The 66,307-nt window shown below is 38.6% G+C and overlaps 2 protein-coding genes across 3 annotated transcripts; one reads left to right on the top strand and one right to left on the bottom strand.

Moving 5' to 3' along the window:
• Nucleotides 1–13,695: 13,695 nt before the first annotated feature.
• Nucleotides 13,696–28,050, top strand: LOC103717266 (H/ACA ribonucleoprotein complex subunit GAR1-like). Of its 2 annotated transcripts, none has more exons than XM_008805585.4 (8): nt 13,696–13,957; nt 23,501–23,581; nt 23,661–23,749; nt 23,839–23,913; nt 24,028–24,131; nt 24,212–24,457; nt 24,714–24,782; nt 27,620–28,050. In XM_008805585.4, the coding sequence occupies exons 1-8, from the start codon at nt 13,835–13,837 to the stop codon at nt 27,709–27,711; spliced, it is 879 nt and encodes a 292-aa protein (XP_008803807.1). In that variant the 5' UTR covers nt 13,696–13,834; the 3' UTR covers nt 27,712–28,050. The 2 variants fall into 2 exon arrangements, with proteins under 2 accessions (XP_008803807.1, XP_008803806.1); XM_008805584.4 differs by having other exon boundaries at nt 13,701–13,957; nt 24,028–24,146.
• A 16,215-nt stretch (nt 28,051–44,265) lies between these two features.
• LOC103717265 (vesicle-associated membrane protein 721) lies at nt 44,266–58,232 on the bottom strand. Its single transcript, XM_008805583.4, is given in 6 exon segments — nt 44,266–44,624; nt 44,627–44,648; nt 44,733–44,795; nt 44,959–45,079; nt 45,160–45,301; nt 57,876–58,232. Coding segments are annotated over 6 exon segments (723 nt in total). The 5' UTR covers nt 58,066–58,232; the 3' UTR covers nt 44,266–44,439.
• Between the last annotated feature and the right edge of the window lie 8,075 nt (nt 58,233–66,307).

The raw sequence follows: 66,307 nt of genomic DNA, 5'->3' as shown, positions 1-66,307 counted from the left end.
TATAAAAACTGTCAAGAACATACTGAATCACCTGCAAGAGTTGTATGGTGAACAGAGTCGCACAGCTCGATTTGAAGTGTCCAAGAGGCTCTTCAAAGCCAAGATGCGCGATGGACAGTCTGACCATGATAAAGGACTTGGAGGAGCTTGAGAAGCTCGGCATAATCATGCACAAGGAATTGCAAACAGATTTAATCATGCAATTCTTTCCTTCTTCATATGGGCAGTTTATAGTAAACTACTATATAAACAAGATTAAATGCACCAAAATGGAATTGTTAAACATGTTGGTAACTACGGAAGGAGCCTTAAAGAGTTCAAAGGGTGTTCTCGCTGCTGAGTTGACTTCTACTTTCAAGAGAAAGTTTCTCTGGAAGAAGAAGAAGTCTGCGAATAAGCAAAAGACCGAGAAGAAGCCAAGAAAGGATGTTCCAAAGAAAAAGGCCGAAGACAAAGGAAAGTGTTTCCATTGCAACGAAGAGGGCCATTGGAAGAGGAACTGTCCTATCTACATGGGAAGTATAAAGAGCAAGAAGGATGACACGCTTTCTGAAGGTATGTCTGATATGCTCATTATTGAAACTAATCTAATGGTTTCTTCTACTTCCAGTTGGATTATAGATTCTGGTTCTAGTGCTCACTTGTGCACTACTATGCAGGGTCTAAAGAAAAATAGAAGGCTCACAGAAGGTATAACCCTCCGGATTAGCAATGGAGCAAGAGTTGCTACTGTTGCTGTGGGCACCTATCCTCTGCAATTACCGTCTGCATTTAGTTTGATACTTAGGAACTGTTATTTTGTACCTACTGCTAGCAAAAATTTTATTTATGTATCTTGTCTAGCACAAAAAGATTTTGAATTCAATTTAAATAAAGACTATTGTTCCATTTATTTGAGAAATAAAATGGTTGCACGTGGTTTTATGATTGACAGTCTCTATCACTTACATTTAGATGTATCTGTGAATGCATCTGAGCAAACAGTGAGTACTATAGGATCCAAAAGATCTAGAGATAAGATAAATCAAAAATATTTGTGGCACCTCAGGCTTGGTCATATAGGAGAAGATAGAATAAACAAATTGGAGAAACATAGGCTTCTAGGCTCATTGACTTCCGAGTCATATCCAATTTATGAATCCTACCTTCAAGAAAAGATGGCCAAATTATTCTTCGTAGGACATGGGGAGAGGTCCACCGAAATACTTACCCTAGTAAACACTGATGTGTGTGGCCCATTCGATGTGCAGGCTAGGGGTAGTTATTCTTACTTTATAACATTTACCGATGATTGTTCTCGGTATGGGTATGTGTATCTTATGAGACACAAATCTGAAACTTTTGAAAAGTTCAAAAAGTTCAGATATGAAGTAGAAAAACAAACAGAAAAGCTCATTAAGGTTCTTCGATCAAATCAAGGAGGTGAATACCTTAGTGGAGAGTTTCGAGATTATCTCAAAGAAAATGGTACAATTTTACAATGGATCCCTTCTGGTACACCTCAGCTCAACGGGGTGTCAAAGAGGACAATAGCGATATCATCAGATGCCATCATACTCTACTGCGACAACAATGATGCCATAGCACTAGCTGAGGAGCTGAGGTCTCACCAGAAGTCCAAGCACATAGAACGGCGATATTATCTGATATGCAACTACCTCGAAAAGAAGTATGTGGAGATGCAGAGAGTAGACTCCACAGACAACGTGGCAGACCCATTCACTAAGCAATTGAATCAGCAGAAGACAGAAGCACATCTTGAGAAGATGGGGCTTGGCTTTAGTGCAAGTGAGAGATTGTTAGAAGTATGTCCTTGAAGCCAATTTAGTAGACACATTGTAATTATTCTGGGACATAAAATTTGTACTTTACCTTTTTATTAATTAATAAAATTGAGCATTTTGTTCATTCATGTTATTATGTATCCATGAATCGTCCTAGGAATTAATAAGATAATAACACATATTCTCAAGAGTTGAGAATTTAATATATATGTCATTAGGTAGTTAATTTTTGAATTGCTCCTGATCGATGGATTATTACGAAGGACGGTGATCGATCTGATAAGATTAGTGCACAAATCACTTTCCTTGATGGACGAGTCTTGAGTCCACAATGTAGGAACACTGGAGTGATTGTGCAAGTATTTGCTAGAGAACAAGGGTACTGAGCGTGACCAAAGCAAAAAGTCACTTAGATGTCTATCCACTCGTCAGTGACTTACTTGATGCTGCAATTGTATGACTAGTACTTAGACCTACGATGCCTTAGCTAATCATGATGAGGTTGCTGTAGTTTGACGAGCACATAAATATGGGCCCTAAGGTTTCTTGTGGTGCAAATTGGCTGCAGTAAGTTCACTGTTGGATTAGAATTGCATCTAGATGGGATCTATCGACCTTAATAGATTAGGAGTGATCCTATGTGATTTATGAGACAAAGTTCGAAAGACCTTGGCCATGGCAGTTTTGGAAAAAGAGTTTTCCAATCTCAAACTTGAGTCAAATAAATTTGACATATGACAGATGATAGGGTTTGACGAGTTATCCATAACCTCCGTCTTGTCGGAATCTACGATAGAGGTATTATATCATACGCTAACTGTACCTAGAGGTTCATCCATTCCGTTCCGCTGGGTTGTCACTATATGCTGCTAGGTATCACTAGTGGATCGTGGGATTCAAAGGCATTCACTTGATGATCAGTGAACCCTGAAGAGAAGAGTTGAAATTGTTTCAATCTATTGAAAAAAGTTTTAATGATATTGTGATAGAGATCACAATATATCTCACTACTAGACAGAATAGAACCTATAGGATCACACACATTAGAGGTTTTGATCGTTCCGACAGTTGAATTGCGATTTAGAATCGCAATCGATCTTAATTGTCAATTTGATTGACAATTGGTTTAACCCACTAAGAGCTGGTGAGTTAAAGAAGAAGGATTTGCAATTGGATTGCAATTTGATTGATTCAATTGGGCTTAATCAATTATAACTCCTTATTAGATAAAGAACTTAATTCATGAAGTCCAATTTGGATCCTAATTAGATTAGGAATCACATGAATCAAATTCGAGGACACATTGGGTCCTAATTGAATTATGATTAAATCAAACAAAATGGATCGCATGTTTCCTAATTAGATTAGAAAATCATAGCATGGAAGGAAGAGTTCCTTCATGCATGTAAAAGGGGAAATAAGGTAGGGGCAGGCGCCCCTCCTCTTTCATCCGCACCAAAGAAAGGACGAGTATCCACCCCTCCTTTCCTTGTTTGACTCCACATGCCACAAAGGAGGGGCATTCACCCCTCCTCTTTCTCTACTTTCCCCTGGATTGCCACACGGCGCAAGGAGAGCCCTTGATTCTCTCCAATTTCTTTTAAGTAAGGGGTGTGGAAGAATTAAGAAAGGGGTATGGAAGAATTAAGAAAGGGGTGTGTAATAATTAAGTAAGGGGTGTGGTAGAATTTAGAGGGATGAATCAAGGAGTGATTTTTTATTGAAATTATTCTTTGCTTAGATAGGCATGAGATGCTTATAAAAGGAGGGGTGGCATGAGGGCTTAGGAGCATTGGATGTGCATCAATTTCAGCCGCCCACCCCTTTTCTCCTATCCTTCCAGGCGTGAGCAAGAAAAAGGGAAGAAAAGTAGCGCGCCATCTTCTTCCTTTTCATCCTTCTTCTTCCTCCATCATCTTCCTCTCAAAGCAATTGATAAGTTGATTGAAAGAGAGAGAAAATCAGCCATCAAGAGAGGATTTCTGCAAAGGAGCTAGCACCCCGGTGAGATCAAGGATCTTGGAGCGATCTACCTCGTACGGATACCTGTAGAGGCCGGACGATTGTGCGTTTTCAAGCGAACCAAATCTAACAATCATCACATAGCGGTGAAGTTCTACCCACTCAAAGGTAAAGATAGGATATTTACAATTTTTTATAATTCTAAATTATAGTATATCTGAAATTAATCTAGTCTTTAATTTTAATCTTTCCTTAGATTTCACAATTTTTTGAGTTAGGAAACTCAAAATTTTTAAAATCTACGTTTTCTAGGACGTTCATGAGATGAACGACCCCGCGTGTGTCTTTCCGCTGCAATCATCGCAATACGTGCGGGGGTAACCCGACAAAAGGCACACACATCTTTGCAGATATAGTAAATGAATCTCTGCCAACTAGATTAATTGTTTCCATTTAATGCAGTTGGTTATTGCTAATCTTTGGCACTTTCCTATTGAATCTCAACCATTTAATCTTTGCCAACTATAAAGGTATGCATCTTTTTAAGTCATGCAATTTTAGATACTATTGATATTATAGAAACAAGTAGTATGTTTTGGTAGAGTGGATGAAAAAGGACCATGCTAAGGTATAGATTGTAGAGGATACTTATTTTATTACTATAATTTTAAGTGGTTGCATGCAAAGAATTCAGAAGTATAAGTTGTCAGAGATTGAGTGTTAAGCATATTTATTATTGTTACTGTGCTAGTCCAAATATGTTTGATTTTTCCTTTGATGCACATTCCTTCTTAGCCACAAGGCTATATATTGATGTACATATTGTTGTAGTAGTGTGAAAAAAATAGATAATAAACATATTTCTTTTTCTTTCCTTATTTTGTCATGGTATCAGAGCCCTAAAATCTATGCTTGCTACTACTGCCCACAGATTGATAGTCAAAGTATTGCTTATAGCTAGTCTTCTTCAACAGTTGTCTAAAGTCTCTCTCTTTAAATCTTCACTTTCGGAGGAAGTGGTTGTTCACTCTCTCCTCTGTATCTTCTCTATCTTGTCATCAAGGCTAGCATAGGCTTGTTGGCTAGCCATCCTTGCAAACATTGCTCAGTGAGCAACAAAGCCCAACGACAAACACTACCTTTTGATTCTCTTTCTGGCACTAGCAGCTAGCTATCTATAGTTTCTTTTTGGTGCCAGTAGCATCATCCATTGTCTTCTCCATGGCCTTCTTCCAACACCACTAGCTGGCCATTCGTAGTCTCCTTCTAGCATCATCAACCGATCGTCCACGGTCTTCTTTTTCCATTTCTCAGAGAAAGCATTCATGGTCTCTTTCTATCAAGCTGGAGGTAAGCCGAAGATCTACAGTTTCTCTAGCATAAGTAGAGGAGGAATTCACTAACGAGCTTTGCTACGATGAGCCCGACGCCATCATCTTTCTCTAGGGCTGGAAGTGGGTCAAGATGAGATGGGCCATACCCCTACCCAAACCTAGCCCGAATATTTTTTTTGAGACTTCATGCTAGGCTTAGGCCCAAAATTTTTTGGATAATGCAGGCTCGAGCCCAACCCGAGCCCAGGCCCAACTAAACCCAATTGGGCCAACCTGAATTACCTGTTTGAGCCAAAAATAGGTCTCGCCCAAATCTGATTGACGTTTAATACTTTATAATATTGCTTCATAAATTAATGAGCTGGCTAAAGATTGGACTTTTTCTTATAACACAAGTAAATGGTACATGATAATTATTATCAACTAAACCTTTGAGGCCCAATAGTTCCACATCGGAAAGACTCGTTTCAGAGCCTGGGCATATGAGGCGGGTGTCTCCAAATCCTGCAGACGCATTTTGGGTGGAAAACAAAATCGGAGAGGGGTGAAGGACGCTTGCGTGAAGCTCCGGAATCGGACAATATCTGGCAGGGGAGCCCTGTGTTCTCCCTCATGTGGCCCCCACGTGGGCACTAGGTGCCTTACGTGCTCCGCACAGGCGGGGGCGTGATATTTGGTATCAGAGCCGAGACGGCTCTTGTCCGATGGTGGAAAGGGTGTCAGGCCCAATAGTCCTACATTGGAAAGGCTCATTCCAGAGCCTGGGCATATGAGGCGGGTGTCTCCAAATCATGCAGACACATTTTGGATGGAAAATAAACTCGAGGAGGGGTGAAGGATGTTTGTGTGAAACTCCGGAACCGGACAATATCTGGCCGGGGAGCCCCGTGTTCCCCCCTCATGTGGCCCCCACGTGGGCACTAGGTGCCTCACATGCCCCGCGCAGGCGGGGGTATGACAAAACCCATTTTATTTGTCATTTACTTTCTCATTATTCTCTCTAAATAACAACATATAAAAATAAATTGATCCGGGCTTGAATTCATGCTTGAATTCAGGCTACTATTTTGGGCCTTGTTTGGGCTCGGGCTGGGCCCAGGCTAGGCCAATGACATACCCGAAGCCCGGCCCGAAGTCGTTCTAGCCCAAGCTTATTTCCAACCCAAGCCCATTTCCAGCCCTATCTTTCTTCATCAGTTTTGATCTCCAGGACACCATCGGTAAGCCTTCTCACTACTACCGACAACCTTCTCTCCCTTAGTCTCAACCTCCAAGACACCCTTTATGAGCCCTCGCACCACTGCTGTGTCGCCCCCTCTATGATTAGGGCTTGGATTCAAGCCCTAGTAAGGAAGAAGAGAGATCATGCTTAAGCGAATCGAACCCATCTCAAGCAGATCCAAAAGTAGGATTTGAACCAGTACCAGATCCGTTTAACTCAAATGCTATGTAATCAAACACGTGATCAACCTTATCATCACAATTGACACATCAACTATTACTCAATCAACATATCATCTAACATATCAGCTTTTTGATGCATAATCAACCACATCAACCTGACATATCAGCACATCAGCCATGTTGGAAGCCACATCAGCTACTGCATCATCATCTGATGTTGACCGATTCAGTTGGTGTTGACTAGACCGATTCGATTTTTTTGACCTTCCAGTTGACCCATTTTTGAACTAGTTCTCTATATTTTTAGATGTGCTCTTTCTACATTTGGCCTCAGTTTTTCCTAAATCTACTCTACAGTTGGTTTTTTGCTTGTACTTCATTTACTTTTCAGCGGTTCATCATTGCATACCTGCACTTATGGATGAATTTGATGTCTTTCTGCCTATTTTAATGTTTTGGATGGATCCAACTATATTTCTATTATACAAGGGATGTCTACTTTCTTAAAAGGCCACAAACTTTGGCAATTTATTATTGGAGATATCTGTCAACCTATTTAAAAACTAGATGAGGACTTGAACAATAAAAATCACCAAATCATTACATGGTTTAGGAATACATCGATTCCTTCTATTCATCTTTATTTTGGCTGATTTGGAGCAGCCAAGGAGGTCTAGGATTTTTTGGCCAAACAGTATTCCATCTCAGATATTGCCCATCAATATCAACTACTATTTGACCTACATCGCATGAAGTAAGAACCTAGGTAGTTTATTCATGAGTTTCTTTCTAAGATGTATGATATATAAAATCAGTTAACTCAGTCTAGGCCTTAATAGGACCATGACAATGATGCTAAAAATTTTGCTTCCTATAGAGATAACATGCGCTTGGTGTAGTTTCTTATTGCTCTTCAAGTTAATTTTAAACTAGTAAGAGCATTACTTCTTCCTTGTGGTACCTTGCCATCTTTTGAGTTTGTTGTTTCTAAACTTATCTCTAAAAAAACAAGACTTGGTTTACTCCAATCCTAGCGCACAAAGGTCGTTCTTGCTACAACTTCTCAAGTCTATGTAGATTAGTTAGTCTGCACATAGTCATAAGCCTAGTCACTACATGGTCAACTATTCAAAAAGATGGAAAATCTAACAGAAGATTAGCCACTATCTTGATGATTGTCCACAAAATCTAAATAAGCAATCTAAATCTAGTTGATCTAGAAGTTCTTAAACTAAATTTGACAACTAATCACAACTTATTTCTCGTTTTGCTACTATCGAAGTTTTCTATACTGATAACTCTTCTTCCACACCTTCCATCTCAATTAGTAGCATGTCTATCAATGGTCTCGAAGATCTAATCAAATAGGTTCTATCTAAATCTTATATTTCCACTTTGAATGCTCTTTATATTGCTTCAGGTAATTTTTGGTATTTTGGTTCTACATGTGGCAATCACATAACTTCAAATTCTACTCTTTTTTAATCAAAAATTCCTGATCATCTTGCACCATCTATTCATGTCGTGGATGGTTTTATTATGCATTCTAGTCATATAGGTCATGTTTGCACCTCTTCATTATCTACACCTAACACTTATTTGATTCCTAGACTTATTTTAAATCTTATTTCTATCGGTCAATTGTGTGAACTTGGCCTTATGTCCATTTCTCTGGTAATGGTTGTTGTGATCATCAGATGAGGCAGCTTCTTAGGACAAACCGTAAAGTCGGATGCATATTTGAACTCATCAATCTCCAAATTCCATCTTGGGTCTCTTCTCAACTTCCTTCTCAACCACTTGCCTTTGCCTCATCTAATTCATCTTTGAGTCTTTGGCACTCTCATTTGGATCATGTCTTTAAATAAATTACGTACTTTAGTCTCCAGTGGTTTGTTAAGGTCTATTAAGAATGAAAGTTTTAATTTTTTATCTTATCCAAAATCTAAACAAAATGCTTTACCCTTTAATAATAGTTATTCTATTTTTTTGCACCATTTGATTTGGTTCATTCAAATGTCTAGAAACCTTCACCAAATTATTTTGTGATATTTGTTGACGATTACTCTTATTTTACAAGGTTATATCTCACACATCATAGATCTGAGTTACCTAAAATTTACTCAGATCTCTTATCATATTAAGGTATTTTGTTCAAATAATACTTATAGAAAAACAAAATTTCTTAGCTTTCTTTGTTAAAAAGGCCCCATTCCTCAACATTCTTGTCCCGGAATATCCCAACAAAATAGGCATGCCTATGTAAACATAGGCATATCTTGGAGATTGACCATGCCTTGCTCATATCCTCGTCTTGTCCTAAACGATTCTAGGGTGAAGCAACTCTTACTATTGTTTACCCAATTAACCGCCTTCTCTCATTTGTCCGTCACAAACAGTATCTATATGAACAACTCTAAGGTATCCCTTTTGACTATGGCACCCTTAAAGTGTTTTGTTCTTCTTCAACCCCATGAATGTCTTAAACTAGAACCTCATACACTATTGTGTTGTTTCCTTGGGTATGTAATTGAACACAAAGGGTACAGATGTTGGGATCCCATTTCAAATCGGTTTTGTATATCTCGCCATATTCTTTTCTAGGAACCTAAAATGTTCTCCACCATATCATAGTTTCCCACTTCTTCTCTATCTCATTTTCAGTTTTTTAGTAATCCTTTTGTTGAATTGTTACCAGAAGATTCTATTGATGATTCTTCTAATGAGCTCATTCATGTCACTCGTACAGCTTCTTCTAAGGTGTCAGCTCCATCAAATGATCCTAACGATAATCATTCCTCCTTTACCGAGTTGTCTCCACCAACTTCTCCTTTATCACTTCAACGTTCTACTCAATTAAGAGAACCATATGTTCATCTTCATGACTATCATTATTTTTCCACCCTTATTCCCTTACATAAGCCTTAATCATATCGTGAGGCCAGTACCAATCCTGTATAGCAGAAAGCAATGATAAAAGAGTTGAAGGCATTGGACAAAACTTATACTTGGGATTTGGTTGATCTACCTCCTAGGAAGATGGCTATAGGTTGTAAGTGTGTTTCTTAAATTAAGACAAGGTTAGATGGATCTATAGAGCGGTATAAAGCCGATCTTGTTGCAAAAGGCTTTACACAAGAATATGGTATTGATTGAGGAGATTTTTGCATTAGTCGCTCATTTAATTTCTATTGAGAGCTTGCCAGCAGTATCTAAACAAAAACGGGGATTACATCAAATGGATGTGAAAAACATATTTCTACATGACGATCTCACTAAAGAGGTATACATGCAACCTTCTCCTATTCTTGATCATCTTTCAAATAAAGTCTGCCAACTTCATAGAGCTTTGTATGGTCTTAAGCAAGCTCCACAAGCATAGTTTGCTAAGTTTAATACTATCGTTAGTCAGTTTAGCTTCACTTCTAGTCCATATCATTTTGTACTCTTTGTTCATTAAACAATTTAAGGGACTATTCTTTTGTTGTTATATGTGGATGATATGATTATCATAGATGATGACCTTAGCAGTATTTCTGACCTTAAATAGTACCTCAATTAGAATTTTGAAATAAATGTCTTGGTCCTCTTAGTTATTTTCTAGGTTTTAGGTCTTCTCTAGCCTTGATGGATATTATCTTTTCTAGGCTAAGTACGCTTCTAATTTGATTTTTAGAGCTAGTCTGACTGATAATAAGCCTACTCTCACTTCTTTTGGGCCAAATGCTAAAGTCACTCCTCTTGATGGAACACCACTCAATGATGCTACTCTATATTAATGATTGGTTGGGAGTTTAGTTTATTGGACGTCACCCATCCTGATACTGCTCATGCTATTCATTTGGTTAGTCAGTCTTGATTAGCACCATGCAACCATGCTCTGCTTTCTCCATTACATTAAGGGTACATTATTTTACGGTCTCTATTTTTTAGTACACTTATCTCTTGACTTATGTGCCTTACTCAAATACTGATTGGGTGGGTGATTCCACTGATAGATGCTCCACTACTAACTTTCTTTTTGAGCGATTCTCTCGTATCTTGGTGAAGCAAGAAGCAAACAGTTAATGCTAGACCCAGTATGGAGGCTAAGTATCGTGACACTCACTGTAGATACTCAAAAGTTTATTTGATTCAAAGATATAGAAGTTAAACATTTCAATCCAATTATTTTTTACTATGACAATTGGAGTGCTATCCAAATTGCTCATAATGATATTTTTCATGAGTATACTAAATATATTGAAAATGAATGTCATTTTGTGTGCCAACACATTGCTCGTGGTATAGTACGACTTTTTTTTGTCACATCAGTTGATTAGATTGCTGATATTTTCAGCAAAGCAGATCCACCTGGATACTTTTGTTTTTTGGTTTCCAAACTCTAGCCAAGTTCTACTTTGCCATGAGTTTGAATGAGATGCTAGGCATATTTACCATTATTACTGTACTAGACCAAATATGATTGTTATTTTCTTTGATGCATTTTTCTTCTTAGCTACATTGTTAGGCTATATATTGATATATGTATTGTTGTAACAATTAAAAAAACATGTAGAGAATAAACATATTCCTTTATTTTCCCTTATTTTATCATCAGAAAACTATGGAAGTATTAAAAATCATTAGAGGGACCCAGTTATTAGCTAGTTTTTGAATTTTGTCCATGTAGTGAAATAGCAAATTTTTCAATTTTTAGATGAACTTAAAAAATGTTATGGTACAAATTTAAAATCTTTAATAGATAAAATTACACCAATTATCATTGTTTAACTAGCATTTATTTTGATTCTTTGCGGAGGTTCCATCTCTGTAATGATACTCTGGTATTACAATCTCAACAATGTGAAAAGAAAGGTATTGCTAACATTCAAATGCAAATGGGCTCCACAATGCAAGCAAAACTTTGCATTCAAACTTGTTAATCAGCTGAATGAGATTTCATGTTAAATTGGTCAGGCAAAAAGAAACCTATGCTGTAAAAAAAATCCTCTTTTGGTCATATGGTTAATTTTTAAGTACAAAGGGAGAGCTTGTCTCATGTCTCAACTTGTAGAAGAGAGGCTCCGAAGTAGGATCACTTTTATGGCGTTTTGGTGTATCTACTATGGATCTAGAACGCTGTAGCTCACTATTATATTGTTTACAATTTTTGGGTGATGATTTACACTCAAAAAAAAGTTTTGGTTGCTGATTGATATTTTCTTGCATGACGTTATTGGAAGCCTATTACGTGCTGGTATATTGAATGCATGATGAAATCTATGTTAAATAGGTAAAGTGGTTAACCATGTAGTTAGGTAAACAAGTTATACCGGTATCTAACAGTTAAACAAGTTTACTACTGGACCTGACCTAATATGACTTGTTTATTAAACAAATTAAGCATGCTTAATTAGGTTTTCTATTTATTAAACACACCAGGTTCAGGTTTCAATCCGTTGACCAGTATACGACCCAATCCATTGTCGCCACTATACGCAAGGACCTTACTCTTTCCACAGTTGGGGATTGTTTACAATAGAATGTAATTTATTTCATAGTGCAAGAATTGTTGGAGCAAAAGAACAGGTAGATCGATCAGCTTGTAGCTTCGAATGATGCATTGAAATCGGCTTTATTAGAAACTAGTCTATCGATTGACTCAACCCTGCCATCTGAAACACTCTGAAAATAAAGTAGGTCAGCTGTAAGTTAACATGTCACCTTGTTCAATAATTAAATCGATCGATGAGAAATAAAGTAAGTTGGAGAGGAAGAAGAAGACCAAACTACTACAACCTTTTATAGGATTAAGCAAGCTTTTGTTAAGTAGGTTAAAGAGTTAGCATAAAACATTAAGAATTTATGCTTTATATGGTTGCAAGATAAGTGAATCCGAAGTAAATGATTTAATTTACCGGTAACTTACTTTACTCCGAAATAAACTACTCCATTACTTCAAGATAGGAGGAAAATAGTCTTTCTAATTTTTAAAATATTCACTTTGTCCTTTGAATAAATCAATTATTTTTCCAACATTTGATGGGTAAAAGTGGAGTTAAATGAATTAAAGAGCCAATATTCCATTTAGCCCTCCTTTACTCTCGAACACATATTAGATAATTAATTTTTAGAATTATTAATTAATCTAGATACTTAAATAAGTACTTCATTAAAAAGATAGAATATCAGAATAAAAAATCTCTATTTCTTCTTATTCCTCAACAAAATACCACCAAGAGAATTGTTATTCCAAGTGCCGACACGGGGTTCAGATGCTAGGGCCTTGGCATGCCCCCCAACTTGCTGCACTAGCGGCTCTGCCATCTTGCGGGTGGTGCGATGCAAGAGGTTCCAGGCTGTGTTAATTCTACTTTGGATTTTTTTTACATTAATATCCTCCTAAATATTAAATTTTGCATGAATACCCTCCTAAAATTGATATTTGCATGTATACCCTCGTAAAATAATTATTTTGCTATTCTACCCTTTGTTATCCTTGTTTTTCGCATATGTACTCACCCCATCTAACACCGTTAAAAAATTAACGGTTTTCAAATTAAATGACTAAATTATCCTTAATGGGTAGATGTGTAAAAAAAAACATTTATAAGATGATCACGGTGGAGGACAAAAAAGTAATTTCAAAAATTATTTTTTAATTAAAATAATATATGGTTTTTATTAAGGATGTTAGAAGAAATGTTATATTAGAGGTATTTATAAAAAATAGTATTTTATAAGAATACAAAAATAAATATAAATTTTTTAAAAAATATTTATGTAAATTTAAATTTTTAAAAAAATATTCATGCAAAAAAAAAGTTTTCCGACATTTTACACAGTCTTTTGTCCCAGAAATGCTCGCTGCTAAATTAGTTAACAAAACATATCATGGCGTACGCGTACACTTTGTATTCTCTGCCTCCGGTCTTACCAGTGAATAAAAGACATGACGGCAAAATATTATCCTCGTGACTAAAAGGACATCGTTATCCCTTTCAACCCCGATTGGTTTGTGCACCATTGTGCAGACCAAAAATATGTGACCACCACAAACGAACGGCTACTAGACGGTCTACACAGGTAACGCGGGCCCACATGGATACGATGCGCTGACTTGATTGTACGGGTCACAATCCTGGTCGTTTTCACTCGTTTGTAATTCTCGCATTTCAGAAATTATTTGTGCCCTAATCTCCACGCACCCTGCCCCATCCGTATTGCCGGGGCCTTTTGCTTCTGAGGTTTTAGCTTATTTATAGTCTCCGCAGCTTTACTTCCCTTCTAGGGTTTTAGAGCTCTGGTCTGTTCCCATTTCCTCATCCCAAAACCCTAACCCTAGGAGTCTTCTCCTCTGCTCTAGCCATGGATAGATACCAGAGAGTGGAGAAGCCGCGGCCGGAATCCGCCATTAACGAGAACGAGATCCGAATCACCACCCAGGGCCTCATCCGGAACTATGTCAGCTACGCCTCCAGCCTCCTTCAGGTATATCGCTCTTACTCTCGCTGTCTCCTTTGAATAGAACCCTGGAATCTATTTTAATCTCGTAGTTTTTCGTTATCGATCGGGGGTTGTGGTCGTATCTGTGTGAAAATCTCCTCTGTGATTCAATCGGCATTTTTTCCCCCGATCTTTACCCGTGGGTTTCTTCCAGAGCCCATTTTTCTGGTACCGTAACCTTATTCGATTGGGTTCTGAGATTCTGATTTTGTTTTCCTTGGACGCCAGATTGCAACGATATATCATGTATTCTGTGCCATTTCTTTTCTTTCTTTTCCTGCCGGAGTGGGGTTGGGGGCGGGTGGTGGTTTTTTTTGTTTTGCCTTTTTTTTTTTTGAGGGGGGGGGGGGGGGGGAAGTAAAATGGTTTTTTAGTGATATTCTATGTTCTTATCATGCACTATGTGCTGGTGTTATTTTTTTGTGTCGTACAATGGTTTTCTAGGGTTAGTCTACCCTTTTTATTTCTCTCATGAGCTGCTGTACTTTTTTTTAGTTAGAGCATGCTATCATTTTATAGACTTCGGTCGTTGCTTTTTTCATTTGTTTCTGGTGGGTAAGGTTGTTTGGATCATATTATTTATGTTGGTTCCCCCCCTTTCTGCCCATTCGCTTCTCAGGAGATATTTCACAATTCTAATGTTTCTCAACTAATATTATATTGACGGTTATGTTAATTAAAAATTGTACAGCGTTAAATTTGTTGATATTTGTTGTTTGGAGTTCTTTTTTGACCAGTAGGTTTGTCTATTTCTTTTGATGCCCTGTCTTCATAAAAGTATGCAACTGATTTGATCAGGTATAATTCACCTGCTTGAAGTTACGCGCAACCTATGAAAGTCTATAGATAGGTTCTGCCTATGCGGTGCATCATAATAAAATTAGCTGCCCCAGTTGGGATTTATGATGTTCATTAGAAAATGAGCATTGCTAGTGTATCTTTTCAAATTTTGTTGAATGGCAAATCAAGCTTTGAGATTTTTTTTCAAAGAAAAGTTATATATGCCAGTTATATGAGTATGTCATAAACTTATCCATCTATTGCATTACAAAGTTCCTTAATGAAAGTAGAAATTTCTCTTTCATGCATAATTTGGGGTTTCTTAGTGATGAATCTACTGTTTTCGTTTGCCACTGATGACACAAGGAGTGTTTGCTGCGTTTTCTCACACCTTTTCCATTTACTGTTTTAAAAACTTATTTTGAGCATTTCCTGGGAGGACATGTTTTTATTTGCTTGAAATGTCCCATAATCTTCACTTGCATAACAAAGTTTAGTTTCATATCAATTTTAGACTACAAAAATATTTAAAGCTTGTTTTATGATGCCATTTTATATCTCCATGAATTATCAGGTTTTATTTTAACTGATAGGGAGTAGAAGCATCTCACTAATGTGGCATTGCAAGGATCTAGTCTTGTGATGATATGGAAATACTAATAGCATCTTACTGGCATGGCATTGTTTAGGATCTAGTGCCATCACGATATCATCTTATCCTACTTTGTTCTACTTGTCCTTTGTATTGTTGTGGAGTCTCCTAATTGCAATTCCATGTATTGAATTTCTTTGATCGTACCTCATATAGTTGCATCCTGAAATTTCTCTATTCATTATGGTTTCTGAAATGGGTATATATTGCAAATTTGTAGTCCATCTGGATTTGCTGCACTAAGCCCATTAAGAAGGAGGACTTAAGTGACATTAGATAGGTTGAGAGGGTCAATTGATGAAGAAGACTCGTACAATTCGTAAGTTTTACAGCAATGTTACATGGACATGTGACACTGGTGTCAAGTGCGGCGCAAGTGTTTAGGAGTGTTAGATACAAGATCTTTCAAAAGATTGGGTATGGGGAACATGCCCATGTTACATAGACGTGTCCTTATTATATGTTTAAACATATGTATATAATGAATAGTTTTTTTGATCAATTTCTTTGTAATATGATGAAATTTCTTTGTAATATGATGAAATTCACAAAAGTTTTTGCTAAACTTAATATTAGACTTGAAAATTTCTAGGTATAAGTGCTAAAAGTTGATATGTAACTATGATGACATCATGATTCAATGTTTTGGAGTGTCAAGGATGTCATGAAGTATCCAGGATGTCTGAACACAACACAAACTGAGATTTTGAAGTGTATTGGTAACACTTTGCAATCGATGGTGAAGATTTTACCTATTGTGATGGTTGTGTTAAAGGCTTATGTTGATGGGTGTAATTTTTAGTAGTGTTCAATGAAAACAAAATTTCATAGTGTAGTTCCTGAATAGATATTATTTGTCTTATTTCTTTATGATTTTGTATTTGGATTGTCTAGAATCTCTTGATGGATTGAAGACTATTGATGGTTTGAGACTAATATGTACTATGTTTAATGTTTGTTATGCTTATCTTCTTTAGGATTTATATTATATGAGTCACAATCATGGTGCATATCTCCCTATGCTTAACATTTGAATTTGGAGGCCGTTGGTATTAATTGATTGAAGAAAGAGAGGAACCAAAAAAAGTAGAATAAGTACTGTAAATTGGAATAAGTTTTCAAAGTAGAGAGATCTACATTCTATTTGTAATGAGCTGCATAGCTGCATAGATGTTTTTCACCCCTAAATATAAATTTTTGATATCTTAAGGTGGTATTTGATTTGGATTTAAATGAGGAGGGATATAAAGGCCCCTTTCAACCCATTTGTTCCACTTTAAACCACCAAACTTTAGAAAACTAACTAAATATTTTGAGGGCAAAGTGCCTGTACCTTTTCCATTGAATCTTGAGTAAACTATTCTATCCTGGAGGACGGAGTAGTTTATTCTGGTGTAAAATGAGTTAGGAGCAAGTTAACCTATTTACTTTGGGTTTTGCCACAGTCAAATGCAGCCTAAGTGACCAAGGAAGAAATTTGAGATAGGACAAGACCTGTCGACATGGAATTTGGACCTTGTATGGGATCTTTGAGACTTGCTGGCTTAATTGAATTACTTCATAGGAGTTGACTTCAAACCTTAAGTCTAGTGGTTGATTCTGAGGGTAATAGATGGTCACAAGTAGTGAAAACTTAGGTATCCTAGGGGAAGATCAGCCTGCTTTCTATGAATTTGTGCATTATTATATTTGGATAGAAGGCAAAGGAACAAGAAATACATCAATTGTTATTCTTGGGTTTGAAAAAATTAGGTTTCATGTGCAATATTAGGAGTGTGAAAGGGATTTGTTATTTTTTTGTTGGAAACATGTGGTGAATATAGTTGGTAACTAAATCCTAGGTTTTAAATCAAAGCATGAGGATGTGAGTTTTATTAAGCTAGAAGAAAGTGGAGAAAGTCTCAGATTGAACTGAGATGAAGAATGTTTTTACAAGGTTAAATCTATGTTGTAGATTTATGCAGGCTTGGTTCTAAAATGAGAGTTATCTTAATAAAGTAAATGAGGGAATAAAAGGATGATTTACTAGGAGTCAGTGCATGGAAAAATATTTTATTGTATTCTATGTAACTTATCGTTTGCTAACTTGCTGGCATAGCAAGGAAAGTATTGCATGTTGACAATATTAGGCTGTATAAGAGTAGAAAAACCCAGTATACTTTGTTATGGGCTAAAGTGTAATGCAAAAGACTTAGAAAGTATAGGTAAATCATTCTGAACACCAGTGTTTTATTTGTGTATGACAGTTGGAGCAAGTTTCTATCACTGTATGTCCATTTAAACCTTAATTGTCATTTTCAACATTACCCATCATGAGGGCGAACCAAGATCAATCCTCTATTCATTTTTCTCTATATTTTTTAAAACAATACAAGTCAATGAGTGTCTAATTGAATTTGTATATGTGCACAAAGTCAACTGAGGATTAGAGGATTTAGGCAAGAAATGACTGTTCCCTCAAATTTTAATGAAACTGCGAGAACCTAAAAATTAACATGTTGATCATGATTGCCATCTTGAATCATGTGACCAATATTAAGCAAATCTGGATACCTTTAACATAAACCAAATCAAAACCTTCATTTAATTAATAAAGGTAATTCAGTTTGTGAGTGCTTGAAGCATAGATGATAGGTAAATTTTTGTTTTTTTTAAGTCATTATAAGTGTTGTTGTCCGTATTAACAGTGAGGGTGATATGAATCATCATTATGGTTCTTAGTTTTATGCATTATTGATGCTGCTAATGATCCATTTCTTTTGTGATTTTGACTATTTGGGCTCAAATCTTATTTTAAGCATGAACCCAATATATTGAAAATGCATAATGCATTTTTAGAATTCAGATTACATCATTGATCTTGATTTACAATGTCTAAAATGCCTGAAAACCCAAAATATACTATTTAGAAATTTCTGACATGTGTAATAAATGTTTAGAAAATGTATAGTTTCAGCCGTAAATTGTAATGATATCCATCCTGTCTTTTCCCAGCTATTTAGCTCCAGCTTTCTGGAGTCTCATTCACCAAGTATTTTGATCTAAGGCCACCTGAGATTTCACTCCAAGCTTCTCCATGCCTTTCCTCACAACCTTCATCCAGGTTACGCTAGGTCTTCCCTTCTTTTTCCTGCAACCTTCAACCCATTAAAATACCTTTCCGCCCCCTTAGATCTTCATCGTACATGGAATAAAGGACCTCTCTTTTTTTTTTCCTTCCAGTAGTGAGGTACCTAAATTATGGTTTAGAAATATCCAACCTTGGTAATCTTTAGCTTATGCTTGTTTTTAGATGCAGGGATTCTGAGCTTTGCTGTGGGTTTTAAACATATGTAGTTAATTGTTATTTTTGTACATTAGTTCTATGATATCATTCATCTTGTACCCAAATTGTTCATAGGTTTGGAGCTCCCAAATATTTGACTTTTGGATTTTTAAGCTTTTTTAAAAAATAGATCATGACCAGCAATGTAACTTTTCAGGTTAGATGATCCATATTGTGTTTTGCATGGTAAATTTTGGGTTTGAATTATTCTGAGAGGATTTGCTTGTGCACATAAATTGTAGTACAAACTGTAATACCTATCAAGTCTTGGCCAACTACATGGAGTTGGCTTTATAAACCATAATCTGTTAAGGTTTATTCCCATTAACGGTTGCCTTTGTATTATTTATAAGGTTTATGGTCCTCATGTTCTTAGATGATTGCTTAGGTTTTACCCTGTTTGTAGACCCTTGGAATGGGTTTGAGTACCTCTCTTTATGAAAACCTTTTGAAACATTTGCTGCATACACACATACTATCTCAATTAGTTAGTTCTCAGTTGATGTAACTCCTATACCTCAAGATATATGCTTATTCTTCAACTTATTTTGGTTATTTGCTACACATACATCTCAACATTATCATTTCTGTCATCTTTGTTGGTGTGCAAGATCATCTGCATTCTTGTTAACATTTCTTTATATCTTTCCACTAATTGCATAAGCATCAAGATGATATCTATCATTGACCTTGCATAGAACAACAGAATTGATTACTATATTAACATTTGTTGTTGCCATTTTCTGTAACTTTTGCTGTGCCTTGTAACTTATCAAAAAGCTTTATTAAACAATAGCCTTGTACATGGATTTCATTACAGTTTGGCTTGATAAAGAGCAAGGTTTGAAAAGTTGAGTATAGTGGCTCCTTACTGGCCGGTACCTACCATACTGGACTTAAGTTGGTAAGGAAGCCAATAAGGCAGGGCCTGGTATGCTCAGGGATATGCCAAACTGAGCCATGTACCACCCTAATCGGCTTTGTATTGGGCAGATTGGGCCTGAATCAGCTTTGAACTGCACCAAATCAAGCAGTACCGGCCATGGCTACTTGGGATGAACTTTAATTGGGTATTTTGCTTCAAAAATATCCAAAAAGAATGAATAAACTACTACAATGATTTGATGTCGATAAGCATTTGTACACAAATGCTTAATTGTAAGGCTAGTTATTCTTTTACTAATTAGGCAAATAATAGGATATGAAATCTTAATTGTCAAAATTAACATAAAAATCATTCTCCTAGCTTACATGATTGTCTCAAAAAGACCTAGGTTGAAAAAATTTAGGAATTTATTGAAAGAACATAAATTGGATTATAGATAATATAATATGGCAGAACTTGTTCTGATAATTATTAAGAAACTACACGATCTACTAAACATAATTGATGTTTATTTAAGATAACATATTTTTATATCATTAGTGAACTGTTAGATATATAAATAAAAATTCTTTTACCTAAATCAATGGCTCCTGAATATCTCTATTATTATGTAGTCTATGCACATAAACTATAGTTTGAAAATGAATTTCGTCCTTTATCATGTAGTTTGTATGTCTTTAATTATGTACACACAAGAATTAGATAATTTGTTGATATATATTTACTCGATAATCAAACTGATTGTAATAATTGTAAGTTAAGAGCTATTAGCAAGATTCATGATTGAATATGATTGTTATTGTTGTAAACTTCATAACCTATTTCAAAAACTTCAGATGACATCAAATTGGATGACTAAGACACTCAAATGGATACTCTTATCTGATCAAGGAAATTCATAAGAAAAATGCATAAAAAATGGAGACCAAAATTGATAGTACTAAAGGCATATGGTCCTTGTCAAAATGTACTGGTGTATACTTTTTGTTGATACAGCACGCAATGTAATCCGTTCCTCAACCATCTTATACTTGTTATTTTTAGACCTTGCCAAAGAGTTATTGAAGGCAGCTATATTTTTCCAGGTCTCTCATCAGAAGAGAATTTCAATCAACTATTTTTGCATCTACTGCTGCCCACACAGCATAGAAGACAAATTGCATCATCTTTCTCTACACTTGATTTTTGACTGCTTTTTTCAACATCATTATTCCCTCCCTGCAGTTTCTTCTGTGATGTCTATTCAACTTAACCTTTGTCTATTTAGCACATATAAGAACTCGACCTTGGACAGTTTTCGACATGCTAGCTAATTTGAGATGCTAGAAAGTTTATGGTGAAAGACATACGTTTGTGAATACATGGTTCATAATTCTTGTTTTGGACTATGTGTCAGCTAACCAAGGAACTGAAAACAATTTGTTAAATTGAAACATTTAATGAACAACGTTGTTGAGTGTCTGATTCTGGTCAGGTTCCATGGAAGATACTATATATTTTGCTTACAACCAAGTTCAATGCATCGAAATACTTTTAGATTGTTCTGGATCTTATATCTTCTGTCAAACTAAAATAAATTGACTGGAATCTGAAAGGAAAATGTATTGTCAAGGCAGTGTCTGATTGTAGGTTAGAGGTGAATTATGCTGCTTACCACCCAAACATGGCCTCTTTTTTCCCATGTTAAATTTAGTCAGTCAGTGGTAGAAAATTACTTAGCAGGTTAATGTCACACTGGTGGTGAAATACTATTAACCCTACTTTTAACCCATCTCTTCTCTCTTCTTCACCTCTTTCCTCATCTAATCCAGGAAGCTAGAGAGCCTCAACAAAATTGGGGTTTTTCATTAATCCAGGGCAAAAGGAATACTGGAACATTTGCAGGTCAGGGATAGCTAATCCAGGGTTTGCTACCCTGCAACCAAACATAGCCTAAGAGGCTGAAAGTCATGTTTGGTGAAATCTACGTACTATTGCTCGCTGCTAGGACCAATGGATCTTGACAAAATAAACAAATGGCAATCCATTTTCTGATCAATCCATTTTATAAGTGCAATCGTTCATTCTATATAAAAATGGGAAGCATGTGAATGTGCTACTATTTGCCTTTTCTTACAATATTATTAAAATTGCCTTATTTTATACAAAATCGAATTATGTGGTGTTCCAATTTTTGGATTTTGGTTTCTAAGCACTGTTGAATCTAGTTTTGGCATTATATGTAAGGGCCGTGTGCTGGTTCTTATTTAGTAGTCATAAGTATTTCTTGTCAAGACCATAAGGCTAACATGAAAATGCCATGATTCATGACGAAAGAGAGGAAGTTAAGACACGAGGAGCCAATTATGTTTGAGCATTTATTTTGATATATTTGGTTCTTTATGGTACTAGCTGGAGTCTGCTTATGATCAAATGATTCTTATACTTCTATAGCTTATAATCAAGGTTTGCTCTAACAGTGCGCATTGCGCCATACTGGGCATACCGTAATAGTATCAATATTGGTACCAAATTAAGATTCGGAACATGGGGTGTACTGAGTCTCCATATACCGAACCAACCCCATATTAGGCGTACCAACACTGTACCAGCATGGTATCGGAATGGGGTCTAGAACCAAGATGGTAAGCCTTGGTTATAATTAGTCAGTTTGAACTTCAAATCGATGAATTGGGTTGTCTGTTAAAGTGTTGAAACCCTTCTCGACTCAATCTGAAACACGACATAGAAATGAAATAAATATTTGAAAGATTTTATCTTTAGCTATTTCTAATGTGTAATATTGGAAAAAAGGAATTGCTGCCTTCTTCCATAAAGAAAGTTGTACAGCGAAATAATTAGACGTTCTATGAAATCTATATTAGCATCAGATATTTGAATCTAGATTATTATTTCATTTAGAACACGGTCTTATTTTTTTTTAAGATGGCGTTTGTCATCACTTTTTGTTTCAGTTTTCATTTTATTAAAAAAATAAAACCAATTCCAAGTTTATTTTTCTGAAAATTGAAAACCCAAAACTTGTTTGGTAGTCAGGTTAAGTTTATGGCAGCAGTGCCGGCTTGTATTGGTTGATGGCTGGCGTGTGGCTGTGGGTCGCTTTGGTTTTCAAAACATTTTTTTTTGTTTCCATAATTTCTAGAAACTAAGAGTTTTCAAAAAATTGAAAATAGAAATTGGGTTACCAGACAACAATTGATTTCTGTGTCTGAAAAAATTGAAAACTGCAAACTGGAAGTGATGTCTAACAAGGCAAAATAATGTAGAGAGTGGGTACAGAATGGGTTTTCTCTGAGACATTCGTTGGCCTTCAATTGAAGTTTCTTGGTTGAACTTGCCAGGGACTCTATTGTGTGGGGTAATTGGGCCTTGCATAATCTTGCTGTGATGCTAAGACTTATTAATCTTCCGTTAATTTTTAGTTTTTCTCTGAGTGTTTTTGGATTTTTTTTATTTTTATAGTTTGGACTATGTATTGGAGTTAATTGAAGGTTGACTAGTGAAAATTTTATTCTTTTCTGGCAAAAACTTGTTGCTTTGCAGAAATTGCTAATGATTAAGTTCTGTTAATCTTGTTTCATGCGATTTTGATATCATATTATAATCATGAGTCCATGAAAGCCTTGCTCATGAAAGCCAAAACTATCATTTCTTGTTCAAGGAGAGGTACTTTCTTTTATCTATCTAAAAAATATAATGCAGAAAAATTCTGCTCTTTCATTTCTTCGCCTACTAATAATTTCTTTTTTCTTTTTTTCACTGAATGAGATCTTGTAATTATTTTCCATGGATGTCTTTGTATGTACTGATAATGTGTATGCAGGCTTTGGTGGTATTCAGAAACTAATTTTATGTTTGTTATTTTGGGGATGTTGTTTTGATCAGGAAAAAAGGGTCAGAGAGATTGTCTTGAAGGCTATGGGACAGGCAATCAGCAAGACTGTGGCCATTGCAGAGATTATAAAGGTTGATTTTCAGTTCTCCATATGCTATTTTGTCTGCTTTTATGCCTGAAAGCTTCTTCACCCATTTATTTTGAATGCAGAAAAGGATTCCTGGGTTACATCAAGATACGGCTATCAGTTCAGTCAGTATCACTGATGTATGGGAACCAATTGAGGAGGGCCTTGTACCGTTAAGTTTCTTATTGCTCACACTATATAAGTAATTACAGACTTGAATAGACGTTAGTGATATATTTTACAGTATATACCTTGTTGCAGATTGGAGATGACGCGCCATGTTTCCATGATATCAATATCTCTGTCAACCAGAGAGCTCAACAAGAACTCCCCTGGGTAATTTATGTGATATTTTTTCTGTGGAGCTGATATGTAATTGCCAATCTACTTAGTAGGTGTCATCCATGTTATTTTAATGCTGTTTTGATTTTTGTCGCCTTTGTTTGGTAGGTATCAAGCTCCATTACATGCAGAGCAGCCAAAACAACAGCAAAAATTCCAGCAGCCACAGCAGTATCAACAACAGCAGCAATATCAACCTAGACAAGCACAAGGTCAACTTAATGAAGGTACAATCTGTTATTGATAGGACTTTTGATGATTGAAACCACTGATAATTTTCTACTTGATAAAGATTCATATGGACGTGCACGCGGTCGAGGTAGAGGAAGAGGAAGGGGTTGGGGTAGAGGAGGATATGGTGGATATGGCGGATATGGCAACAATCCAGGTGGATACGGTGGATATGGCAACAGCAATGGTGGATACGGTGGATATGGAAACAGCAATGGTGGATACGGTGGATATGGCAACAGCAATGGGGGATACGGTGGATATGGCAACAACAATGGTGGATACGGTGGATATGGCAACAATCGAGGTACGCAAAATTCTTAATTAACATGTATTTGTCAGATGCTTGATCAGGTGGCTTCCTTGGCTGGCCTATAGGGTGCAGCTTAGTTTAAGCTAATATAACTTCTAGCCAGAAATTGAACTAATTGATTGGAAGCCAGAATAGGGCAGAGTTCTCTCACAAGAAACATCATTAAACTGACATTCTTTGAGTCTAGATTTCACCTTTATTTTCTGAGTTCTTTTTTGTTAATGGTCGTTGAATTTTCTGTTCATGGTAGAAAATGGTGGATATAACTGGAACTGGGGCCGGGGTGGTGGGCGAGGTAGAGGTGGTTGGGGCTATCGTGGTAAGCCTTCAATAATCATTTCTATGCCTTGCATTGCTATTTTACATGATTTTAAGGTATTACCTATGCACTTGGATAAATTCGGCTAATGAATTTGAGATAAATGCATATCTCTGGTTATAGTTTCTGCAACATTCACAGTGCTTTCAGGAAATTGACATTTAGCGAGTTCAAAATCAATGTTGATCTAATGTCACATTGGTCATAACTTGTGAATGTCTCTGACTCCAAATTAATTCAGGCACTCTTACCCTGTTTTCTCAATTTTAGATGTATGATCTTGCAACTCTGTTAATAAGGTCTGCCCGAATGAGTTGGATTCTGTCTAGGAATGGTATTGAGCTCAGGCTGGCTTGAGCCATGGTGGGCTGTACCTAAATTGTCATGTGCTTAAGACTTATCTGATCTGAGCTTTGCATCAGTAGTCTCAGATTTTGTCCCAAAATAGATTTGAGTTGGGTGACCATTGCCCTTGTTTTGTGGTCTTGGGCTTGATGCATGCACAGATGTGGACAACACACGAACATAAATTTTGGGTAGGCGGGCATTTGAGTATGTGTACATATTTGTCTCATGCATGTACTTCTGTCTATGGAGATAGGGTGGGAAGAAGGCCTTTTCATCCATTGTGAAAACCAATTATTGGGCTTACAAAATGGAAATCTAAACTATTTTATATGATTTGTAAGGCCCATGATGCTCTATAAACAAAGAATCATGTGCTTTGAAAACCTTTTGCCTATGCATCAAGTCTCCCTAAAATCAAAACACTGTTTTGCCATTAAGACTATAAATTTGGCATGACTTGATGCATAAGCAGAGTGTCCAAAATATTGAGTTTTTGATAGGCCTTTTAGGCATTGTAGTTCACATTTGAGGGTTTGAATTTCTCCTTCATAACCCGCAACCGTTAAAGCTGCAATTGGTTCCACTGTGTATTTATGATTAAGGGTTGAAAAACCAACCATACCATGATATATACCGTGCCATAACATGGTGTGTATAATCGTGTACTGCCCTGTATTGGCAAACCATTAGTTGATATGGGGGTGTATTGCAGTACATATGATACCAAATATAATCTTTTGTACTGTGGATTTCATCTGAATCACATTAAATTACACACCTCATAGATGCTATGCATGTGTAATTTTATCTTTGTGATTCTGTGAAGCCAGATGTAGCATCTAAATCACATTAAATTACATACCTAATGACTATCTACCTCATGATTTTGCTGAGACTTTCTGAGTCAAAGTAGGAGTATAAGATATGAATTACTTGCATGCCACAAATAGATGGTCATCTAATTTAAGCTTGAGTGGTTTTCAAGTGTGTGGGCGATGCTCACGCACCCACACTCACACCCACACACCCACCTTGTAGGGTGCCAAATCCCAAGCTGCCAGGCAGATTGGATCTGAGTTAAGTTAATGTTGGATCTTTTTCTGTTTGAGCTGCCCAGCTTTCATAAACTGGTCTGGCTTTGCACTTATTGCGATTCCTTCATCTTCCATCTTGGCTTCCCCAATGCTAAACCCTCTCTATTTCTTTTTCTTTCTCAAGATTAATACAAACAAGTCCTAGATAAAAAGGGGAAAAACAGAAAAAAAGGAAGAGGAAGAGGGAGAGTTTTTGGAGGAAGTCAATTCATGAGTGGTGATTTGAGATTGAGGATGTGTGTGATGTCTTTTTAAGAAGGGAGGGAATAGAAGAGGGAGAGTTTTTGGAGGTTTCTAATTCAGAGACAGAATTAGGGATGAATATGATGGCTTTTGATTTCATATTTTTTGTCCTATTTCCCATACAACAAGCTGTGGTTCAAATGAGTTGGATGGATTCTTTTGTTTGAGAAAAAGATTTTCCTTTGTCCTTTATACAGTCTGGGCTCTCTTGTGGTTTGCACTGACCGCCACCCTCTCTTCTCTTCTCCCAATCCTTGACAAGCAGATAAAGAAATCAAAACTCCCACTCTTATGTTTCTTTTCTGATTCTTTTACTATTCCTATTCCATTATCTTATATTTTCAGAAAAAATAGTAAATACAAATGATTGCCATGTTTTCCTTAGATTATGTAAAACCGTCAATGGTGGTCAATGTGTCTTCTTGAAATTATCCAAGACATGAGCATCCTTGAGCCACTGGTCTATGAGAGGGGGGATGATTTCATTCTATCTTTTATACCTGGGCAAGGGAGGAGCCACAAAGTCTGTAGGGGATCTTGAAGTTAGAGAGAATGGAAGAATTACCAGAGAGGGCAGTGAAAGAGAGAGAAAGGCAGAAACCATCATGATGATGCAGAGCGGGAGTAGTTTAGGTTTTTGCCTGATTATATATTGGAGATGGACCAGTTTAGATTTTTCTTACTCTATGAAACCAGATGGGTTGAAGAGAAAGGTACCTCTGTTATCGTTGAGTAGGGTGGGTTCTAGCTGTCCAACCAGGTGGTAGTACAAGATGGGTGTGCCTTATTGTGTGTGCGCGCGCCAGCCAGATGCCTGAGCTGGCTCAAGTTGAGCCATCCATCTGGTTGTTGGGCGGCGAAGACACCTGGGAAAAATAATATGCTCAACTAGATAATAAAAGCCTATGGGGATCAAACTAGTCACTCCACTTGGAGATATTTGTTAAGCTTTTATGAGGCCAGCTTATTTTACCTTCTATGTGCTGCTAGCTTTTTATGTATTACATACACATGCATAGGGGGAGGCACATTGTCATTCCACGGTGTTTCCTTTGTATTGAATCCTTCACGAACTTGGACCTTCAGTAAATTTGATCCATAAAAAAGTCTGCTATCAATGACATACGCGTCCTTTTGCTTTTGACATGACAGGAGTGGGAGGCAGGGGTGGAGGTCCAGGAGGAAGAGGTTATGGCCGTGGACGGGGAAGGATGGGTGGCCGCGGGAGGGGGAATCAGGCCTGATATAGTGGTTATGGCGCGTAATGTTCTTGTGCATGCTTGTTTTTAGGGGAAAAAATATAATATATCTATCAAGGAACTTGTTTGGGGCCATCAAATGTGAGATGTGGATATTTGGCACAGGGTGTAATGGTGTAATCAAAGTGGTTCTGTGTCTACTCTATTACATGTCAAAGTTGGCAGGCCAAGTTTGTTTGTTTCCTATGGTTGCCGAAGTTCTTATAGCATGCTGTAATTCACTCGCCAATTTCCCTCCTTGGTGTATCTAAGAGGTACATTTTTCATAGTGCATATTTCTTGAAACTTTGGATGGATCTACTATGGCCTCCTTTTTCAAATCAATTTGATCGGTTGTTTTGAGCATTCAGCTTCTGGGTTTTCTTTTCTTCTCCCGTTCTTCCAATTTCCTTGGATGGAGTTACCCAAAGCTTTTCGATTGTTGGACTGCTGCAAGTATAACTTGAGATGATGTCGGTAGGCTTTAGACTTGGCTGGTTATTACTGTATCGCAGTGTAAAGAGCCTTGTGATACGCACGCACGGCTGCTTTTTAAGGTTGGGCGTTGGGTTCGGCTCGAGTGAGTTCAGGTTCGGCTTGGTTTAAATATTAAGTCTGTGTTTCAGGCTGGGTTCGAATCGATGCTTGGGTTGATTTGGGTGCAGTCTAAAGCCTGGGGTTGTTCTCTAGTTCTTCTCTCTCTCTCTCTCTCTCTCTCTCTCTCTCTCTCTCTCTCTCTCCATATCCCTTATTTCTTCTTTCTCAATCTCCTAATCTCTTCATTCCTCTCCTTGTTTTTGTGGCCTTGTTGGTTACCGGCTCCTTTGCTCAACTCTACCATCTCCATGATGAGCCCATGACTAAACCCATCAGGACAACGGGTTCGGAAACCAAACCTCCGTTACCTGGTGGGACCAACGGAAAGTGGAGCCAAGGCGACTGTGAGAGAGCTGGGAGCGAGAGCGAGAGGAAGACTCGTTCCAACCATGGTTCGGTTGCGCGGACGGAGGAAGCGGAACGCGCCAAGGGGATGCATGGTCGAGTCTCTCATGGGACGTGGGACGTGGAGGCACTAAAGAGGTCCGGAGGTCTCGTGGACGTGGGAGCGATGACAAGTGATGGACGTCGAGTGACAAATGATGGCCCGGGATGCTCAACAGGGAAAAGTAATTAAAAGGGAAGGGACGCCTTAGGTTTGGAAAGAAGAGAAGCATAGTTGTATTTTCTCTTATTTTATTTGTACTGGGCTGCTCTCGCCCGAAGAGAGCTGTAGGTTGTTTTGCATGGAATGTATATAAAGAACAATGTTCTTTCTCTTTCATTCTTCACTTCTTCTCTGAGTGGGACCTATCAGTGGTATCAAAGCCTGGAGGATGTCGAATAAAGAGAGGATTGAACGCCTTGAAGCCGAGATGGGCGTTGTACAGGAGGAGCTACGCGGCATGGAACACCGTGCGGAAGGACGCTTCACCGAAATCTTGGAGGCCATCCGCGACCTACAAATGTCTGCCCCTCCACGACCACCGTTGGAACCTCAGGCCTCGTTTCCTCCATCACCACCGGGAGGAGGCCCTGGCCGACTGGAAGACACCACCGGCTACTTGCGACATCCAAGGATGGACTTTCCAAAGTTCACGGGGGAAGATCCGATCGTTTGGCTTGACCGGGCGGAACAATATTTCGACAGCCAAGGGGTTCCAGCCAACCGTCGGGTTTCTACTGCTTCGTTCTACTTGGACGGGGAGGCAAACCACTGGTGGCAATGGCTGCGACGAGCTTATCGGGATGAAGGGTTGGTGGTAACATGGCAACTCTTTGAGAAGGAGTTGTTGGCGCGGTTCGGGCCAAATGAGTATGTCAACTTCAACGAGAAGTTATCACGTATTCAACAGAAGGGAACAGTGAGGGAGTATCAATAAGAATTCGAGAAATTGGCCAACAGAGTTAGTGGCTGGCCGCAGGAGGCGTTGAACGGAACCTTCGTCGGAGGACTCAAGGAGGAGATAGCCAAAGAGGTACGAATGAGGCAACCCCACTCGCTGCCGGAAGCCATTACTGTTGCTCGCATGCGGGAGGAGCGGCTGGAGCAGAAGCGAAACACCCCACGACACATCGGGTTTCACATCACGGGGAGCACCAAGGCTCCAACCACGACGAGTCCGGGAACCAGCACCTTCCCATCCTCGTCTACCTCTGTGCCGCGGCTTCCTGCGCCAACGCCAGTCCGACGAATCACGTAGGAAGAGATGCAGTAGCGTCGGGAGTGCGGGTTTTGCTTCAAATGCAACGAACGTTTTACTCCAGGACATCGGTGTAAAACTCCACAGGTCCATTTGATTGAAGCAGACCGCGATGAAGAACCAGAAGCACCTGCTGGCGGGGCTCCTGAGCAATGTGGAGAAGACAGGAACGAAGAAGGTGGGTCCCGGTGATATCATTACATGCCCTATCAGTGTGAAACGGGCCAAGAACCATGCGCGTCCGGGCCCATATCCGAGGACAACCGCTGATGGTTCTCATCGACAGCGGATCGACCCACAATTTCTTGAGCAACCGAGTTACCAAGGTGCTCCAACTGCCGTTACACACTACAGAGGAGTTCGGGGTCCGTGTTGCCAAGGGAGAAACTCTCCAATGTCAGGAGAGGTTTCGATCAATCAACATAGAGCTGCAAGGGAAGTGTTTCCTGGTGACCTTCTACAAGCTGCCATTGGTGGGACTGGATGCCGTCCTAGGTATCCAGTGGTTGGAAATGCTGGGCCCTGTACTCTGTGACTGGAAACATCTAACGATGAGGTTCCAGTGGAATGGCCAAGAATGTGAGATCTCGGGACAACCTTCGCGACCAGCACAAGCCCTTGATCCACAAGGGGTGCGCTGGGAAATCAAAGGGAGAACCCAGTTATTCGCCATCTTTGTGCAGGATGCAGGACAATAACCACTTCCGGCGGAAGCAGAGAATCCACATCCTGACTTGCGGCAATTACTGGCTAAGTACTCGCCACTCTTCGAGGAGCCTCGAGGTCTACCACTAGAGCGATCTTTCGTCCACAGGATACCCCTCCAAGAAGGGACGTCGGCGATCAATGTCGGGCTATATCGGTATGCCTACTACCAGAAGAACGAGATCGAACGTCAGGTGGCAGAGATGCTCGAAACATGGATCATCAGGAAAGCTAGAGCCCGTTCTCTTCTCCAGTATTGCTCGTGAAGAAGAAAGATGGGACCTGGAGATTTTGTACTGACTATCATGCGCTCAATGCTTCCACTATCAAGGATAGGTTTCCCATACCGATGGTGGACGACATGCTCGACGAACTTCACGGGGCGCGGTACTTCTCCAAACTAGATCTCCGAGCAGGCTACCACCAAATCAGAGTTCATCAGGAAGACATCCCTAAGACTGCTTTCCGAACCCACTATGGGCACTTTGAATACTTGGTAATGCCCTTCGGGCTATGTAATGCCCCGTCCACATTCCAGGCTGCCATGAACTCCATCTTCAGAAAATATCTGAGAAAATTCATCCTAGTGTTCTTTGATGATATCTTAGTATACAGTGACACGTGGGAGCTGCACCTATCTCATCTCGATACCACCTTACAAATCCTTGCTGAACATCGGTTCTATTTGAAACCAACCAAGTGTTCGTTCGGGCAGCAGCAAGTCGAGTACCTTGGCCACATTGTTTCGGCCAAGGGGTTGCAGGTCGACGCCACCAAGATCCAAGCCATGCAGGGGTGGCCACGACCGACGAATGTGATGGAGCTTCAAGGATTCCTTGGATTGACAGGTTATTACAGGAAGTTCGTCAAGAACTATGGAATCATCGCCGCACCCCTAACAAACTTGCTGAAAAAAGGGCATTTTCAGTGGAGTTCTCAAGCTGAGGAAGCTTTCCTTCGCCTCAAACAAGCTATGATGACCACCCCGGTGCTCGCGATGCCTGACTTTTCGGGAACGTTTGTTATTGAAGCAGATGCTTCCGATAAGGGGATTGGGGCAGTGTTATCACAGAATGGGAGACCCATTGCATATATGAGCAAGGCCCTGGGTTTAACAAAGAAAGGATGGTCCACATACGCGAAGGAGATGTGGGCAATTATGGAAGCAGTTCGACTGTGGCGACCCTATGTGTTGGGAAAGAAATTCCAAATCCGCACCGATCAAAAGAGCCTGCGACACTTCTTGGAGCAACGGGTGAGTACACCGAAGCAGCAAAAGTGGGTGGCCAAGCTACTGGGATATGAATATGAGATCGCCTACAAGCCTGAAAAGGATAACACAGCAGCGGACGCATTGTCACGCCAACCCGAAGTCACCTTACTTCAAGCCATCAGTTGGCCGCTCTTCGATATCTGGGAAGACATACGAGTAGCCAACCAGGAAAGCTCGTATTTGTAAGGCAAGTTACAGCAACTCAACACTGCACCAGATCACACGAAGGATTACCAGCTCAAAGACGGAGTCCTATACTACAAAGGTCGGGTCGTGATTCCCCCTGGATCTCCCCAATGCAACAAACTGATGGAGGAGTTCCATAACACCAAGATCGGCGGGCATTCCGGAGTTTTACGAACTTACAAGCGGGTCTCTCAAGCCTTCTACTGGGAAGCAATGAAGAAAGATATCCGACGGTTTGTGGCGGAATGCATAGTCTGTCAACAACAAAAGTATGAAGCACAGGCTCCGGCTGGACTACTACAACCTCTTCCGACACCTACGCAAGTATGGGAAGATATATCCTTGGACTTCATTGAAAGGTTACCACGATCCAGAGGTAAAGATGTGATACTAGTCATTGTCGACCGGTTGACCAAATACGCCCATTTCTTATCCCTATCTCATCTGTATACGGCTAAGGGGGTAGCTGAGCTCTTTGTAACTCAAGTGGCTCGCTTACATGGGATGCCAAGATCAATTGTTAGTGACCGTGACCCTGTGTTTGTAAGCACATTTTGGCGCGAGTTCTTCAAACTGCAAGGGACTACCCTCAACATGAGCTCGGCTTATCACCCACAATCCGATGGGCAGACTAAAGTGGTGAACAGGTGCATGGAACAATATCTTAGATGCATGTGCAGTCAGTTTCCCAAGACGTGGGAGCACAACTTGGCTTGGGCGGAATTCTGGTATAACACCACCTTCCATTCCGCTGCCGGGATGACGCCGTTTCAAGCTTTATATGGGAGAGCTCCACCTTCCATTATCCGGTATATGGAGGGAGTGTCAGCCGCTGATGAAGTCGATAGGAACTTACTCGACCATGATCAGCTACTAAGAGAGCTCAAATGCAACTTGGAGAAGGCGCAAAACCGAATGAAACAGCAGGCCGACAAAAAATGGAGGGAAGTGACCTACGACGAAGGGGAATGGGTGTTTCTCAAACTTCCTCCCTACCGCCAACAGACAGTCTTCCGACAAGCGCATCAGAAACTTGCCCAGAAATATTTCGGACCCTTCCGTGTCATTGAACGGGTGGGATCAGTAGCATACCGGTTGCAGTTATCGGAAACAGCCAAGGTCCACCCGGTGTTCCACGTCTCACTCCTCAAGAGGAAACTGGGCGAGGGGCAAACTTCCTGTCCGGCTCCACCACCCATACGCGAGGGTGGTAACTTAATGTTGGAGCCTGAACTTGTTAAAGACTACCGCTGGGTCAACAAAGGAGGAAGGCTAACAGAAGAAATCCTCGTACAATGGCGTTCGCTTCCGGAAGAAGATGCCACCTGGGAGGATTATGGTCACTTGCAGGAACAATACCCTGAGACAAACCTTGAGGACAAGGTTTCAGTTGATGGGGGAGTGGATGATGAGCCCATGACTAAACCCATCAGGCCACAACGGGTTCGGAAACCAAACCCCGTTACCTGATGGGTCTGGACGTCACTCCACACGCGGGAACCAACGGAAAGCGGAGCCAAGGCGACTGTGAGAGAGCTGGGAGCGAGAGCGAGAGGAAGACTCGTTCCAGCCATGGTTCGGTTGCGAGGACGGAGCGAGCGGAACACGCCAAGGGGATGCATGGCCGAGTCTCTCATGGGACGTGGGACGTGGAGGCACTAAAGAGGTCCGGAGGTCTCGTGGACGTGGGAGCGATGACAAGTGATGGACGTCGAGTGACAAATGATGGCCCAAGATGCTCAACAGAGAAAATTAATCAAAAGGGAAGGGACGCCTTGGGTTTGGAAAGAAGAGAAGCATAGTTGTATTTTCCCTTATTTTATTTGCACTGGGCTGCTCTCGCCCGAAGAGAGCTGTAGGCTGTTTTGCATGGAATGTATATAAAGAACAACGTTCTTTCTCTTTCATTCTTCACTTCCTTCTTCTCTGAGTGGGACCTATCACTCCACAACCACCATTGTTTTGCCCTCTGCTTTTTCCTTTCCCCCCAATGCCATAAGGCCTGCTCCCTTTGAGGCTACATCCTTGCTTGTGGTTTTCTTCACTTTGTTGCGCTTCCTGTCTTTTTCCCTCTCTTCATTGTCACCTTCTTCTATGCCCCTGACCTCCTAAGAGCTTTGGCCTTGTTATTCTTTGAAGCTAATGCGTAGGCAGGAGCACTGCTCCACTCAGGAAGGAAAATCCACGCTCTTCCCACCTATTGCACTAGTATGAGATGAGGATAGAACGAAGGGAGTGTACATGCGGTGGACAACAAAAAGAAGTACAGTAGATGCGACGAAGAAGGGCATGACACTCAGAGATGCTCGGTGCACATTTTATGAAAATATGGAATATTTGTTTTGCTTTCTTAGACACTATATTCAGCGAAGATTGTACCTCAAGTTTTGGCTTTTGAAGAAATTAATTTAGCCACCTTTTCAATGTCCTTTTTTGATACTAAAAATGACCAAGTAGGCTACAAAGGACAAGAAAGGCCTCGTCTCACTACGTCGATCTCATGGGATTATAGTCCCATTTAGCATAGCCATAGATAATAAAGTTTTTATTTGTAGAGCTTTGGATAGTAGAGCTTTTACTGGTAAAGTTTTTAGTAAAAAAATATTTACTATTTGATAATTTTATTTTTGTGGTATTGTAAAATTTTAATATATATTTGGTAATTAAACTAAGAAAATACTTTTAGTATCAGAAAATAACAAAAAAAGATATTATGTAGTATTTTTAATTATCTAATCATTTGTACTATTAGAATTATTTTTATAAAGTATTCTTAATTTATCGATTATTTATTTTGATATTTAATCTAAATAATATAATACATACTAAATTTTAAATTTATTATAAAATATAATAATAATTTTATCATATTATTATGTTATTACTACATATAATAAAATGATGTTACTATTCTAGTATATTATATTATAATACTATTATAGTATATTAATATTATATATTATAATATGATTATTATCGTAGAATGATAATGATCATAATTATATTACATTATATTATATTATATTATATTACACCATCAAAAATTATTATTGTAAAATATCATTAACTTATTTAAAAAATTCGTCGCTAGGTTTTGAACCCAGGATCTTAGGAAAAAAATAGCTTCTAGAATACATCTCAAATAGAGCTTTTACATGAAAGCTACAAATTAAAGTTTTCCTTAGCAGACCTTTATCAACTTTGGGAGGAGTATAAAGCTATTGTAAATTTTTTACCCCATACTCAAAATCATCCAAAAAAAAGTTCTTGGTCCTCTAAAAAGTACTTTTTAGCCATGGAGCTTAGGTAGCTAGTGCAGGGAGCCTAGATGACCCCATACCAACCAATAATATCGAGCATAAAACCATCGCATGGATACAAGGGCATCTGCCAGGGCCTTGTGAGCGGGAGATTTCAACATTCCCCACCCGATGATGCCAAGTGCCATTACCTCATTGGCATAGCAGTAGACCGCTAACATTGGAGAAAAACCAAAATAGACACCACAAAACCATGATTGCTGCCTCAATAGTCCCACATTGGATGTTTAAATGCAGGTTTAAAGCATGTGCACGATGTGGCTAGCACATTTTACCACACACCTTATTTGAATTTAAAATTGAATTAATTTTAATATGTAATGTAAGCATCACAAAGAAGGTTTAAAGCCATATTTGACTGAACTTAGAAAACCTGATTGGTTGGTGGAGAAAGGCATCGAGTTTCAGTGGCGATCGAAGAGACGATATAGAGTAGTGTGGATCCAGATGCCTTGACCTTCAAAGACTTTCATCACTATCACATGACCCTTCGAAGATAAATAAAAGGTGCAACTTTGGACTATGGTAGTAAAAGCTAAGTTACGGTTTCTCTTAGGGTAGAAACTATAGTAGACTAAGATAAGAAAAAAAAAATGCATTTGATTGATTATCGAAGGGCTCTTAAATGTATGGTACAATTCGATTAGTTATACTAAAATAAAGTAACTACCAACTCTGATGGTAGCTCCCACATCTGCCATCCACTAATGGCGATTCTAGTAAGTAATATCGGTTACTTTTCTAGTACTGCATGGCTATCATGCACAAATTGCTAGACTATTATTCATACTCTATTAGCCCTGGCCTATTATAAGACTTTCTTCCGCCTAACATTAGCTGCCTCTTCTTAATTGTCTTGTAGCATGATCCTATCTTGTAACTGCTTCACATAATACTCGCTCCTCTTGGTTTCTTCTTTTTATCGGCCAGTCGGATGATCACGCTAACACTAGTTCTTGATCTTGGTGGTTTACCTCATGTCGGCCACGTGTGTGGCTATCCTTGGATGTCTAGATGCGGTATAAACAATACCCTCCATATCCTATTAGCCATTGATTATTCAAGTAATAGGATGTACCGTATGCCACATTTGGTGTCATAGCTATGGCATTTAGAAATTCAAAGCACTCATGCCCTTTGGAATTCTCGTGCTTCCATCATAATCCTCATTGATATGTATCTTCTTCTTTCAAGGATAGTCTACATGGTTTAATAAGATAGCTTACCTTTCGAAGTAAACCACTTCCTAATGCACTGTAATCAATTGGGGGCATGTTTGGTTAGTGAGAGTTGGACTTTGGAATGGGAATGGGATGGGAATGAGTGACTTCCATTCTAGCTATTTGGTTGGGAAGATTCCCATTCCCATTCCGATTCCGGAGGAAATGGAAAATGCTTTAATCTCTCAAAATCCAATCCCTACTTTTCTCTAGTATTCCAATTTCATTTCAATTCCAATTGAGATTCTGATCACAAACCAAACATATCGGGGGATATGGCCATTTTGATTTTCATTCCAATCCATTTTGATTTCGATTTTGATTCCGATTTCGAATCTAATCAGGAACCGAATGTGTCCTAGAATCCTTCTAAGACACGATGCTACGCAGCACCAAAACCTTTTTAAAGAGCTCAAGGGGCCTATCTTCCATTGCCATTTCCAGCAACTCCTGCTCCCCTCGACTTCTTAAAGCTTTTCCAATCTCAATGGCAAGATAAGCCAAGATCCTACCTATCTTCATACTCTCCCTTGTGAAAGATGAGAGGAATTAGAGCGCTTTGGGGTTTTGAAATTGGTACATTCTCAAGTACTGATCCAAAAACCTTTTGGCTTTTTTCTATTAGGTCCTATTTAGGTCTTTGATCTCTCATTGCATTTCTTTTGTTTTCCCATGCCATCCCTAGAAAACTTTTTTGGACAAGAGGGTAGAGTTTAGATCTTCAATCTAGAAAGACTCTAATCACCATCAACCATGGTCTCTTAGATGTGATCTTTGGAACTGATGGCTTGACTGCATCTCCAAGCAGAAATCATCTATTTAGGAGAAAATGGTTTCTCTGACATCTTGGCCTTTTCCTTTTCTCCTTCTAGAGTGAACTTCCCATTACTCTCTGATGCTCCATATTTTTGTTTTCCTCAACTAATACCTTCTACCTAATCATGGCATGACCTGCTTGAGCCTTTTGGATCTAGCTATTCTTTTCAACCTTTGATCATTTAGCAAATTTTTTTTAATGCCAATACTCCTGTTGCCATTCTCAATAATGATCTTGGCCTACCTCAGCACCAACATATTGGTTACAATTACTATGTATGGATTTACTGCTATCGTACTGGGTCGATGTCATATTAGAAATCTGTTGCTTTTTCTTAGTCTAGGTTTGCAAGTGCCTTCTTTGTTTTTGGTTTGTTTAAATGGTCAAGGCCCATCTCAAGTTGACCACGTATCTTGCTGAAGATCATGCCATGACCCTAGCTCTCCTTATTTTAGTTTACCTCTCTATAAATAAATCAACTCCACATATTGGAGATGTGGAGGTCCTCCTTAGATGCTCTAGATCTAGTTGTATACATACATTTCTGAGATCTATCCATCCATGCCTGGTGAGATTGACATTGTTCTCGTTGGTCCCCAATGTATTCATTTAGAGGGCTCGCTTCTTTTTTTCTCAAAACCCTTTCATTTCTTCGATAAAGGCCCTTTTCGTAGAGGCATAAACCTCCAATTTTCTTTCCTCAATTATCTGAAGTTTACTTAGTTGATGTTCCCATGGTGGAGCTACAGCAGCCCACACCCCTGGAGCATACTTTGGAGGGATCGATACCCACTATGGAAGAGGTGGCTGGCTATAGTGGAGCCCGTCTCTGAGTAGCCTGTGGTCGAGGAGCCTACTACCGGGGAGTCAGCTGTTGAGGGTCCAGTCCCAGGGAAGCCAATTGCTAAGGGGTTAGTGCCCAAAGAGCCCATTGCACCGGTGATGACCGACAAGTCTGTACCGATGCCAACTGTTGAAGTAGTGGAGGTCCTGAATGATGAAGCTGCCAACGACCGAAGTCGTTTGCTCCCTTATTTTTTGTCTTCTTTCTATTGATGTAATTCTTAGCCCTTTTGCCATCCTGTTGCTTTTTGTTACAGATTTTTTCAAGTATTAATGAATTTAGTACTTTTGATGAATGTGTACACTTTACCTTTTCTTTGTTGGTGAGCAATGGAAAATAGCTGCTAAATATAACAGGTCTGGGCAACCGAGCAAGAATACTTTGAATATTTAGGCATACCTCTATTTAGGTTGGTCTCTTAAGATGAGATTGTACTGTGAAATCTTTCAGATCATCACACTTGGTGAATCTTTAAGCTCGATCGTGCTTTGAAGTTGGCTATTGCACCTTGATTGCCACCATGGTGGTCTTTGTGCCACTATGGCGGTCTTATGCCATTAGGTAGGTGATGAGAGTACAAAAGTAAAATTTTCATACTATCATAATTAATATTAGAGCTAATCTTTATTAATAAAATTGATTAATCAATGTTTTATTTGTGTTTGAGTGCAAGTAATTCAAAAGATCCAATAATGCTGGGTTTGAGCCCAATGCTTGGCGTTCCGAGCTCAACAAATCCTTAGCGTCTCATCTGAGCCTCATGCCGCCCGTCATCCGCATGCAATCCATTTCACTGTATCCAGGTGCTTCAGCTAGCATAAGTGCCCGCGTTGTGGCATCAAACGTCTACAACCCGCCTCATTCAAAGCTCCCCTTCCGTTCGGTTTGTGACCACTCAGCTTCCGCATGGCTTCCTGTCTCCCAAACTCCCAAACCGGTTCTTTCATCCGTGAAGCAACTTTCCAATGAACAGAGCAGGATTCATCCGTGAGGAGCTTCCCAGCGTTCGTCATCTCCAAGCGTTTCTTCCCAGCATTTTCCAACCGTTCGTGGCAGCATGCAATCGGATTGAGCGTTCCAGCTTCTGTGATCTCCCAAAGTTCCTTCGACACCTTCGTGGCATCCCAAGCGATCGTGGCATCCAATCATTTCATCTTCAAATTCCCAACGGCAGCGAGGGAAATCCAAAGCCAAACCGGCTCTTTCTTTCATCCGTGAAGCAACTCCCCAAGCTCTTTTGGCTTCCAAGCAACAGAGAACCGTCCCAGCCATGAAGAGCATCCCAAGCGTCGTGGCATTCGATCGTTTCATCTAGCCGAGTCCTCCACTCCCTTCCCAGCGAATAAATTCCAGCCATCTGAGGAGTCTTCCCAACACCCGTGGTTTCCCAGCAACTTCTCAGCTCCAAGCCGCGTCTCATCAGCGTTCAAAACCGTCCCAAGCAACCGCAGCCTATAAAAGGACCCAGGTGAAGAAGAGGTATGAGGATTGATCTTACATCCGGTGGAGACAGGAGGACATGGAGCAAGGGAGAGGAGACCACGGTGGAGGCAGACGGAAGAGAGGAGGCCTTTCATTTTTTTTTCTCCAACCGACTACATTCCCCTGGGAGTTGGCATGGAGGAAGGGAGAAAGCAGCCGGGAGAAGAAAACAGAGCACCCTGTTTTCTGAACCAAAGAAAAAAAGAAAAGGGATTTATGTTTATTTTAAGTTATTCTTTACTAATCCTTTTTATAAAAATGTTTCCATTTCATATGAGTAGCTAAATCTTCTCTAGCTAAGGCTAGGGAAAAGCCTAGCATTTTCTTCATGTATTTCATTTAATCATCAATGAGATTTTAATGTTTTTGATTTGATTTATGGTGCAGTAAATTTATAGAAATTATTTCAAACTTATATATTTTCTTTGATTTGTTATTTCCCCCGGGTATAACAGATGCTTAGAAATCCCTGTAGTTTAAAATAGAATTACTGTAATGCTGCCCATAAAACTAAATCTATTTAATTATGATTAATAGATGATTTTAAGAAAAGCATGATTAAGTGCTAGGCTGAATCCTAATGCCTTAGTTATATTTTTGTCAATCTGAATATTATTTAGCCTTTAGTTTTTGTTCACTGTCAAATTCCTGTGGATTCGATCTTGGACTCACCGAGTATATTACTTTGCTACACCCTATACTTGGGGTATTCTACATTTAATTTTCCTTTTTAAAAGAGCAAGATTAAAATCGTAGCAGTAGGGCTTTGATTCTACTCGCAGGGTGATCAAGCTAGGGAGGGCCGGAATGGGTAGTCTTGCTGCCATCATGGTTGATGGCTATGATGGAAACATGTCTCCTTAGACCCCAAATCCTGAAGGCAGAAAAGTTGGCTCACTCTGAATGCCACTATAGTCGATGGCTACAATAGTGGCATACCTCCTCAGACCTCAAACCTTGTTGAGTAGCAAAGTTGGCCCGATAATAGAGACAAATCTTCTGGGGCCCTAAATCCTTGGGTGGAAAAGTTGACCCAACCATAGTATTTTGCCTCGAGACGTATAGCTTGTGGTTGATGATGGAGATGAAACTTCTCAGACCCCAAACGTTAAGGGCAGCAAAGTTGGCCCAACCAGAATGCCATTATGGTCAAAGGTTGCGATAAAGATGTATCTCGTCGGTCCCCAAACCCCAGAGCATGGAAAAGTTAGCTTGACTATAATTTTTGATCTTAGGTAACTAGGTTACCTCTCTAGTTGATGGCTATGATAGAGATGGATCTTCTCAGACCCCAAACCCTCAGGCGGCAAAGTTGGCCCAACCAGAGCTATGTTTTTTGGGATAGTCACGTTGCCTTATCGGTTGGTCGTTATGGGAGTTTGGTGTTCCTTATTCCAACGCTCCTTAAAGCAGCAAAATTTGCCCGACCTTCTCCACTTCGGAAAATTTTTGAACTGCAAGAAATGAGAAAGAATTGTTCTTTCATTAACATGATGCATTGGAGAATTTACTTCTCAAATAAAGAATAAGTTTTCAATGATAGTAAATTCCTAGCTTTTCAAAGTTCTAGGTTCGAGGTAGTGGTGTTCCAATGAGATGCTTCGTGCCACTATGTTCCGGGATGTACTTCCTCGACAACTTTGTAAGGTCCATACCCATTCGAGTTGAGCTTTCTTAATCCTTTTCCTATGGGTTGTATCCTTCTCAGCACAAGATCTCTAGATTAGAAGATTTGCTCCTTTACCTTGGAATTGTAATATTGGGCCACTCCCTACTGATACGCGGCCATGTAGATCCAATCTCATTCTTGAACTTTTTCGATAAGGTCCTGCTAAGTTTTCAAGTCTTCCTAATTTTATTTCTTGTCGTAATGTTCCATCTTGTGAGTTGGCATTCCTATGTCTAGTAGTCCCGTGATTTCTACTTCGAAAGTGAGGTTAAAGGGTGTTTCTCCGGTTAGCACTCAATTAGTGGCAGTGGAATCGACAATTGCAACCAAGAAAGATAGGATTCTCTTAGGGTGTCCTCTATCAGAGAACCCTGAGATCTGATAAGAGACATCTTAGATTAGTTCCTCCTTCTGGGTGGCATGGCTTTTCGTTTGCCTTCTCATAGATGGTGTTAATCTATTGCTGCCGACCTCCAGATTGCTGACATGGACTGCTTCCATCGATTTGCAAGACAACAAACAAGGTCAGAGAACTTAATGGAGCTTTGGTCCGGTCAGGCCCTCAATGCTTAAGTTAGAAAGGATGTTTGAGTGGGAATAAAGGAGGAAATAGAGAGAAAGAGTTTCATTTAGCTGAGGATTAATTGATTACCTTTCATAAAGGGTCTTGGGGTCTATTTATAGCTGAGGGATATGGAGTCCCTGAAGATCGCATTCTAATAGCCTAGGGTTATGCTGTAACCATTGGAGATTCTACTGTAACCACATGAGATCTGACTGTAACCATCTAGGATACACTATAATAGCTTGGGATTGCACAGTAATTCCTAAGAAGAACATGGAAAAGGAAACCAAGAAACCGAATTATATCCCATCCAGCCAAAAGGTCTCCATGAGAACGAGAGCAAACAAGAAGCATTTAAAAGTATACATCCATGAATAGGAGGCACGATGCCCAAAATCACACTAAGAAACAAGGAAAAGAAAGGCGAGAAAGGATACTGATGGGAGGGAGACTCATTGAATCTGTCCTCCTTGAGAAAGTTGAAGGTGTGGCTATCGCAGTTGTAGGTGAACTTGTTATTGCTAACCATGAAGCTATAGATTGGAGTCTGTTTTGCCCATCTACCATACCCTAACCCTAATGCTAGATTTATTGGAATCATAGCAAGAAGAGAGAGTGGAGGGAGGTAGGGAGGGGGGATTTTAAGATGGAGGAGAAGAGTGGATAACTGAGGGGTGTTTGGTTGAACGATCAAACAACATTGCTGCTTGCTACTTAAAACGACACTTAATGGCATCATAGAAATGATAAAAATGAATTCTCAAAAAATAAAAATAGAAACAATGACATCATATATATTTGCTAATCTTGGTTTTTGTATTTCTATTTTTAAAATAAAAAATAAAATGAAAATAATGCCAAATAGGACTTCAAGAATTCATGCAAAGTGGAAACATTTACAATGTAAGTTGTGAGTACGGAGAAAAAGGTGCTGAAGAAGGGAAATTAAGTTCTTTGGTACATAAAAACCCCATGTAGGACTAACCTTCTAGTGAAAGACGAATTATATACACATGCTCCTCATACACATGCTAATGGAAAACATGGGACTAAGTTTTTGAAAATAGAAACATACTTCTCAATCTTAGATGAGCACGATTTCACAGTGGTCAAGATCCTCATGGCCACATATTTCAGGTGCCACCTTCGTCCATTTAGTGGCAACTGCAAATTGTGCCAAATTTAGGATAGACCTGCTCAAATACCAAATGGCCCACCTAGCCTGCCTAAGCCCGGACCGTTTCAGAGGGGACCGGAGCTAATTTTTGAGCCTGTCCTTTATATAAGCCGAGCTTGAGTTTACATCGACCCATCCTGAGATCTTTTTTCAATATATGTGTGTATTGTAGTGGCATAGACCTAGATTATTAGTGCACGGCCCGGCCGAAAGGAAAGGAGGCGGCGACAAGGGCATCACCTCCTTACCCTCTTGAATTGAGCCAACTATGATCCACAAAGAAGGTGCCCTTCTCTCCTCGTCTCCTCCACCCTTCCTCAAGGGTGTGAGTCCTCTAGTAGTCTCATGGTCGGTCATCGTCCTCTCATTTCATTGGGTTTATTACCTCCATCATCGTTGATTATGAAATCATGTTGCTCGGGCACCACGATGCGCTCAAGATCGAGGTGGAGATCAAGGAAGACAGCAAGCACCACATCACCATCAACACCTCCAGGTTAGACATCTACTCCAAGTAGGTCCAAAGCTTCTCCACCACCACCCCCCACCCTTCCAACCTCACCATCGTATTACTCAACCTTCCACCACCACCCCTCGCCCTCTCCGCCACCATCCGTGTGTGGCCTTCAACCTCCACCTTCAACAGGTATTTCTTTGCCCTCCACCATGGTCATTGATGTGGGCTTGAAGTGGGCTCGGCATGAAGCTATCGGCCGAAGCTGCAGAGCTCAGCCCTAGGAATTAGGCCTAAAGGCCGGGCCAGGCATACCTGGCTAATCTTGTTCCATACCTAGGATTGAGCCCGACCCGCCCAACGAGCAGGTCTAACGCAGGAGCAGGACCATGCGTAGCAATGCGAGCACAGGCAAGCTCCACTGCACAGATCAAGCATACTGCAAGCAACATGCAGACAGATGAATGGCAGCTGTACAGAACTCATACACCTAGGACAACTATTAAAACTCACCGGAAAATCTGTCATACATGAGAAGGAGATCCTGCATGCCATACCAGCACTGCTGTGGGAATCATCACATCAAAATCTTAGAAAGCAGAGACTAGTAATGTAGAGTCCCACATCGTCACCAATCCACCAATAGAACACTGTACTTTTGTCGCAAGAAATAATCTGTTCTAATAGTCTATACATCAGCATTGCCATACAAATTCCCAACAAACTATGAAAGAGTTCAACAGGGGAGGATACAGCACTAGTCATCACAAAAGCACCAGTATTCATGTCGTAATGGTAGAAAGAGATACAACTATACTCAGAAGGGGAAGGGAGGTGTACAGTCTCATGTGCATTTGAAGCCATGGCAAACTGACAAGATTATGATGAGGATTAGCGCAATGATAATGCCCAAGACAATAAGTTTTATCTTCATATTCTGAAACCACATCTTCCTCCTTATCTTTGTCCCCTGTTGCCTGAAATCTTGAGCCTGTACCCACAATTGAAGCATATAATCAGCTCCATAACCAGGAACCCACTAAAACAAATGCAGAACCAAACCACATCCACAAACCTGTGAGCGAAGATTCTCTGTCTTGTCAACAAGGAGTTCAATTTTTTCGCCACGTTCTAGAACCTGCAGAGGATGTGAGATGGTTGCCACCAAACGTTAAGAACCATTGAATCACAAGATTCGGATCAGATGTATCCCAACAACAAGAGCTATTCAACAAGCACAGATGCAAGATAAATATAGCAAACTCATTGAAGCTTTCGGCAGAAGTGTTAAAAGAACTCACCTTCTCAATGTTTTCCATCATAACTCCCTTGACTTCTGAAACCTGAGCTTTCACTTTTGCCAGATTGCTGATCTCCTCAGGATGGTCCACACAATACTGCATGTGCTCTTTTAATTTAGACCTGAAATGTCAGCATTTCAGCACTTGGTGATATACAAGAAGACAGAAATCTATGATGTTTTGAACGGCTAGGGAATGTACCCAAATTCACGGTTGAGACTGTTGGCTGAAGCAGTTGCCGCTTTTCCCCCACCATATCTTTTCTTAAAGTCTTCCTTAACCCTCTCCAAAAAGGCAATGGGAATTTGCCTGCCAGCTGACTCAACTGCAACCACGCAGTATGCTACAAAATCCAAGGACAGGGAAACTTAGCTACTCATAGAAAAGAAAAGACAAAATAAATTCCTGGTTAGGAACCATGCATGGACTGATTCTATAAGATGAATCTAGTCTAGGGTAATGCAAATTCCTGGTTAACCAAGAAAAAGATAATAAATTAGAGTTCTCTAGAGTAATACAAATTCCTTGTTAACAAAAAAAAGATAATAAATTACAGAATTTATATAATTAATGTTTGCAGTACAAGTAGTCTCAGTCATGGTTAGATCAGTAATTGGGTCCAAACAGCATAAGCTAAATCCTAATTGTTTTACAGTTCTGAACGTAAGGCTTGAAGTACGGGTTGCGCAAACCTATTAAAAATATCAAGCAGTAACAAAATATTGGAAAGCTGATTGAGAACTATAATAATTTTAGGACTTTAAGAAATCAATGAAGTGATGGGACAGAAAGGTAGATGCAATTCCAACTTGGAAAGAGCAAAATCCATCCCCCAGAAGAGGGGGCATTCCAACAACAAGAATGTAAATATTACTCTTCTTCAAACACTCCACTCTAATAACAGCATGTTGGAAGAACAGATACATCTGCTGCATCCTCCAAAAGTTAATACTTTTAACAGTACATGTCGTTCCAAAAACATTATCTAAACATTTAAGACAAGTGCCTCAGTTACCCTGGTTAAGTGACTAATGGATGAATAAGGAATGAGCAAAAGTAAATACTTGCAAGGCCCAGTTCACTATACCATGACCTGCCCTAACTTCTGAAAATCAAACTTCTACAAGCATTACCATAAAGATTTGAGAAAAATGATTTACCTCATATATCAGGTTTTTCTTGCTTTCATTTGATCTAACAAAAAATGTCATCTTCATCCTTTCTACATTCTGAAAAAAGGACCTTCATAGAAAACTATTGAAATACTAGTTACCAATATCCTCTGCATCTATATCATTATTTGATGGTTGAATGAATCCTAATCCAATCCACAGTTGTACCAACCTCTTTCTATCAATTCTATAGTCTTTTGGGAATAATGAACAGTAGGCAAAACACTGCTTCAAATGATATTGCAAGTCATCATAGTGCAACCTTAGGGCAGGTAATACTCCAGTCTCCTTGATAAGTAATTCCATTTTTTTCACTATTTTTTGATAGCTTACAACTCCACCTCCCCTATCCTGGATCCTACTAGGCATGTACAAGAGCCATCGCAGCTCGAGGCCCGTTCTTTGGAGGGTAAAAAACTGATCCGGGAATATGTATTTTCTTGGGTAAGTATTTCCCAGGCAAACATTTAGACACAAAAATAATTTGTCCATGTTCTTTTGCATTATTATTTTCTTGGGTAAATCTATCCATATTTTTCATAATACCCTTTATTATATAAATATTATTATATATAATAATATGTTATTATTATAATATAATATAACATAATATAATATATATGAGTGACATTATATTACTCTATAATACAATATATTATATTAGTATTATTATATTATTATATTATTATAATAGGATTAGGGGTATTTTAGAAACAAAATAAAAAAAATATTTTCTGGGCTGATGGGAACATGACTTGCCTTCTAGGTGGGTAAGACGTTTCCCTATTTCATGCATAAATGATACCTATAAAAATAACTTACCCATCTAGAGAAGCATAAGAACATGGATAAGTTAGTCTATAGGAAAGTTGACCCCATGATATTTACCCACCAAGGAATGGGGCCCTAAAGGCAAACCTCCATGTTTCTCAACAATGTCCTACCCTATTTCTAGCATCCTTGGGGTCTATTCTTCCCTCCTCAACCCAAATGTCATCTGCCTAAACAAAGTCCAACAATAATCGATCCACAATCCTTACAATTTATGCAGTGCAAATCTATACAAGATTCTAGCAACTCTTGCACTGCGGGTATTTACTATGATCTTAAAACATACTTTGTAGGATGATGTCTTAGATTAATGGCATGATACCAAAATGATGCAAGCTAATCAAGAGAGTATATAAAGATGATGGAACATTAAAGAAAACAAAAAATATGTAAAAGGAAAAAAAGGAGATAAAGAGATTAAGAAACCCATCTTTTATTAAAAATAATCATGAAGTCAACCACAAAATCTACTTGGAGTTTTCTCCACTCGCATAGAGAGAGAACCCTTAACTTTTAAGGTATGATAGCCTACTCCACATACAATACCACCACAAAAAGTTCGAACAATTGATTGCCTGTAACACAATAACCACTAAGATAACCAAATAATATATACAAAATCAGCCTCAAAACCTTTTGAAAATTATTTTAGACAACATCTTAACATAACATAGGATATTATGCATAAAATGTTGAAAGATACGAAGTAAACAATCCAACATCATCCCAAGCCATGACTGCTATTAGCATCAGTTTGGATGCTAACCACACGATGAAAGCTAAGCTAATAATTAACAATTATAAAAAATTAATTGAGAAAAGCTCTAAGATGGTATTTATTCGACCCACAAGGATCAAAAGTACAATCTTCTATCAAGCCTTCAAGCCATCTCCAAGAAGGCTACAAACACAACAAAACTGAACACAGCATATTGTACTCCACATCAAAATGTTTTACAAATCATATGGGTTATGCCGTATTAGATACCTGTGAACAGTATCACTTTAAATAAGGTTGACTTTTTTAAGGCAAGATCTCTTATAGAATGACTAGTCCTTTCCATACGAATGTTCAGGTTTTCTTGATGTTAAGTAAGCAAATCATTCTCTAAGCTTTTAGAATTTCCATAAATGCAAGGAGGTTATAGAAACTTGAACAGTGTCTCCTTGACAAATAGCGAATTAGACCATCGCGAAATAGAGTCTACCACAGTAATAAAGCCACATCTATCTTTCTAGCACATAATTATGTATTTTTCTTCCTCAAACCATCAAAAATCATCAAGTTAGAGAATGATTCTGGCAAATAGGCTAACAAGAAGCTAATTATATTACTACAACTGTGACACGACTACAAAAAACTATAATCAGCAGTCCAACTTAAAACAATATGTAACAGTTAAAAAATCATATAGAATTCCTGAAGCTCCAGAATATTCTGATGAATTATTCATGTACAAGAGAGTGGTTGAAACTAGAAGGCATGCGACAACAGGGGATTCAAGACCCACTAACAACGTTAAAAGAAATAACCAAAAGAAGGGGAAAAAACGTAATCAAGAAAGACTTGTCCAATAATACAGATTATGTCATACTTCAGCAAAAATGGGCAACTCCTGTGTAGTTTAGTAAATCTGACTTTTGGAAAAAAAAAAGGAAAATTTGTTTAATTATTAGAAGAATAAGATATCATACCAGTCATGTAAATATGCAATTTTTCACTTCTAGAAGTTATTCGGTGCCAATGTTGCTCCAATAAATGGATGAAAAGCTAAAGGATAGACACTTGATGGCAGCCAATCAGTAAATAAGATGGTATCTATCCTGAACAGATTTTCGATAATCCAAGTGTGTTTCCTGTAAATTGCGGCTCCACATTTTGCCAGACCATGATAACAAATGAGTAAAGGCTATGTAGTGCATCCATTTAGGACAGCACTTCACATTATCAATCAATTGCAGGACAAAAGGATGCAGGTTAACTAATATGCTCCCTATAATTCTTGCAACCATTTTTTTAAATAAAGATCTAGGGTTCAAGCATAAAAAGGAGCATTAATAAGTAAAAGGAGCATTAATAAGTAAGGTTGCATTAGTCCAGCAATTTGTCATTTGAATTGCAATTTCAATTAGCAATCTAGCGTACATATTGCATGCTTCCAGTAGATTAAACAGAAATTATAGAAATATCAGTAGATTGAAGATAGAATCATCAATCATGACTTGTATAAGCAAGACAGGTTTGGGACGAAGCGTTAATGTCTGTGATCATAATTTTTTGTTATGTAGATAGAATAAGTGTTTGGTTTGTCCCATCAAATGGCACAGTAACCAATGATTTTCAAGACTTGAAAGCATCAAAAATTAAATAAAGAAAAAGCAATACAGGGAAAAACTTTACTGAGTCTAACCATGAAATTTATGATAATTATTTAGACAAGTTAGACTCAGAAAAAATGATGATAAGAAGATACTAAATCAATTATGGAAGGTTTGAGATATGGATGACACTAGGAGCATTATACGTAAGAATTTTGTGACTGTCGTAAAAAATAGTGGCATTATCTAAATACATATAGCTTACATAGATGTTATTGAATGCAAGGTCCATAAAAGCAAGAATATGACTCAATTAAATGACTTCAATCTTAACCATTAAGATTTGTGTTAAAAGATATGGTTCCATTGATCAACTTTTAACAGGGTTAACCTTGCATGATCTCGGGGCTACTTTGTCTTTCATATCCTTGAATTTTATAAAGCAAATAGAAAAAAAAGGAAAGATGAAGGAAAAGAAGGCAGATATAGGTGAAAATTGGAAAACAAAGAAAGAGGAAATTGGAAGTTGGGAGAAGAACAAGAAAAAGAGAAAAAGAAAAAAAAGTGGAAAAGGTGATACTAACTTCAACCTTCTTTCTTAAATTACATACATCAAAGCTTCAGAGATCCCCATATAAAAAAAACACATAAATGAATCAATACTACTATCTTGATGGATTTAACTCCTTATACATAACTTATTACCAACGGTAGGACATCACAACACTATTTGTACACAAGGCATGATTTGTAGAGATACTACTTCCTATCTACAAGAGGCCTGCTAGACTTACCCGTGCAAGTTAGAGAGGCCTACATGCTCAAAAACCAAGCATAGTCCTAAAGATTTGCTCTAAATCATTTAACCACCCAAGCCAATTTACAGCAACTGGTTAAACAGTTTAAGGATAAATCATTCTCATCCATCATCAACTTCATAACGGCTCAACCTTTCAGAATCCGTGGTGACGGTTGCTGACCACAGGATAGCAGTGACTGTGGTGGTGGGAGGCATGCTTTAGGGGTGACAGTTGGGATCTATGGCCAATGTCCTCCACTCCTCATCTATCTACTCGTGCTAAAACCTCGATTCCATGCATGGTAAAAATGCTTGGGATCCATGGCCAGTTCCCCACTTCTCATCTCTATCTCTGGTTCTGTTTTAACCTACCCATTATATGAGTGGCATAATCTGATACTACATTACAAAAGCAATTAGCCCCAGCACTAGCCATGCTATTGCAAAGTCTCTTGCACCACCCTTCTTTGTGGAGAGAGAATGACTGTGACTGCTCTCATAGGCGCTGCCTCAACCCCTCAAGTCCGCCATCCACGCCACCATCACTGCCTGAATTTGGCCACTTCTTGTCACCCTCCACAACTGGCTCTTCACCTCACCTTTGCCAATATCACCATCCATGACTAAGGCAAGACAAGCAGGCTTCTCGCGAGTTTATTTGTACTACCAGACTACATGGCAACGGCATCAAGGGTGGTGCCACAACCAGATGGGAACATCAGTGTGGATGAGGTAGTGGCATGATGGTGAAAAACATGGTGGCCGAGATGAAGAAGATTGACTATGCTAGAGGAAATGATATTAGGAGGAGGGAAAGGCTAAAGGGGAAGTACAAAGATGAGGCCATGGAGAGACCGGTTGGAATGGTTGAATAAAAATCTATGCTATATGTCCTACCATCCGCATGTGCAGGTTTCTTTGCCCTACACACCATGAGCACGTCTAGCTACAGACAATTTCCTAGAAAACTGATAGTTTAAAGATCTTATTACAAGTATTTCTAAAGCCAACCAACTCTATTTGACTTTGAAGCAAGATTTGTAAACTATTAGACTGACCCAGCTTGCAATCAGCACTCTAAGACCCTCTCTTGCTTAGGTTCCATATGCCCTGTTGCTGTCCAATGATTCTTTAAGTAACACAACTAAGCGACTAATATTTTTTACAAAATACATAAAAGATTTTTCGAAAAATAAAAATTATAATTTCCTGCATCTTATAACAACGATGTATAGAGGAAGCACTCTAAAGATGCATTATCATCACCTTGAATGATGTATAAGGCAAGAAGCACAAGTTGGATAAAATAACGAATTCCAACTAAACTAAGGAAAAACAATACAGGAGCTAATTTATTACGATACATCCTTTGATGTGTACTATCCATGCAATTTGACTTATTATCACACTAGGACCTAACCATGACATATGGGAGTGTGATAATACAAAATATTAGAAAGGTTGATAAAATTTCAGAACCTGTTCAATTTAATACTTGGAACATCAACAATGCCAGTATACTTTAAGCAGGAAAATTAAATAAAAGGATATATAGACACATGTATATAGATATATATGGACATTATATCATCAATACACGTTCTAATAGTTAAAGTGTTCAGAAAAGGTAATTTAGCAAGCACTACGAAAACAAAGCATACAATGTAGGAATTTGAAAATTCACTCATGAAGGAGTTATAGGAAGTATCACAATTAAACTAATGGAGACACGTCAAACAAGTGAATTTTCAATAAGAGTGCCATACATCATGAGTGACCCTAGGACCATATCTATTTTCTTTTTTCTTTTTTTTTTTTTTAATTCAATGCAAGTTCACCATTTACTTTAAGATGGTGCTATGACTTATGTGACTTGTAAATGATGTTAACCACTAAGATGGCAGCAGTGTCATCCCATAAATTTTATACATGGTGAAAACATTTGGCAAACAAAGCTAAAAGTCTAGAGAGCTAGATTAGATTACGTAAATGTACTTTAATACATATAACAGGAAACCAACATTAAAACTGATGCCAGAAGACGAAGATGAATCTTATAGGCAACAAAATGGTCCATCTTTTCATGTATCAAAATATTGAGCAAAAAAGAGAAGCACAAAAATGAGTGTTGCAAAGATGATGATATAAGTCCTTGTTAGCCAAAGATCAAGAAAAGAAGAAAAAATTGTGGTTTCACATGACAAAGCCAAAAAGCGGACTAATGAGTAATAAAGTGACAGTGAATTGACAAAAAATTAAGACTAGGTCATAATTTAGTAGAAAAAAATTTGCAACTTAAATAATAAAGATATAAAGTAGTGATTCAAATCCTAATGGGATGTCCTGCAGGATGTCAAGATGGGACACCATCCCAAGTGTTGGGACAAGGCCTTCCTAGCATCCCACGCAAGTAGATTCCAGGACATCTCTTGTCCTAAGTGTCGAAACAAGGTAGGGCAGAAGTGTATTCCATTCCATCAAAAAATAGGGATGCTCTATTGAATCATTGATATAAAGACCAAACCAATATTTGCCCATACCGGTCGGTACCGTACCGGTCTTATATCATACCTACACTCGATACACCTCGCTATCTCATACTATACCTCATACCGATACTGTAATAAGATGGTACTTGTATGGGGTCCGGTACCGAGACGGCGAACCTTGGACCAAACTATGGTAGTTTTTCATCTCAATATTTCAAATTTGTTCACAAGTCACCAACTAGAAGAAGGTACTTAATACCCAAGAAGTTACAAAATAGATAGCTAATTTCCTGGTTAGCCATTATATACAATGAAAAATCACTTGAAGTATTAGATAATTCGTGATGTAATACTTTTGAAAAATAAAGAAGAAGAAATTCAATGACTAGACTCCAACAAAGAATTAAGGCTATTCAAACACAAGTACAATCTAAATCATGCATACATGCTAACTTATCGAACCTACAACATGCCTAGTTCTGCATTCCAAAAAATGAAGAAAACAGATAATTTCTTGGCTAGCCATTATATGTAGTGAAGAGTAACTCTTGCTGTTAGATCATTTCTGATGTGATCATTCCGAAAATTTCAAGAAGAAATTCAATACCGCGCCCAAAAAAAGTTAAGGCTACTAAAACATATGCACTATCTACATCATGCACGGGCCTTGTTTTATCTATCATACACAAGTAACTAGTTTTTCACTTCTAAAACCTAGGTCACAACTATTTCATGAGCAGCCATAAGGTCATCCAACAGCCATAAAAATCCCCAGGAAATTATAGAGTTCATAATTTCATGTTACAACATACAATAGTTTATGAACTGGTTATTTAGAAGCATCATGTTTAAATTTGTAAAATGCATATCTTCAGCACCCTCCATTTAAAATGCTTAAGTCACAAAGATGAATCAACATGTTAGGTCAACGTTCGCCGTCTCCATACTGGATCTCGTATTGATACCATGCTAGTACAATTTCAGTATGCTTGCGGTAGGCTGGAAATGGGGGTCAGTTTGGCCTACCGAGTCTCCGTTTGGTACCGATACAGTGCAATACGCACCGGTATAGAGAACCTTGTCTTGGATGATTTGCCTAAGTATCATAACAAAGCATTATCTACAATAATGCATCAACTGATCACGATAGTAATGCATGGAAATTTTTATCCACTTATATATATATATGCACACATATATATGCACACATACATATATGAGAGGGAGATGTTATTGTGTGCTGAGGTGGATCGGAAATCAGTCCACCCAACTTCGAAATCAATTATAAGTCATCCAAATTCAAGAGCCAAATCATTGAACATGATCTACACTATAAAACCAGACTAGGAACCAAGATTCAATATGTCCTGGTGGTCTCTATGAATATACATGTGTGTATATATATATATATAATGTATATATATGTGTGTGTGTATATATATATTATGTATATATGTGTGTATATATATATATGTGCAAGTGTGTGTGTGTGTATATATATGCATATATATGTATACATGTTTATATACTTTTACATGTACATACATACCAAGCACTATACGTGCTATAATTATTTAATCCACAAAGGTTACCATTTCTATACAACAAGGCATGTAAATGTATGCACATTAACTCAATAAGGCTAGCCTACTAATGTCAACTTATCAACCAGATAGCACCACTTCCAAAACCTCATATGCTCTATGATTTATGTGGTTTAAATAGCAAGAAAATACAATGGAAATAGCAGACAGTATGTGAAGTGAAAAAGGCATAACAGCAATAAAGCTAGGCCGCATGCTTCCATGATTGAAGAGCCAGCTTGTCATGTTTGAACAGAACATGAAGAATGAATGCTAAAGAATATCTTCAGAATATGCATGGATCATATGATAGACAAAATTCCTTTTGTAAAAAGAAAGATTAGGCAACATATTCAAATAACTAACATGTATCACCAGCAAATGTATATTCAAACTTTAATCGATGCCAAGGATGGGACTGATTGCAAGTTAATGAACATGACAATTACTATAGCCAACATACGCAATGCACTACAAGCACAATAAATACATGTAGAAAACAAACATACAGATAAAACATGAAATTGCTTCTACAGGTTGATATTTTATTTCATCAAGAATATCAACTTGCTTTGATTTGATAAACCTTCCAGCTTCACATTTGCCCATACAAATGATCCATTAGAAATCAAATTTCACAAGGCCATCATTAAATTTTAGAATAAGACTCCACATTTGGTTCGCAGAATGAAGATTAAAATGTAATGGGAATTCAGGTTTGGCCCCATTCCCATCTTTGTTTGCATAACAAGTAACATAATCAAATTTTAGGGCTGAAATCGGATCGGATCGGATACTAGTATATCCATATCCATATTTATTTGGTTTGACAAATATAGATACAGATACGGATATTAATCAGATGCAAAAATTCATATTCATATTTGTTTAAACGGATACAGATATAGATCATATATCGGAAGCATGTATATAAATACAGATATAATTCAAATAATTAAACTTTGTGACCATAGAATCAAAGACATTACTAAGTGGATGATAAATCAAGTTAATAGCATATTAATATGGTCATTTATTTTTCTAAAAAGTTCATGGGTGCTATATAAAATTAAATAGGGTTACAAATAGAACTGAATATTCGGATACGAATCTTTGTAGTTGTCTATCTATACCCATATCCATTTTTTTAATAGATACAAATACAAATACAGATATTAGTCAGTTACTCGAATTTCTATCCATATCCGGGTAGATTTGGATACGAAAATAGATTCGGATGGATATTATCCAAACCACTTTCACCCCTATCAAGTTTTCCTTGGAATCACCATTCCAGCAAATAGAGGAATTATGATTACACTCTTAGATGGAAAGAATGACCTTTCTCATTCTGACAGGATAGACTGTTTTTTTTTTGTGATGAATTAATTCGACTTGCATCATGTTTTGTTTAGAGGAACAAAAAAAGAAATGAAATGGAAATTGAAATGGAAATGGAATAAGAAATAGGAAACCCGAATTGGTGTTCTCATTCCACAGTTTGCAAAATTAATACATGAAATGAAAGGAAATGGTATTCCATTATGATGTTTCATTTAGCTAACTTCTAAAATAAAATTAACTTTCTACTATTTTTTTTAAAAATGCCCTTGAATAAAGAATAGAGGTTTAAAACAATAGATTTAGAAAATTATAACAATTCTAACATATTCAGATGTCTCCATTACATAATACAAATGCATAGCAAGATTTTATATAGCGGCCAGTATTCGTCATCATCATGTTATAACAACTAATATATTATTTCCTAAATAAACCTATCTAGGATGGACTAGGCAAATAGCAGTGATTTTTCTATTATAATGGGAAAAATGTAATGCTTTCACTTGCCATGTGGTGTGAGGGTTTTTGTGTGAATAATGGGAATTAGTGCTATCCAAAGGGAATAGTTGAACATTATGTTGCCAAGCTAGCACTAGGTGGCCCGAGAACCTTTTATGTGCGCATATTATAGCTCCATAGCCAATGTTTCAAATACCATGGGATGGAGTTGCCCCTGTTATTTTGTGAAAAGGGATGCCCCAAATCTTGATACTTGGGATGGGGGATGTCCTATATTGTGTCGGTCCATTATCCAACTCGTGGTGTCCCAACTCTCGAGACAGTGAGACACCCCACCATACCACTGATATTTAAAACCTTGCACATAGCATTTTTCCTATGGAGAGTAATGAATCTGAACAGGGTTGTTATTTGAAGATATATAGATCATTTAACCACGGAATAAAGTGTATCTAAAAAGTGTTTAACACTCCATTCCTAACCAACATCCGAACTAATTACTAAAGAGACAAACACTCAAATCAAACAATTATATTAATTTATACCATGCCTTAAAGACTACAAAGTAATTCATCATACCAAATAGTCATTCATCCATATAAAGATTTGGAATGACCATTCCTCCCATCTAAAGGTGCAATGACAATTTCATCGTTTAAGGGAATGGTGACTTCAGGCAAAACGAGATTATGTTCCATCTTGGATAAAGCAAACATGCGAATAAGGCAAAAGTAGGAATCCCCATTTCATTCCATCCCCGATTAGAGAAACCAAATAGAATTGAATCATATTTGCATATGAACTAATAAGCAGCAATTATGGTACACAGGAATGAACAATTTTGATTAAGAATCAAATTTTAAAATATCATAAACCTATGTTTCTATTCCTTAGTCAATGTTACATACATAGAAGTAATATAAATCTGATCCTGTTCTAGAATAAAACTAACTAGATCAAACAATAGAATGGAATTTATGTTCTTTTCCTCTGCAATCCTTCATTAGATGCCTAAAGAATGGTAATAAATGCCAATTCTGATTATTCAGTTTCCATTTCCATTTTCATTGTGTTCTGATTTTTATTTCGAAATTTGTTTCTTTCAATCCAAACATCCATTGTTTAGATGATGCATTACTGCTGAGACACATGTCTATATACAGTATGTATGTGGCTGGTCAGCATTACACGACTCATTTGTCACTAGTCGTGTAGCTAATTATAGTCCGATTAGAAGCACTTCGTTACCAGCAAAACTATCCTTTGGTAACGTGTATTATAGACTTCAAACATACCACTGAAATAAGCAAGACTTTGCCTCTCATCTAAGTTACAATAGAAATCTGCGACTCAGGACAAAGGTCCCAAATCAAGCTCATCGTAACGTGCTATATAAAACAGGTAGCCAACAAAGAAAGAAGCTAGATAGCATACTTCAGTTCTCATGAACTCTCCTCACCAACCTGACAAATATAGCAAAATATACTTCTGAGAAACCAAGAAGATAATCGTCCAATCTGTTCTCTAGATATCATAAATCCTACCATATTAATTTTAAGATGGGAAAAAATGAAAGAAACGTTGAACATTTATTCCATCCCAAATTTATAATATTAGATCTAATCACAAATTGATAATTCCAACATCAGTCAAAACACGCCAGTTTCCCATCAAGCCTGGCCCTAAAATGCCCGGAAGCCCACGCAACAACCCAATCCACTAAATTTACCAAATCCAAGCCTCGATCCTTGGAAAGGAAACCAAGAAATCGACCCCTATCCAATCCAACCAGAAGTCACGCCCAGAAAGAACAGAATCATTTAAGAATGTAAATCCGCGAACAGAAGGCACAGAGTCCAAAATCATTACAAAAAACGAGGAAAAGGAAGGCAAGGAGGGAGATCAATGGGAGGGGACTTACTGAATCCGTCCTCAACAAGGTAGTTGAAGGTGTGGCTGTCGCAGTTGTAGGTGAACTTGTTGTTGCTGGAGGGGAGTTTCTGGAGGCATTGGGAGGCGATGCTGGTGAAATTGCCGGTGAATTCCGTGAACTCCGCCAGGATCACCGTCCCGCGGGCCACGAAGCTGTAGATCAGCGTCTGCTGCCCCATCTCCCAAACCCAAACCTTAGCCCTCGATTTATTGGAATCTCAGCAAGAGAGAAAGAGTACAGAGGGAGGGAAAGGGAGGGAGAGGACTGGGTGGTGGGAGGAGAAGACGGGATGACGAGGAAGGGGGGAGAGAGAGAAAAAGAGGCGTTCCCCTTTGCGTTTTTTTTGCTACAATTCATCTTTTCTTTCTTCGGACGGAGAGAAAGTTATGGCTGCAAGGGATCGGGTTCACCGTGACCCAACCGGGTACCGACCTGATCTGTACTGGAAGACCCGTAGGTTGGGTCAGGTTGAAGAATCGGACCCAATCTGAGTCAAAGCTGGATTTTATATTTTTCACTCGATCCAGCCCACGTACCATCCGAGTTTAATTTTAGTCACTAAAAAAATAAGTCCGACCCTGAACCCAATCTAGCTCTATCCAAAAATCTGAATTATATAAACCTTAATCTTCTTCTCTCTCATTTCAACTGATTCCTTTTTCTTGATCTCTATTTTTACTTAATTATATTTAAATATTTAAATTTAGTTATTTATTTTTTTATTCTTATTTATAATACTTTCAAAATATGAATATATATTTTAAAATTATGGAACAGAAACTAAAAAATGATTAATTACTTGAATGTTATTAAAAAAATTTAAAATAAAAAATAAAGCTTAAATTAGATCTTTTAATTTTATTTATTTTTAAATTATCTATTATTATATTTTAGCTATAACAAAAAAAGCTAGATACTTGACTTGAAGTATAAACCTAATGTATTTCGGCTCCAACCAGAATTTGAATGCTCGGATTGGGTTCATACATGACCAGGACCTGACTCGCTAGGTCTAAAATTATTTTCATGAACTCAACTTAACTTGACTCAATCGACTAATTGATTGGGTCAGTGTAACACCTAACTTGGCCATAACTTAGCATCTTGGAACTTAGCCTCGACCTTACCTTGACTCAATTAAGTCGTGGAGTCAACTCGGTGAACACGCCAGCTACAACATGGGATTCAAATTAGGGGTGGCAAAATATGACCCGACCCGCCAACTCAATCCGTGTTCAATTCATCATAAACATGTTTGGGTTTGGCCTAAACAGGTTCGGATCATAAATAGGTTGACCCGTTTAACCTGTTTATTAATTGGGTCGGATACATATTTTAGATGTCTGACCCATTTAACCCATTTAACCCGTTCAGAGCCGACCCAAACCCAAAGAAGGCCCCCTCTCCTATTGCCTACTCGAAACTCGGAACACGCTCGCCAGTAGATTACGGCTTACGAGAGTAATGGATAAGACGTCTGTGACTGTCCTACTGTCGTCCATAGCCTCTGTGAGACTGTGACTGTCCCCCTGACATCCATAGCCGGATAGCCCATAGGACCATAGGCATAGCACGTCTTCTCCATCCGCCATTTTGCCGTAGTAACTAGAGTCCAGTTGTCTATAGGTCTAGTCGTCTAGAGGACAGAGGAGTGAAGACCAGAGCGAGAGCGGCGTTCTTCCTTCCTCTTCTTCTTCGGACTTCAGTTCTTCCTTCCAGCTTTCTGTTCCTTAGTTCTTCTGAGTTCCTTCCTTCACCCGTTCGCCGCGTCGCTGTCCTTGGGCTTGGGTTCTCACTTCTCACTCCTCCCAGTCGGCAAACTCGGCACTCGGCCAAAGAGAGTGACGAGGGAGGTGGCAGAAGGTCTCCTTCCAGGCTGGAAAGTGCCACGCCCTAGTTTGTCCACCCCCCTTCTCCCTCCCACTTTTGTTGCTTTCTCTCATCTTCTTCTGGTCTTCGTCGATTGGATGTGTTTACCCTCGATCGTTGGTGTAGCTTTTTTATGTCGGGTTCCGTTGATAATAATTTGAAAGTTTTTGACTTTACTATTTTTTATAAAAAAAATATGTTCTATTTGATGGATTGGATGGGTTTTGGTCAACGGAATAATTAATTCATTGGGCCTTACGCTTGTGATTATTAATATACTTTAGATCCCAACAATTTTTGGGTTGTGAGGCCTCCCCCTTTCCTTATCCAAATAGGTTATCTGTTTATTAAACAGGTTAAACGGGTCAGATCGGGTTACCTATTTATTAAACATGACAGATTCTGGTTGTAATTTCGGACCTATTTAATAAATAGGTCGGCTTCAGGTTTATGATTTTCTGACTCGACCGGCATCTGACTTGATCCATTTATGTCCAACCCGACCCGACTGCCACCCCTAATTCAAATGTCCAGCTGAGTGCTTATCCGGATTGGGGAAGTCAAAGCTTGTGTTTGTAATGGCTATGTGACCTTCGAGAGGTTCTCAAGTCAGCCACTTGCGAGAGTGAGCGGCGATGCCCAAAACCCTCGCCCTCCTTTTCCTCTATTTTTCCCACCCTCTCTCCTTTAATTCTTCTCCATCATCACCATCATCCTCTATCAATCCAATTGCCCTAGCCTTTCTCATGTTCTTGAGGGTGCATCGGAGCCTTCTTGCTGCTAATTTCATCAAGCAACCAACAATCAGACCATCACCTATTTCAAGAACCAATCCCTATTCAGGCCATGTAATCTCTTTCCTCTCTCGTCCTCTCTTCTCCTCCTTTCTCTCCTCTATGGTGGTTTGCAAGCCAGCGTGCTTGCTAGATCTCGTGGCATAGTTGGTCAATTTCGAGCCAAGCTATGGACAACCTTGTTTTGAGATAGGGCATCCGCTATCTTAATAGCTTGAGTCTCAGACCCACATTTCTCTAAACTCCAGCCTTCTTTCGACTACCTCTTAATCAGCTGGTTAGCCTTGCTACTTAGTCGAGCAGCCGATCGAATCTAGTAACGATAGAACCGATGTCCCTGCCTCTAAAACTAAACACTACTCCACCATACCCTTGTTTTTCCTCTTTTGGCCACCCAATTTGGTTAGCCATAGCCACATTCCGTCCTCTCGATTCCACCATGGCTATGTCGGAGTCGAGTTTGGCTCCTTGGATCTCTCATTTTCTCTTCCATCAACCGAGCCAAGACTCTATTTTGGCCCTTCTACTTCTCGCCACCCCGTCCCTATCATCGCTTTTATGGTTGGTGGTTTCTCTCTCCTCCTCCCTTAGGTGCTTGAGAATCCAGCAAGGTCGGTTCTTTACCTACCTTGTAACTGCATCACAAATCTTGGAATGAAGGATTCCGACCACTACCTCTCTCCATTCCCTTATTCTCTCTTCCCCCCTCTCTCCCTCTCTCTATCTCTCTCTATCTTTCTCTCTCTCTAACTTGGCTTGTCACTCTCACAGATCAAGGGGATGCTACCTAGTCAAGTTCTAGCTATTCTTAAAGATTAAACTCATGGAAGTCTTGGGATTGATTCAAAGTGTAACAAATTTTATGATGATTGAAAGATGAAGAGATTTGGAAAGGGATGTTCATCATAATGCTCGCAATCATTTTAGTAATTTGAAAGCCAAATCTTCTTTCATTTTTGCAATTTTTAGACAAACTCGAGCATTCCCTTTATGCTCCTGGATCTAAAATAGTTAAGCAATCATGCTCCTAAACTAAAAGTTTCTTGGTTTTGGTGGATGTTTATTTCACTAACCCTATTTTCTTATTTCAATTAGCCATATATTGGTCAATACTCACCTCATTGTACTTTCAATTAATTAATTGCACAATCAATTGAATCTGATCGCACCAAATGGCATCAATTGATTTATTTTCCCTATTTTTGAACCATAATTCACCCATTCCAATCTAATTCCAGCCATCTTATTTCATTTCAAAGCTAATTCTTATACTTTTCCTCCTAATTCCATCTCTAACCAATTTTAAGCTCAATTGGATGAGATTCATGCTAGTTTCACAAAATTAACTTGAAAGAGCTTAACTTGAATTCACTTGATTTTGCCTGATACACTAACACAATCTAATTCTCTCTAGCGTACCCATAATTCCACCTTCTATATACCCTCATTAATTATTTATAGGTTCAATTTGAATTTTCCCTATTCAACTTGATCAAATTCCACACATGCAAGTTGGCTTAATCGGACTTGGTTACTTTAGAGCTTAAATTTGACAATTTTCAAAATCTAGTTAGACTAACCTAGATTAGTTTCAAAATTGAATCGTGTTCTTCCTATAACCTAGATGTTCTGATTAAAATAATTTTTGGACATCTGTACCCATAATATCTAAAACAATCCCCAAAATGACTAAACTTCTACCTAAATATCATTAAAAAAATGAAGAAATTGTGGGAATATCTTATAGATCTATGTTGGCCCTCCTTTACTACCTTGTTTCGGGTGCGCCGAGGAACTCAGGGTCCTAGAAAACTTGGTTGGCTGGCAGGGAGTGACAAGTTCTAGCAGTATTGGAAGATACATGTGCAGGCATACTATCAATGTTGGATCAACCAAAAGGATAATGATCTAAAGGGAGGATAGAGAGTAGTGAGTCTAGGTGCCTTGATCTTTAAGGACTTTCACTACTGTCACACCACTACTCAAAGGAGATAGGTCCAGATAGAAACATACTATTGGGCTACGATAAGGGTATAGCACAGACCTATGATAAGGAGTATAACATGAAGCTACAGTAAGGGGCGTAGCATAGAGCTATGGTAGAAAAACTAAGTTATGTCTATTTCTAGAATAAAAAATAAACAAAAAAATAAGATAAATAAATTGGACCAATAAACTATTGAAGGATCTAATACAAAGTACAATTCTACTATTTATATTCACACATAATAACTACCCACAAATACTATAACTGTCCACTTTGGCGGTTGCTTCGCACATCAATCTCTACTCTTGGTGGTTTTGATAACAATTGTCAACTGTCTTCCCACTATGCATATACACAAGCATAATCACTTTATTCTAATATGGCTTGCACTAGCCGTCTATTCTATTCGACCTTGGAAATAGTCTTCTAATCTTCAAGAATACCTATCTTGGTCTTCTATTAGCCATCTTTGTGGCCAAGACTTAACACTTTGGTTTATTTTATACATACTATGGCTAAATTTTACCTTTCTGTTGATCAATTGTGTTTGATCTCCTATTTGATTTTGATGAGCCCAAAACACATGAGTATATTCCTAATTGTACTAATAAATTTAAGTGAGTGTTTTAGAAAAAAAATACATAAAAACTTAAGAAGAATTTATTAGGAAAAGGTTCAAAGAAAATGGGTTGGCATATTCTCGAGTCGATTCATGACTGAGGCGAGTCGACTCCCGCAGTAAGACAGAAGACTGTCTCAAACGTGCCAGTGCGCGAGACGACCCCAGCTGAGCGCGAGCCATCTTCCACAATGAAGAACAGAACAGCACTTTTCTTCGGGCAGAATGTGAGCCGACTCCCGACATACGCGAGCCGTCTCCTTCAGAGAAAAGAAAGAAGAATGGTTTTTGCAAGCAGTGCGCGAGTCGACTCCAGACTGTCGCAAGCCATCTTCCGCAGAAAGACAGAAACTCATTCTCAATGAGGCAGTGCGCGAGTCGACTCCAGACTGTTGCGAGCCGTCTCCTGCAGATGAAAACAGAATCCGATTTGAATGAGGTAGAGCGCGAGCCGACTCCTGATATACGCGAGTCGTCTCCCATAGGATGAACAGAAACTCATTTCTAAAGAGCCCAATCTCAAGTCGACTCCAAACAGACTCGAAAAGTCTCCAACCTGAGATGAGCCGACTCACAGAAAAGTCGAGACATCTCCAAATCTACTAGCACTCCAACAGCTAGTTTGTCAGAAATTCAGAAGTGCCAGAACGACTAGATTTTAGTGTCCAATTGTTATTTCTCTAGAAGAAGACTATATGAAGGTGTGTTTTACAGTTTTTCATTAACTATTCAAAGTATTAAAGGGATCTAAAAGAGCATTCAATACATACACCTCATTAAGAGTATTCAAGGGTCATTCAAAGAAAAAAAGAGAGAAGAAAAGTAAGTGGTTGAATTCAAAGCTTCCTCTTCAATCAAAGCTGCCTCAGTGATCCTCAACTTCATGTCAAATCAGAAGAGGGTCAAGTAAAGAAGAAGCCAAAGTTCTTCCAGCAGCATCTTTGCTTACAAGCTTTCTTCCTTTACTCTTTTATTTAAATTGATATATCTGCTTGTATAAAAGAAGCTTGTAACTATTCTAAAACAATCCTTTCTTATCTTGTAACTTGATTCAATCAGGGGATTGAATCAAGAGGTTAAGGCTTTGTCCAAGCCCGTGAATTAGACTGTATTCAACCGAGGTTGGTTGAGATTTGGTTTTAAGTTGGCGATCCAGAAAAAACCAACTGGGTTCGTTGTGATCATGGTAAAACAACGAGTTAGGTTGTGAACTCGCAAAACAACCGGACTGTAATCTGAGGATTATAGTAAATTCTCAAGTGAGCTTGGGGAGTGGACATAGGAGCAAGAGTTAACTCCGAGCCACTATAAATCCTTGTCTGTTGGTATTGTGATTTATTTGTCCTTCCTTCTTTACTGCATTTTCATTATTGCTTCAGCTTAAAATCAAGAAACCTTTCGCTAAGTAAAATTTGAATAGCATAATTTTTAAAGAAACAATTCATCCCCCCCTCCTGGGTTGTTTTTTGGACAACAAGTGGTATCAGAGCAGGTGCTCTAATTTTAATTATTGACCTAACTGTCAAAAGCTAAAGATCAGATGGCAACCCCCTTTGGATCTACTCTAGCTGAAGGCCAATCCACCAATAGGCCCCCTTTGTTCAATGGAACAAATTATATCTATTGGAAAACAAAAATGAGAATTTTTATTCAAGCATAAGATTATGACATTTGGAGCATAATCATTAATGGACCACATATCCCCACACACATAATAGATAATGTAGTTATCCCCAAATCTGAGAGAGATTGGAATGACAATGATAGGAAGTTAGCACAATTGAATGCCAAAATAATGAATGTTTTATATTGTGCATTAAATCTTAATAAATTCAATAGAATTTCAACCTGCATTTCTGCCAAAGACATATGAGATAGACTTGAGGTTACTTATAAAGGTACCAATCAAGTCAAGGAATCCAAGATTAACATATTAGTGCATAAGTATGAATTGTTTAAAATGAAACTAAATGAATCCATAACTACTATGTTTACTAGATTTACTGACATTGTTAATGGTTTAAAAAATTTAGCTAAATTATATGCTAACACGAATCTTGTCAGAAAAATTTTTAGGTCCCTTCCAAGGTCATGAGAAGCCAAAGTGACAGCGATTTAAGAGGCCAAAGATCTCAATACGCTTCCACTAGAAGAACTTCTTGGACCCTTAATGGCATACAAGCTGACCATGAAGCAACACAATGAGGATGAGATCCAAAGAAAGAAGGCTATAGCCTTAAAGGCTACTGCTCAAAAGGAATATGAGGACAACAGTGAAGAAGAAAAAGACAATGATGTGGCACTCCTAGCAAGGAAATTCAACAAATTTATGAGGAGAATGAAGTCACACTTCAAGAGATATCCTATGGTTAGAGAAGAATCAAAAAAAGAAAAAGGGAAGGAACCTATGATATGCTATAAGTGTAAGAAACCTGGACATTTCAAGCAAGATTATCCTCTACTAAAAAAAATGTTTAAGAAGAAGAAGAAGGCCTTTGTAGCAACATGGAGTGATAGTGAGGAGACATTATCTGAAGATGAACCTCAAGAAATGGCTAACCTTTGTCTCATAGCATATGAAAACGAGGTATGTCTTGCAGCCAAGGAAACTAAAAGGAGTTGGTATCTTGATAATGGCTGCTCAAGACATATGACGGGTGACAAAAATTAATTCTTTACCCTTGAAGCAAAGGAAGGAGGAGTAGTGACCTTTGGTGATAATGGCCAAGGTCGTATTATCGGTATTGGTAAATTCTAAATCGCTCCCTCTACCTTTATAGATAATGTATTATATGTGAAGGGTTTAAAGCACAATCTTATTAGTATTAGTCAATTGTGTGATAAAAAATTTAAGATTTCTTTTGATACATCTCTATGCATTGTAACTAACCCCATAGACAATGGCATCATCATTATGGGACATAGACATGGCAATATATATATGATAAATCTAGATGATCTTACTATGAGTAGTCATTGTCTAGTTGCCACGGATGTTAAAGTTAATGAAGCTAGTTGGCTATGGCATCGTAGATTAGGTCATCCAAGTATAGATCTAATATCTAAGTTAATCAAAAAGAAAATAGTTAAACGAATTCCTAAGTTAAATTTTGAAAAAGATAGAATATGTAAAGCATGTCAATTAGGTAAA

This window comes from Phoenix dactylifera, unplaced genomic scaffold, assembly GCF_009389715.1.
Source record: "Phoenix dactylifera cultivar Barhee BC4 unplaced genomic scaffold, palm_55x_up_171113_PBpolish2nd_filt_p 000051F, whole genome shotgun sequence".
Lineage (NCBI taxonomy): Eukaryota > Viridiplantae > Streptophyta > Magnoliopsida > Arecales > Arecaceae > Phoenix > Phoenix dactylifera.
This window is presented reverse-complemented; position numbering and strand designations above follow the sequence as displayed.

Coding starts and splice junctions, on each gene's coding strand:
- LOC103717266 (XM_008805584.4), top strand. CDS start 13,835: ATGGATAGATACCAGAGAGTGGAGAAGCCGCGGCCGGAATCCGCCATT. Junction 24,458..24,713: donor TGGATATGGCAACAATCGAG/GTACGCAAAATT, acceptor TGTTCATGGTAG/AAAATGGTGGATATAACTGG. Junction 24,783..27,619: donor AGGTGGTTGGGGCTATCGTG/GTAAGCCTTCAA, acceptor TTGACATGACAG/GAGTGGGAGGCAGGGGTGGA.